Consider the following 55,624-nt stretch of genomic DNA (forward strand, 5'->3'; position numbering starts at 1 on the left):
CCACGCCTCTTGTTCAATTGTTTGGCCAGTGACAGATATTCTTCTTTTTGTTTGACCGATACCTCTTTTTGATGGTTTTTTTAATTTAATTCTATTACACCTCTTTTAACATAATGTCTCATAATGTACACATTTTCACTACACCCATTTTAAAAAAACGCCCTATAATACCTAATTACTGACCGGAGTGCCACATAACACAAAACGTCAAAAGATGATTTGTGTCTTCGACTACACATGCTATTGTTACACCGTCACTATATTGTTCGCCAACTTTCCTCATACACCATCATCCCACCCATTTCCAATATTCTCTGTTGTTCCCCTTTTGTCTATTGATTGTTAATTTACCGGCCACACTTTCAGGCCAGGAGAGACAAAAACTAATGGCACCCGGTCTTTTCGCGTGCTTTCGTAAACACTCTGCAACATCAGACATCAACAAAACAGAACAAACTTCGACAGAGGAGCTTACGGCGGAGGAGTTGAAGCGCGGGGGACCGGTGGTGGTGGAGTTATTCTCGTCGCAGGGATGCGCGACATCGCCTGAGGCGGAGCTTTTGTTTTCGAGATTAGGGAGGGGGGATTTTAATTTAGAGGTGCCGGTGGTGTTGTTGGCGTATCATGTGGATTATTGGGATTTTAATGGGTGGAAAGATTTGTTTGGGTCGAGCCAGTGGACGGTTAGGCAGAAGATGTATGTGGAGTCGTTGAATCTTGACACTATGTTTACGCCTCAGGTGGTGGTTCAGGGGAGATCGCATTGTATTGGAAATGATGAGGATGCGATGTTGGGTTGTATCGCTGGCGCACCTAGATACCCTCCGCCTGCGTTCCACGTGATTTTCTTAAACCCAAACTAGTTCTTAATTTCTGATTGGGTTAAATGAGATTTTAGTCATAGGTAATTTTTCCAGTTTACTCTAAAGGTTTGAAACGTTGTCATTTTAGTCCAAATAGTTCTAAGTGTTGCCATTTTAGTCCACTGGGTTAACTCCGTCCATTTTTAATGTTAGCTAGGAAAGGGTAATTTGATCATTTTATATGGTCGAATTGCCCTTCTAGAGTTCTAGTTAACAGAATTACATATAAAATGACCGAAATGCTCTTCTAGTTAACAAAATAAAGTGACGGAGTTAACCTAGTGGACTAAAATGACATCATTTAAAACTATTTGGACTAAAATGGCAATGTTTCAAACCTTTGGACTAAACTGGCAAAATGGCCCAAACAATAGGGACTAAAATGGCATTTAACTCTTTCTGATTTGAAATTTATTTGGAACTCTGTTTCTAGGTTTTTATTTTTTATACATCTATATCTAGGGTGGGGTTCTAGAGTGGACACTAGTGTATATGTGAACCGAGTGAACAAATCCCGACCATTGATTTACATCACTAAATCGTAAAATACATTAGTGTATTTTCATAGTTAAATCCTGGTCATTGTTTTACACTTATGTATTAATAATCAAGGGCTAGGAGTAGTTCACACAGTTCACTATGAAGGGGTTGTTCACAAATGAACCTAACCATCTATATCTATGCCAATGTTAATTATTAAATTGGTACTATACTCTTTTCCTTGGTATCGCTAAGTTACAAACCTTTCGTACTTAATTTCTAGATTCATCAGCACGGAGATCCTCATGTTATAAAACCAACTAACAAGCGTTATAATCTCACTTATCTATTGGTAGAATCTAGAGAAGGGGGTATAGGGACGAACCTTATGAGAGTTTGCTTCCCGCTGAGACCGTCGCTAGAAACCTTTTTTTGTGTACATTATATCCATGACTGGCCCATGGGTTGGGCAATGTGGGCGACTGGCTACGGCGCATTTATCCAAGTGGCCAAAAATTTTATAATTTGTTTTTTTTAGATTTTATTTATAGTTTTTTAACCAAAAACCTATAACTCAATGTAAAAACCCAATATGTTAGTAATTTTGATTTAGTTTAGGGCCAGTAAGCAAATCCATTTTCAATTAAAATCACCCATTAACCATTTGATTTAGTTTATGCCCATTTAACAATTAAGCCCAATTACCCAACTAATCCCAATATGAAACTTTAATATATTTTAAACCAATTAAAAATAGTTTAACCACATGGCCGATTTTTCTTATACAAGTTTATATTTTAGGAGCCAGTTGGACATGAGGCTTTAATTATATACAAACAATATAAAATGTAGCTAAGAGAATCAGAGAGCAATAAGCATAACAACAATACTAATAATGATAGTAACAAATTACATCTATCATCCAGTGATGAGAAAGCTACATGAAAATTAAGCAAAAAAAAAGTAACATTAACCTCTTTAAAAGTAGGGGAATTGGCCTGTAATAATCCCATCTTGACCTTATTGGCCATTAATAATCTCACCTCAGAATATTCCCCCCACCAGTCCCACCTTTCACCTATTTTTCCTACAATGGTCCCCCGTTAAAAAAACTTAACGGAGTTAAGCTGTTTTCCAAATTACAAACAGATTTTTTAGGGCTTTGGATCAGAACGATGATACGAGTCCATTGATGTAAAACTTACTTCGAAATGGTGCTCCAAGTGACTTGATTTTGGTTAATTGGAAATTTAAACACCCGAATTGAAGCGTTGTTTTCATCGTTTGGAGCACCGTTTCGAGGCAAGTTTTACATCAATGGACTCGTATCGTCGTTATAATCAAAAGCCCTAAAAATATGTTTGTAATTTGGAAAAAAGCTTAACTCCGTTAAGTTTTTTTAACGGGGGACCATTGTAGGAAAAATAGATGAAAGGTGGGACTGGTGGGGGGAATATTCTGAGGTGGGATTATTAATGGCCAATAAGGTCTAGGTGGAATTATTACAGGCCAATTTCCCTTAAAAGTATTATTTACTGCCTTAAAAAAAACTCTAATACACTTCTAATATTATATTAGGAATAGTTTAAGAACCAAATTTTTGATTTAGTGAACATGTAATGATCTGAAGTACAATAACTAATTTTGTTGCATTGATGCTTGCATATAGGCAACATTCCAGAGGCCTACACCAGAATCTTTGCAAGTCACTCTAAAAGGAACACTAAGGGCCAAACTTGACGACCAAGGAGCTGATGTCATGGTGGCACTATATGAGAGCGGGCTCGTAACCGACTGCAAGAATGGCGACAACAAAGGGCGAGTCATAGCCAACGATTTTGTGGTGAGAAAGCTTTCAAAGATCTGGTCCCTCAAGAACCACCCTCCTAAGAAGACATTAACCGGAACTATAGATTTTGGCTTATGGGACGGTTTCAACAGCGTGAAATGTGGGATCGTTGTGTTCGTGCAGCAACATGGTACACATCATATATTTGGTTCGCAGCGGATTCAACTACCTGTAGATCTTTAAGTCGAATTTTCCTTCACGAGTTAATTTGTTTGATTTGGTCATTGGTCACGCGTGTTTAAATGTTTACGAATTTTATTGTGTAGTAGATTTGGTAGACAAATACAATTTCTTAGAGTTTGAAATTTGATTTTTGATGATACGAATTGGGTTTGATTAGGGGTCGTCGCATACACCCGAATCCGGATTTCATAGTAGCAACAATTGGGCACCTATTTATAACACAATTGTTGTATTATAACATTGAACATAAGCAAAAATGGCTAAAAGGAAATGGATGGGTAAATATAGAGATTGTTGATCTTATTGATAAGGCCCCCAGCAACTCAAATAAGCTATAGTCCTCAATGGTTCTTTGACTTCTCTTGGTTTCTTTGTTTTCCTCGATGCTTCATGTGATGAGCCGAATGCAACCGCAACCTGGCACTGGTTTGCTTGAGACACCGATGGACCAACTACTTGCCAAATGGTGTGTGATTTGGGTCTAAACGCGTGATGTCTCAGTCCTATTACAACACCCATGGTTACAATAAAGCAAGCCTTGTTGACAAGCTTCATTTATGAGAAATTTTGAAACAATGAAGTGATGAAGATATATGATGCTTTTATCTTTGAAAGCTTTTTGTTATTGGTTTTGAAAGCTTGTAGGTTTATATAGATGTAGAAAAAGGTTGGAGGTTTAGCCCAAGGTGGTTCTTGAGATAACCGGTTTCCGAAACCGGCTAAGGTTTGTTGTCTCATTGGTGTGGTCCATGCTAGTATGTCATAATCGAATATTGTCTTATAAAACCTTGTTCATTGTATCCATACAACCATAATGCTTGTCCCATCTTTTCCCTTTTTTTTTTTTTTTGTTTTTTTCCGTATAATGGCTTGTTTCTAGCCGAGTTGGGCTACTTTTCTTTTATGCACAAGTGGGCTTTTGGACTTGGCTACTTGGGAATTGGGATATACACTTTTTTGAAAATTTCAAATACTCGAACACAACCTATAGTCCTATACGTTGTGGGGCAGATCTTGCCCGTTAAACGTGTCAGGGCCGAAAGACACGGGCACTAAAAAAAGTCCGGACAAGCCCGGGCCAAACATAGTATATATAAAAAATTTCGATCGAAATGCGGAAAATTAGCAATACGGCCGAAAAACTTGTCCGGGCCGTGACCCTGCCAGAGCTCTTCTAAGAGCCGCCCCTGCCTATACGAATCCGATTAATGATTTTCTGAAATAAAACATAGTTGTAATCGATAGAGAATAAAACTTATGTAGTGTTTGGTATGTAGAATGAGAGGCGGAATGTAATGAATCATTACGATGGAATGAAGAATAGGGTGTTTGGTCGGTCAATTAAATGAAATCACCCATTCAATAAGACATTTCATTCAGTGGCGAAGCTTGAGATTTCTGACGGAGGGTCGAAAACGTATATAACAAAAAATTTCTATACGAAAGCTACATACATAACACTAGCCAGTTCACTTCACACATCTTCGTTTTCTTAAATTTCCTAATTTTATTTTACTATTCAATGGAAAAATAACATGCAAAGAAAAGAAAGTAAAAGCGGTTTATTTATAAGCATAAATTTACATTATTATTACCGTTTAAAACTGAAAAATAATAATAACGTAGTAGTAATAATAATAATAAAAAAAATCCATCATGTAATCTTCACATCAAATCTACAGCCTCCACCTGTTGTCGAGCAAGGTATTTCTCCCTTCGTTCTTTCTGAAATAATGAGAAATTACTATTATTTTATTTAAGTTGATTAAAAAAACTCAAATATTTAGTAGAATAACCAATAACTAACTTAATTTAAGTTGATTAAAAAAATTCATATATTTAGTAGAAGAGTAAACTGTTAAAATTGTCTCTGAGGTTTGGTCACTTTTGCCACTTTAGTCCAAAACTCAAACTTTTGAATCTGGGTCCCTATGGTTTCAATTTTGTTGTCATTTTCATCCAAAAGCAAAATCTGTTCAGATTTTTCAGTTAACATCCAGTTTTTTTTTTGTCCTTTTCCTCCCTTTTAATGAAGGGCAAAATGATCAGATTTTTTTAATTTGATATAATAAAACGTTAAAGACCATTTTGCCCTTCATTAAAAGGGAGAAAAAAGACAGAAAAACTGGATGTTAACTGAAAAACCTGACCATATTTTGATTTTGAATGAAAATGACAATAAAATTGAAACCACGGGAACCAGATCCAAAAAGTTGAGTTTTAAACTAAAGTGACAAAAGTGACCAAAGATCATGAACCATTTTGGCAGTTTACTCTTATGAGAATAACCAATAACTTACCCACTCGTCAATAACAAGCCCTTGGCCCACAACTTTTGGACCAGTATCCACTTGAGGTTTTCTCCGTAACCGTAATTCTAATTCAGCTTCGGCTTCAGCCAGCTGATGTTTCAGTTTTTCCAATGCCTAAATGCATGAGTAAATTACATAAATTAACCTTTGGTTTACACATACTTATGAATATAGTATTAAAAATTTTAAAAATATGTACCTTATTTTGAAACTTGTAACTCTCGACTCTGTTAATTTTTTTTAACTAATTAATTTACTCAATTTTCAGCTTACACATTAATCCCCTTAAACCCTTTCTAATACACCTATGCATTGAAAATGGTTCTTCAATTAAGATATACTAAAATTATTAGATTTCTATTTGATCTCGATCATGTGTGTGTGTGTCCGATGACAAGTATGGAAGTTTGATTGGTAACAAGCATAGAAAGGATAATATTAGGGGTTTTTGTTTGGCAGCAAGTATATGTTAAATGGTCATTGAAAAGTACTGAAGCTTACTGGGGTAGGGCGATCCGCATTTATGAAAATAACACGCAAAATCCGCTCAACAACTACTTCATCCTTTTGTTCATCAAACTGTAAGAGCAAGAAGCAGGTGTTAAATAGCTGATCATACAGTTTTTTAAAGACTAGAAAGATGACGATAAAGTGAACAAAAAAGTTACCAATTCAGGCACAAAGTCTGTTCCTTCTTTCACCTTGAGGCTCATGATCTTGAACTTCACCTTGCTCCTTTGGTCCAATTGTTTTTCGTTCTTGTCCGGTTGCTCAACAAACTTAAAAACTGTCATCAATTTATGTCAACTAACCACACATACTATTATTTAAAATTGACATTTGGGTTAAGCTGTCTACATCGAGCCGGGGGTCTCACTGGAAGCAGCCACTTTATTCCTACGGGGTAGAGGTAAGGCTGTCTACATCTTACCCTCCTCAGACCCTACCTTTGCTTTGCTATTGGTGGGATTTACCAAGTACGATGATGATGATGATGATGATGATGATTTGGGTTAAGCCCATTAGCCTTTCTGGCTCTAATACCATACAAGGATTATATATTTCTTTGTCTCTCGATAAAAAAACAAATACGCGGCCATATATAAAGTAAACTCAACCCTATTACTAAACTCTAATGAACGAAAACCTAAAGTGCTTAACCCAAATCTACGACATTAAAAATCATTACCTGTAGCAATGAGGCTTTCCCCAGGAGCCAGAACGCCACCAGGAGGTCGCATATAACAGCTCTTAGGTGCGGTGGTTTGAAACTAGGGGATTTCAAGCAGAAAAAAAAAACAATTAGTTCATCAACAAATTAGTTCTTTCCTGATCAAATTTCATAAGTAACAACTCTAAATGTACATCCATGGATGCCAGTATGGCCCCATTGGCTTCCAAATTGAAGTCAAAGTTGTTTGAAAATCGAGATACCTTAAAAGCAACATGAGAACTGCTATGATTCTTGATCCGAACAGCGCTTCTCACCTGTTTACCAGGCTCATCTGCATCGCCAAAAACCATCATAAACAATATAAATCAATCAATCGTAACGATGTACATTTTTATATTCAGTTAAAGTTAGTTCACATTCAGTCATGTTATGTTATTCAACATAAATCAATCAATTGTAAAGATGTAAATTATTAGAGTTTATGTTCAGTTTGTTAATTCAGTTATATTTGTAAAGTTAGTTTACAATCAGTTACGTTCTGTTATTCACAGCATAAGACCATCGGGTGTGTGGGGGCTTGGGTTGGGGGCATTGCTCGACACGTGGCGATTGTGGGCTCTACCAGACCACCCCAAAAAAAGTGGGGTGTGGAAGCGGCGTGGCCAAGCGGCGTTGGGGTCCATGTTGTTTTTTTATATTTTTTATATAATTGAGATTTATAAAATAAAACACAAACTTATATTAATTTTAAAAAAAGTTACATAACATCCTAAAAATTTAAAAAAACTACTTGTTAAATCCTAAAAAATTTAAAAAAAAAATAGTTACTAATTCCTATAAAAAAATTACCGAGTTCGATAAATGTTAAAGTGGGGTTGGTTCGGTTGAAAAAGATTTGTTATTTGGTGTGGGATTGGTTGAAGAGGATTTGTAAATATCTGTGGAACAAATGAAGTTTGGGACGGGGTATTTATAGGTAAAAATTTGTACATTTTTTTAAAAATTTAATTTTTTACTTCAAAACCATCATCCCTACGGCTATGGCAAACGGCTACCCTAACGGTCATATGCCACCAGCCAATCCAAGCCAGCCACCTCAGACTGCCCCGCCTGCCCCCGCCCAACGCCGGGCTTCAAAGCCACGCTAGCGGGGCAACGCCGTGGCCAACGCTGGCACGGTGTGGGTTAGCCAGCGTTGCCTAGCATCCCCGCCTCAACCAACGCCCCACACCCGCTCGTCTAAAAATCAATAAATTATATACCCAAAATTATTCATTCATGTCAAAACTCTAATCACCACTATTATCATCACAAATCATCATCATTAAACAACAAGAATATATTATACGAACGAAATGCTCACACGGAAAGTAGAGATTGTTAGCCGGATCAAGCCGGAGCCGTCGCCTAGCTGGCAGAAGAGATTTCGCCACCGATGACAACTTATTTGAAGAACGGCCAGTCGATACGACACCGTTTCCGTTGCTATTGTTACTCTGAAATTGAAGATTATTTGTCGACGATTGCCAAAACGGAAATAACCGCCGTTGCTTTCCGTCGGAATTTGAACGATGGTGATTAGATACAGACATAGCTGATACGGTTAGTTTACACCATTCAATGACAAGGTGTGGTTTTTTTTTAAGAATGATGCCGGACGTGAAATGGATGATTTTGGAACGGAGTTAAATTTTGATTTGATGTCCGTGCTCGTATTGATCATGCAAATATCTGGAAGGAAGTAAGTTATGTCTCTAATGGCTGTTTGTTCATCTTGTACCTCTGTACTCAAAGAGTTAATTACTGTTTTCGTCCCTGTGTTTTTGTCAAAAATCACTATATCAGTCCATTAGTTTAAAAATTGCAATTTCAGTCCCTGTGATTTCACTTTCGTAACCATTTCAATCCATTTATTCTGTTAGTACAGGGACTGAAATGGTTACGAGGTGGACTGAAATGGTTACGGAAGTGAAACCACAAGGACTGAAATCGTAATTTTTAAACTAATGGACTGAAATAGTGATTTTTGACAAACCACAGGGACGAAAACAGTAATTAACTCGTACTCAAATGACCTTTCATGATAAATGACATTATGGGACCTCAGATAATGTGTCGTTTGCATATCTCACCTCTTAAGTTTCAAATGTTGCAATATATGCCCTGGGGTTTGCTCTTTCATAAACTTTACGCAATTTTACTTTTAGGTTAAAGTTATTCTACAAAGTCATTAAAAATAAAAAGTGTAGAAAGACACAATGGATTACTAAGGAGTATTATCTATCTCTGTTAATTCATAACATGTGAATGAATAGCGACTAATAGTGACTTTATCTTTTTCTTCATCTTATTTTTATTACTTATTCAAGTTTTAAATTTACTCTTTACACTCAACATAATGTATGTCGTCAACCAAATAGTTTTATTTCCGTATATAACTTTCATTCGTTAGTTTTTTTTTCTACAAAAACTAAATACGTGAGCTGGTCCCACCGAAAAACATCAGTACCAAATTGGTACTATTAGAAACGTTAATGGTATTCGATTACTATGGTTTTCATTCAATGGAAACCATCTGTTGACATCCTCATGGACTTAACACGACTTTTTTTTTTAAGTTTTCTATTCAGGTTGCTATATCGAGCGTCTGTACTATACATTGATAACGTAATGAACCAGACCAATATCGATTAGATTCCTGCCATTAACGTTATTCTTTCCACTGTGTCTACGATTCATGTAAAATTTATTAAAAATCAGGTCATCCTCGCCGTGAAGTGCGGGTGTAACCCGCTAGTTATTATTTATTTTGTTATAATAAAATATCCTCAACATTTGTATTATTAATATTTAGAAATATGATTTAGACACAAAGGTAAAAGTGGAGGGACATATGCATATTAATGAACAAAGGAGGGTGTAATTGTAAATATATTGAAAGTAATGTGTATGATGTGAAATTGAATGAACAAGTAGGTGTATCCTAGCTGTCTGAAGTGGAGACTCCATGATTGAACACAACTCCACCATAATAACCAATGGCGGTGCCTGTGAACGTGTGACCATAATGCAATAACCGCGTTCCATGTCACCAATTAAACTATGCAAACAACATGAACTATCTGACATGTGTAATCCTGATGTTTCATTGGATATCTATCTTTCTTAAACCATAGATACGATTCTCATTTCTTCAACTTCTTATGTTTTTTAAAAATTTTAGAAAAGAACAAACAAATAATGATATTTCTAAAATAATTTTACATAATTAAAGATCACTCGTTTTCAGTTTTCAGGGGCCGACCTATGTGTTTTTGTGGGTGGGCGGGTGGGCAGGCGCACCCATTGAATTTTTTTTTTTATGTATTTATAGGCAAAAAACTTGACTGCGCCCTTGAAAATATGGTTCAGCCCCTCCTCCATACCCCTAGCAAATAATCCTTGGTTCCGCCACTGGTCGTTTTATAAGAATGAGGAGATCTGGCAGATTTATATCTTTGCCAATTTGATAAACAGAAGCGGGGGTAGAACAGGTCAAAACTTTAAACACGTGTATGTTGGGCTACGATTGAAGTTACAGGGCTCACGAATAGGCGACGGAAGAAATCGATAATCCAGATTAATTTTCCTTTAAGAATATTATTCGTTCTTGTTTCATTTGCTTCCGCTGTGTATGTACCCGGAAAAATAAATACATGGCAAAAGTTATATATATGTTAGATTCACGTATTTAAAGATAGTTATGATGAAACGTTTCTTTATAAAATCGATTTGGGAGAAAATTTATCCAATATTGGAACTGACTTGAAAGTATTGTTGAAAAATAATTATTTTTAATGATGTTAATTATTGTATTGAAATTTTGACAAAAATTTTAAATTTATTAATTATACTTTTTTTTAAATGGCAAATTTTTTTTATTCCTGTCTTCCGTGAGACTTAAATCCAAGACCTCCCTCTCACAAAGTGTTTAAAAATTTTGCTTATGTTAACGGACCACCACCTATTAGTTAATTATACAATTTAATCTTGCTAAATGCAGGATTAATTTGTTTGGAAAGGTTCTAGCTTCGTCCCTTGTTAAAATTAATGTTAGATTCACATATTTCAACATAGTTATGGTGAAACCGATTTGGTCGCATATTTCAAGATAGTTACGGTAAACCTTGTAATTTATGAAGTCATGGTTTAATTTTATAAAAATAAAAAGTGGACTTTTTAAAACCATGAGAATGATGTTATGATTAATGGTTTGATTAGGGAGTGAGGGTGAATTGTAGGTATTATTCCCTCTGCCCCACGGTGGATTCCACATTAATGGCTAATAATGCAAGCAACAAAACTGGTTTTTAACAACAAGATTCGAGAATAGGTCGAAATATAAACACATTTCATCGCCAAAATGGTCTAATTTTGTAATTATGTAGTTGTTTGTAGCCGCTCGGTTTTCAGGTTGGTGTTTTTTAATGAAGTTCTCCTTTCAAAAAAAAAACCAAGAAGATTCGAGAATTTTTATGGAGTAAAAGATGTGCTGGGTTATACGTGCGTAAGCAACTAACATACAATCATCGATAATATGCACAAACTAAACGAACACGAGAACCCAGGGATTAACATGTTTCGGATTCGTTGTAAAACCTATACCTATGGGCTGCAACCGAAATCTTTATTACTTTCTGCCTTTCACCACTCGTGATGAATAATTACAAATACAAGACACCAATTTATACTCACAAATTCGGGTTACAATACTTGTTCTCAATGAAAACTAATAAATGACCTATAATTAAACGAAACAGGTCAGATCTTCAAATTAATTAGTCTGCTCCAAAAGTTGTCTTCTAAAATTGAATTAGGACCAACCCAAATCAAGCCTCCACGCATAACACAACAATCTCTCACTCAGAGGCTTGATAATCTTCAATCTGTCTTCCGTTGTGAACATTTGTATGTTTCGTAACTCCCTCATCCTATTTGGCTGCAGCGACCTTCTCATCAGTTAACATGAAGGCTCGTTTGTAACACCTTGCATTTTGGAAACTTTCCTTATTTAGAAAGTTTGTTTGTATTTCTATTTATGGAAACTTGTAATCTCTTTGTATTCGTCTTTCATTTCCAAGCATTGTAATCCAACACTTGAATCATAATAAAACTTGATCTTTGTATACATTGTGTTATACTTATTTCATATATACTTGTTATACATCTATTACAATACTCGTTATACGTGCAAGCTCGATACATACTCATACGCAAACTTATACTTGTTTTATATGCAAGAGGTGGGGGTCCACTCTTAGGGGTGTGTGTAATTGGTGGATAGAGTAAAAGGGTAGGTACCCTCACCGAGGTACACCGCTACCAATGTTTTTGTGGGTTTAGGATAGTTATGGGTAAAAATAATATGACAATGCAAGATTGGTGGATGTGAGGGTACGCGAGAGAGGCGTCCCCTCCACCCTTACATCCAATGAATAACATGAAAAACATATACTAGCACAATAACAAAATATACCCAATAGAGATTTCTTTTATAAAAAGTACGTAAGTAGATCCTCTAATTATATTCGGTGGAAACGAGAAATATATAATGCTCCAACCAAGAAAGTTCTAGTTCCATCGCTGAACAAAAAGAATTAGATGGGCTTGAAACTGAATCCATGTATTTTGTTATATAGACAACTAGGTTAAAACCCGTGTGGTACACGGGGTTGGGTAACATGAAAAACTGAAATAGAAAGTTATAAAAAATAAATACATATCGTAATTGCAAATTCTTTATTTATAATTACATATCATATTTACTATCACAACTAAGAAATCTATAGATACAAGTACAAATTACAAATCTCTAAAAACTTCTTTATATACAACATTTAGTGTCGTATTCGTAAAGTTACCATCTTTATCAACAATTACGAGTTTGAGTCCATCTCTGCTTTTAACTCTAGACAATACTGGAGACTGCGTCTCCGACGAACAGCTGTTAAGATCATCCGTTAACTGTTCAAAGAAAGCTGAAGTCTCCGAGACTCCGAGTTAGTTCTATAGTACGCAAATGAATTGTGAAAACCCGCAAATTCAGGACAACATCTTTACACGCTCTAATCTCGTACACATAATAGATTATAGACTTAGTTTTTCTTTATATATATTGGGTATTCATATACATAGAATCTCTATTCGTGTCACAGTTTGCATTTGGTAATTTTTAGAAATTACCGGGTCACACACGAGTTAGCCCGACACGCACGAACGTTGGTGATGCTTGTCCAAATACTTAGGAAATCACTCTATAGTATTATTATGTGTGTAATACTATAAATATACATATTTAGATATATATTTGTTATTATTTGAGGTTTTCGACGTGTGGTTGAGAAGTATATTTGCGTACACGGTTAGCACGACACGAATACAAACATATAAAATATTTTTATACACCCAACACATTCATATTCTTTTATGAGAACTCATTTCATTATTTTTCATAATTTTTATCAATCCATTTCAGTTTGGGGGTTTAATGATATTTGTCATAAAAAAAGGTTAGTAACTTCATCATTTTAATAACCAACAACAAGATCAAATCGAATAGTGAATCCAAACTTTTACAACCCATGCCTTCTATATTTTCTTTTTCTATCGATGGATCAAAAGAAAAGACAAGCTACTGAGATAATCAAATCATTTAACTCAATCTAACACTCAAGTTATATGTTTATATTTTTATAATATAAAAATCATATCTATCCTTAGCTATTCTACCCAAGGACAAACTTAATCATTTGACTCAACCTACCCTATGCTTTCAATCGGTTTTCCTCCACAAAAGTCATCACCTTTTTTTTGTCACCCCTTAGGGTGTAAGGGGTGCTCACCTAAGAGGTGAGTCCCCTCTCTTACGCCCAACCAATCCTCGTGTGCCACGTCAACTCCCCTCTTAAACTCCCCTAACACCCTAAATTGATGGCGGCACTCCACTCTTAGGTGAATTGGTTTTTTTTTTTAAAAAAAAAAAAAAAAAGAAGAAAAGCATTGATTGGTCAAGCTCTCCCTCTCTCCTCCCTCTCTCCTCCCCTCTCTTCGGCATCTCCCCACCGGTTTTCTCTCCTCTCTCTAACTCACCTCATTGTTGGCAATGCTCACCTAATAGGTGAATTGAGTCACCTAAGGGGTCACCGAAGGGTGCCCCGGACACCCTTATGCAATCTATAACCATGAGTTAATGTATGAAAATCTAAAATCCAATTGGCTCTAGATACTACACCATCTACCCACACACATTCCACTCCTCCATCACGACTCATCCTCTACCCCTCCTTTTTTTTGTTTATTTATGTTCATCAAACTACAAGTTTACAAGGATACAAGTGTAGTTTCAAGATTCAAGTTTTTAAGTTCAAAGTTCATATATCATACTCCTTCTCCTTGCTTGCTCATTGTAAGTAAATTTTATAAAAAAAATGTTTTTGTTTTCATCAGATTATGATGCTCAAGTTCACCCAAAGACTAGATGGTTCTCGTTAAAAAGATCAAATATTCATAAATTTCTTCTTAAAAGACTTATTTCATTTCTTTTTTTAAAGGAAATATATTTAATAAAATTATCAGTTAATCTTCATGTGTTTTAAAAATATCTAGAGTCATGTTCATAAGCTCACTAGATTCATGTGCATGTTACAAGTTGTTGTACGTATACCTATAACTAGTTCATATTGGATTATTTTTTTTAGTGTATAAATCTAAATATTTATTTGAGGGTAAAATATGTGATTTAAAACACCAAAATGTATATTGGGAAATATAGTCTTGGGAAATATAATTATTTGGATGATTATTTACAAAAATGGTGCTTTATAAACCCTCGGTGTTCAATATATGTGAATATATATATATATATATATATATATATATATATATATATATATATATATATATATATATATATAGGGGACTGCTAGAATGAGAACCACCCCGAGTTGTAAGAACCGCGAGAACTACACCCCACGGAGCGCCGTTCGCCATGATTTTTTTTTTACAAGTAGATGTGTGTATTATAAACACAGCCGTAAAAAATCATGGCGAACGGCGCTCCGTGGGGTGTAGTTTTTTACACCACAAGTTTGGTGTTTTTTAATTTTTTTTCTTTTTTCTTTTTTTTCACCAAACTTGTGGTGTAAAAAACTACACCCCACGGAGCGCCGTTCGCCATGATTTTTTACGGCTGTGTTTATAATATACACATCTACTTGTAAAAAAAAAAATCATGGCGAACGGCGCTCCGTGAGGTGTAGTTCTCGCGGTTCTTACAACTCGAGGTGGTTCTCATTCTAGCGGCTCCCTATATATATATATATAAGGAGAAGATCATGCGAGAACCACCTCTTATTGTGAGAACCGCGAGAACCAATGTAGACACACCAAAAATGCCTAAAAATAGCTAAAAATCACACAAAAAAATTTTTTTTGAATTTTTTAATATTTTTTTATAAAAAAAGTCGCTACTTTTCGAAGCCAAAAAAAAAATTTTTTTTTTGGCTTCTAAAAGTAGCGATTTTAACATGAAAAATATTAAAAAATTCAAAAATTTTTTTGATTTTTTTAGATTTTTTTTAGGTTTTTTGGGGTTTAGTTTTTAGCATTTTAGCATGGGGGCTGGGGGGGGGGGTTTAGGTTTTTTTTTTTTTTGGGGGGGGGGGTAGGTTTTTTTTTGGGGGGGGGGGGTTTAGGTTTTTTTTTTTGGGGGGTGGGGGTTAGGTTTTTTTAGATTTTTTTAGCTATTTTAGGTTGTGTTCACATTGGTTCTTAAGGTTCTCACAATAAGGGTGGTTCTCGCATGAGCCCCTCCCTCTATATATATATATATATATATATATATTGTATTCTTTTTAGGAATATGTATATATATTTAGTGAAAACTATGGATTTCAAATTTTAAGAGCCTATTTTGTAACTTAAACATATATTTAATATACATAGTGAAGTTACAAAGTCTAAAATTTTAGATAAATATAAGCATATAATTATAAGGAAAATTTGTGGATTTTGAAAGTGTGAACACTTATATACCTATTGTTACCAGGTATTAGTTGATAAAAATAACTCGTTAAACTTGAGGTTTCCATTTCAACTAAATTCATAAATATATGTATTTTTTCGGAAAATATATATGTTTATGTGTGTTTAACGATTTTCTATGGAGTTATACTTTCACTTAATCTGTGAAGTATTTTGGGGAAACGTATAGTGTAGTAATATCGATATATATAATTTTCATACCAATAAGACAAGTTTCGATAAGTATATTTACATATCCAAAAATAAATATACATATACTTGGTTGGTTATTCACAAAAAAAAAAAAAAAAAAAAAAAAAACGGAATAGATTATTTATATAAATGTTAATCACTAACGGGTCATTGAGTTAACAAATTTTCTAAGCGGAAAACCTTCCAAACGAGTCTTGTAAGTTGGGTGAACAACTTGCATGAGAGAACAACCTCGCTTAGATTTTGAGGTGTCCTTTATGTTTAGGGCACGAGTGGGTTGGCTTTCCATTATTTCGGGCTTTTATTTGCTAGCATTTGTACGGAAATTGAGGTGAGTTCATAACCCCCACTTTTTAGTGTTTTACATTTTTATAAATGTTTTCGGGGGTGGAAAGACATGCAAGTTTTGCAAAAATAAACATCTTTTCAATGAACGAAAACTCATATTTCTAAACCGTGTTGCGAATGAATTTCAAGGAACTTAAATGGTTTACGAATGATTTCGATCAAACATACCGGTTTTACAAAACGTGCGCATATTTACGAAACGTGCATGATTTTCTAATGGGTATGGGCGACACAGTCGAGGTGATTCGACACAGTCGAGGTGATTCGACACAGTCGAGGGGATTCGACACAGTCGAGGGGATTCGACACAGTCGAGGGGATTCGACACATTCGAGGGGATTCGACACAGTCGAGGTGCTTCGACACAGTCGAGGTGTTTTGACACAGTCGAGGTGATTCACACAGTTGAGGTGATTCGACACTAAAAAAAATCGTCTACACAGGTTGAGTACTTCCTATGTCGTCGCATACTTTAATGTCCTCGCGAAACATTAACGATCAACCTGTTCATAGACACTTTACATACCCATTTACAACACTAAAACTTTCATATATTCATAAGATTCATTTGATGGAAACTCACAAATACATGGATTTACAAACTTTGGTAATGTTTTTCAAATTATACCTAAGTAAGAGGACGCGCTGATCCTGCTTACAAAGGTTCGTTTGGGCTCGGCCCATTCTCTCTCGTGCAATGCACAAACACTCTCGTGGGCTAGACTCACAGTTCTCATATATCATGCCAAGAAAATGCTTTTACTATATTTTCTCAACAACTTTAAAACCGGTTATCAAAAAGATTTCTTTTGAATCTTTTCAATACAAACTATGAACTCGCTCAACTTTATGTTGACTTTTTCGCATGTTCTTTCTCAGGTTGCATTTTCAAAACTATGGAACGGTTGGAATAGGAGAACCCATGGGAATTCGAGTACTTAGCGGCGTTCATGTTCTTGAAGTCTTAGCTTATTTGCTTCCGCTGTGCAATGAAGGTACCAGTCCAGTCACGCCAGCTCTGATATTTCGGGGTGTGACAGATTGGTATCAGAGCTATAGGTTTCAGCGAATTAGGTTTCTGTAGAGACACCTAGGCTTTAACCTCACTATCCTCGGGGACTTAGATATTAAGACTTGAATTCATACAGAACGCCGAAGACTCGTATATGGGTTCCAACCGTTGCCAAGAACAATGAGTCAACTATTTTGATTTTAAACATGCACAAGAGTTGCGTTTGATACATGTTACACGAAAGAATTACACACAAAAATCAAAACTTTGAGAGTTTTGTATAACATGTATTTAGGACCTTCGGAAAACTTATGTCGAAACTCATTAAAGGTCCTCACTTGAAAACCGTGACTAACCACTCGGGCAAACACCATTATATATATTGTCTATGCTATTTTAATTACCCTAGCAGGTAATCTACGTGGAACGAAACGCTAGTACGCGAGTTTACATGAAACTTAAACTATACGTCAGCGGACATCGAAGTATATCACACACGACTTTCGAGACAAGGCCTTGGGAAAACATGACTGGGCACGACAACAACGATGCTAATCCTGTCTGTGGGAGAGCTACCAACCGAAATGCAGCACTTTGCAACGTGATCCTGCAAATGACACGAGTCACGCTGAGGTACGTTAAAACAGGATTTCACAACAGTCGGTACTTAGTCTGAAGAGACTCGCAATGGTTGGCGCTGCAAAAGAAGTCACACGTCTTCGTATCCCCCCTATTTCATTTACGACAATTACACAATGTTCGACATTCCATGGTAATGTCAACTAACCAACGTTATCACGTGGAATTCCAGGTAAAGTCCTCAAATTTATTTTGTTTTAATTCTGACTTTGCAGATAATGAGTAGATTTTCATATTTCTACTCCCCCTAATGGTCATTGCATCACGAAGATTTCTTCCATGGTAGCGAATACTCATTTGCTTATTTCTTGACAAACTCGTATGCTGCACATGCATTATTTGTTATGCATGTGGTTTCACTTTGAATGGTTGTTTTACCAACATTTCATATGTTATTTCGCCATACTCAAAATTTGCATTGTGATCTAGACGACCCGTTTTATTGCAAAGTGTTGACTCTTTGATATCGAGTCAACGAACTCATTGAAACTCATTACTCTTGAATTACCTTACATGGTTTGTTCATTGTAACCATGTCGAAATTCTTTTGTTAACACATGCATTCATTGTTGGAATGTGACTAAACCAAGTTCAATTGTTTGAACTTGCTCGTAATATATATTCGATTCAAGATTCCATATGATGGGATTGAGGCCATCATATTCGAAATAATCCCAACAAGCACTTCATTTGCTTTGAACCATAACATGCTTGTTTGGTCTTTGACTTCATTGAATCGTTTCTCTGATCACGATCACCTTGTGGTGGCGTTTTTCACAAGTTTGAAGCTTGCGCTAATCTCGTTGTTCACCTCATGTACGGATTTAATTATTTATTTGTTTATTGATATTAAATCCGCTTGTTAGATTGGTTGTATTAATTAGTCTTAATGCAATCATGTATTAAAATATTGGTACACAAGTTCGTGTTAAATATTCCAGTGTACCTCTTAACGGTTCTTTCACCATTGAGCGAACATTTTGTGATATTCATTGCTTTTCATCTTCGCTCGAAAACATTGTTTATTTGTTCCATTTTCGGTTGTAGATCCTATGAAAATTATTTGAAACAAATATTCAGATTTACTTCGTGAACCCCTCGCTTGATTTCAAAACACGGTGATACTCGTTTAATCACTGCTATTATTGAATTGTTTCAATCACTATGACACCTTGTGGTGTCGGTATAAACTTGTAGCTTTGGCTAATCATGATCGAGCATTTCATGCAAAACACAGGTGGTACTTGTTCGATCACCGCTATTATTGAATTGTTGCATTCACTACGACACCCTGTGGCGTCGGTCTAAACTTGTAGCTTGTGCTAATTACTATCAGTCGTTTCATGCGTAACTATTTATGCTTTTCGTTTGACACATTATTCAAATAGTCTTAATGCAATTATGTATTAAGACGATAATACACCATGTTCGGTTGTATTTTATTTCGGTGTATCCTTGCAATTCAACAATGTCAACACTTTGATGTTATCTTATTCATTTATTGGTTCGATAGTTGACAATCATTTTCACGTTTCTATATCATTTAAGATTGTTGATCTCTAAGTTCATTTTTATGACCAAAGCAAGTTTCGTTCAACAATGAATTCGATTGTCTCTAAAAGTTAATTGCAGATCATAAACATTTGTTTGGACATCTATTGGTCATAATCTCTTTTGTTTGACCCGTGTAAACTCAGTCACATTGGTGATAGTATCACAACATCTCGTTCACTTGACATCGATTTCTGGAGCAGACTCAGTTGAACTGTTGGGTTCTTATTGGTGCAAAATGTCCCTACATTCATGTAATCACAATAAGTCTCGATTCGATTACGCGGTCATTCACTTAGTATTATTCGGACTTACCTATGAACGACACAACTATGACGAGATAACATAGTCTAAATTTCGAGGATGAAATTTCTACAACATGGGGAGAATGTGACAACCCGCAAATTCAGGACAACATCTTTACACGCTCTAATCTCGTACACATCATGATCTTAGATTATAGACTTAGTTTTTCTTTATATATATTGGGTATTCATATACATAGAATCTCTATTCGTGTCACAGTTTGCATTTGGTAATTTTTAGAAATTACCGGGTCACACACGAGTTAGCCCGACACGCACGAACGTTGGTGATGCTTGTCCAAATACTTAGGAAATCACTCTATAGTATTATTATGTGTGTAATACTATAAATATACATATTTAGATATATATTTGTTATTATTTGAGGTTTTCGACGTGTGGTTGAGAAGTATATTTGCGTACGCGGTTAGCACGACACGAATACAAACATATAAAATATTTTTATACACCCAACACATTCATATTCTTTTATGAGAACTCATTTCATTATTTTTCATAATTTTTATCAATCCATTTCAGTTTGGGGGTTTAATGATATTTGTCATAAAAAAAAAAAAAGGTTAGTAACTTCATCATTTTAATAACCAACAACAAGATCAAATCGAATAGTCAATCCAAACTTTTACAACCCATGCCTTCTATATTTTCTTTTTCTATCGATGGATCAAAAGAAAAGACAAGCTACTGAGATAATCAAATCATTTAACTTAATCTAACACTCAAGTTATATGTTTATTAGCGGAAGGAATATTATTGACAGCCCCTTGATTTTAAATGAACTTTGCTCGTGGGCCAAGAGATCGAAGAACATTATTTCCCTCTTTAAGGTCGATTTTGAAAAGGCGTACGATTGCCTAAATTGGAAGTTTTTAGTTACAGTCCTTATGCACATGGGCTTTCCGGCCAAATGGAGGTGTTGGATAATGGGCATTCTCTATGCGGGTTCAGCGATGGTCTTAGTCAACGGTTCCCCTTCGTCTGGTTTTGCATTCGAAAGGGGTCTTAGACAAGGAGACCCGCTGTCTCCATTCCTTTTTATCTTGGCACTGGAATCTCTCAATTTAATTATGGAGCGTGCGACAGAGTCGGGGCTGTTTAGCGGCATTAAACTCCCGAATGGGGGACCCACGGTGTCCCACTTATTTTACGCGGATGATGTGGTGTTTGTGGGCAACGGTAACAGTGAACAAGCTAAGAACCTTGCAAGAATTTTGCGTTGTTTTTTTCTTGCTTCTGGTCTCAAAGTTAGCCAGTCTAAAAGTAAGGTATACGGTGTGGGGTTGGACGATTCTCAGATGTCGGTGGTGACCACGACCCTCGGGTGCAGCCATGGTGTTATACCTTTCAATTATCTAGGGATGGTTGTGGGAGGCAATATGAATAGGGTTGCTAGCTGGAAACCGGTGGTGGACCGGTTCAACGGGGTATTATCAAGATGGAAAGGCAGATTCATGTCCTTTGCGGGTCGGGTTATTCTAGCGAAAGCGGTACTTGGTAACCTGCCGACATACTATTTATCTCTCTACAAGGCTCCAATGAAAGTAGTAAATACTCTGGAAGGGATAAGACGCAAGTTCATATGGGGATGCGGGCAATCCAACGGCAAAATAAGATGGGTTGGCTGGGAGAGGTTGATTACGGCAAAAAAGAGGGGTGGGTTGGGGCTTGGAAGCATAAAAGAAGCAAACATGGCACTACTTCTCAAATGGTGGTGGAGGCTTAGGGACGATAACGAGCATCTGTGGGCCAAGGTCATTTTAGCGTTACATGGCAGGAACTGGAAAGAAGAGCTGATTCCAGTAAACAAAAACCAACCGGGAATATGGAAAAACATAGCAGCAATACATAAGGATTTTGAAAAGAAAGGCATCGACGTTTACAAAAAATTGGTGTGTAAGATGGGTGGTGGCGAAAAGGTTAGATTCTGGGAAGACGTTTGGTTTTCAAATTGCAGAATGAAGGATTCGTATCCTAGTCTATACAAGTTGGCTGAAAACAAAAGGGCGTTCGTTAAAGAAAATTATAAATCGACAACCGAAGGGGTGGAGTGGGATTGCAAGTGGATCGCTGTCCCGGAAAACGCACAGTGCCGGGCAGAATTTAATTCTATGATGGAGCGACTGGGGAGTTTCCATATAACAGGTGGTAAAGATGTTTGGGGCTGGATGACGAACTTAGTCGAAGCCTTCACAGTCAAAGCAGTTAAAGCCGATCTCAACGCGCTCGGTCCTCAAATCACCAATCTGGACGGAATTAAGTGGTGCAACTGGGCAATCCCAAAGGCCAACTTGTTGGCGTGGAGAAGTGTCCAAGGCAGGATCCCCACACGGGTCGAACTTAGCAAAAGAGGAGTGCAGGTGGGCAACGTACTCTGCCCAAATTGCGGTCAGATGGAGGAAACGGTGGACCACCTACTAGTATCCTGTGCTACAACGAGAGCTCTTTGGTGGTTGATTGGTACTTGGATGCGAATGGATGGATTGTGTTCGACTGGATCGGTAAGGGACTTATTACTTCTGATAGAAAACGCAGCACTAACAAAGAAAAGGAAAATGGCCGCAAAGTGTGTCGCGGTGGCTGCATTGTGGAAAATTTGGCTGTACAGAAACGAAAAAGTGTTTCGAGGTACCTTCTCAACAAACTGCAGAATTCTGGAGGATGTTATGGAAAGCACTTATTTATGGCTCAAGAACAGAGCAAAATTAGAATGTATTGGTTATGAGGAATGGTGTATTATGGGCCCAAATATGATTATGGGATAGATGATATAGGGTCTGTACGTTTTGTTTTGCTAGCTACTGGCTAGCTTTTTGGTTGAATGAAATTCCCCTTTCTGTTAAAAAAAAAAAAAAAAAAAAAAAATATGTTTATATTTTTATAATATAAAAACCATATCTATCCTTAGCTATTCTACCCAAGGACAAACTTAATCATTTGACTCAACCTACCCTATGCTTTCAATCGGTTTTCCTCCACAAAAGTCATCACCTTTTTTTTTGTCACCCCTTATGCAATCTATAACCATGAGTTAATGTATGAAAATTTAAAATCCAATTGGCTCTAGATACTACACCATCTACCCACACACATTCCACTCCTCCACGACTCATCCTCTACCCCTCCTTTTTTTTGTTTATTTATGTTCATCAAACTACAAGTTTACAAGGATACAAGTGTAGTTTCAAGATTCAAGTTTTTAAGTTCAAAGTTCATATATCATACTCCTTCTCCTTGCTTGCTCATTGTAAGTAAATTTTATAAAAAAAATGTTTTTGTTTTCATCAGATTATGATGCTCAAGTTCACCCAAAGACTAGATGGTTCTCGTTAAAAAGATCAAATATTCATAAATTTCTTCTTAAAAGACTTATTTCATTTCTTTTTTAAAGGAAATATATTTAATAAAACTATCAGTTAATCTTCATGTGTTTTAAAAATATCTAGAGTCATGTTCATAAGCTCACTAGATTCATGTGCATGTTACAAGTTGTTGTACGTATACCTATAACTAGTTCATATTGGATTATTTTTTTTAGTGTATAAATCTAAATATTTATTTGAGGGTAAAATATGTGATTTAAAACACCAAAATGTATATTGGGAAATATAGTCTTGGGAAATATAATTATTTGGATGATTATTTACAAAAATGGTGCTTTATAAACCCTATGTGTTCAATATATGTGAATATACATATATATATATATATATATTGTATTCTTTTTAGGAATATGTATATATATTTAGTGAAAACTATGGATTTCTAAGTTTAAGAGCCTATTTTGTAACTTAAACATATATTTAATATACTTAGAGAAGTTACAAAGTTTAAAATTTTAGATAAATATAAGCATATAATTATAAGGAAAATTGGTGGATTTTGAAAGTGTGAACACTTATATACCTATTGTTACCAGGTATTAGTTGATAAAAATAATTCGTTAAACTTGAGGTTTTCATTTCAACTAAATTCATAAATATATGTATTTTTTCAGAAAATATATATGTGTATGTGTGTTTAACGATTTTCTATGGAGTTATACTTTCACTTAATCTATGAAGTATTTTGGGGAAACGTATAGTGTAGTAATATCGATATATATAATTTTCATACCAATAAGACAAGTTTCGATAAGTATATTTACATATCCAAAAATAAATATACATATACTTGGTTGGTTATTCACAAAAAAAAAAAAAAAAAAAAAAAAAAAAAAACGGAATAGAGTATTTCAATAAATGTTAATCACTAACGGGTCATTGAGTTAACAAATTTTCTAAGCGGAAAACCTTCCAAACGAGTCTAGTAAGTTGGGTGAACAACTTGCATGAGAGAACAACCTCGCTTAGATTTTGAGGTGTCCTTTATGTTTAGGGCACGAGTGGGTCGGCTTTCCATTATTTCGGGCTTTTATTTGCTAGCATTTGTACGGAAATTGAGGTGAGTTCATAACCCCCACTTTTTACTGTTTTACATTTTTATAAATGTTTTCGGGGGTGGAAAGACATGCAAGTTTTGCAAAAATAAACAATTTTTCAATGAACGAAAACTCATATTTCTAAACCGTGTTGCGAATGAATTTCAAGGAACTTAAATGGTTTACGAATGATTTCGATCAAACATACCGATTTTACAAAACGTGCGCATATTTACGAAACGTGCATGATTTTCTAATGGGTACGGGCGACATAGTCGAGGTGATTCGACACAGTCGAGGGGATTCGACACAGTCGAGGGGATTCGACACAGTCGAGGTGCTTCGACACAGTCGAGGTGATTTGACACAGTCGAGGTGATTCACACAGTTGAGGTGATTCGACACTAAAAAAAATCGTCTACACAGGTTGAGTACTTCCTATGTCGTCGCATACTTTAATGTCCTCGCGAAACATTAACGATCAACATGTTCATAGACACTTTACATACCCATTTACAACACTAAAACTTTCATATATTCATAAGATTCATTTGATGGAAACTCACAAATACATGGATTTACAAACTTTGGTAATGTTTTTCAAATTATACCTAAGTAAGAGGACGCGCTGATCCTGCTTACAAAGGTTCGTTTGGGCTCGGCCCATTCTCTCTCGTGCAATGCACAAACACTCTCGTGGGCTAGACTCAAATTTCTCATATATAATGCCAAGAAAATGCTTTTACTATATTTTCTCAACAACTTTAAAACCGGTTATCAAAAAGATTTCTTTTGAATCTTTTCAAAACAAACTATGAACTCGCTCAACTTTATGTTGACTTTTTCGCATGTTCTTTCTTAGGTTGCATTTTCAGAACTATGGAACGGTTGGAATAGGAGAACCCATGTGTTGGTGCAGTCATCTGTCGACTACGTCTAATGTCGAGTCCGGGTTGCGATGCGGATCTGGTCAAGCATGATGTCATCATGTTTAATGATGACATCATGTGACATCATCATAATATGGACATCTTCAAAGCAACAACAAACGACAAAACATATTGGTTTTGAAAGTGTTATAAAGATCTTGTGTTATGATAGGACCAATTGAAGGTCCAATGGGAAGGCTACAATTGATGGTCCAATAGAAAGTTGTTCTTGAAGGCTCAATTATAAAGTTCATTTAAAGACTTAGTCAACACATGGAGGATCGCTTATAAGGAAACATGATGAATCGCTTATACGGCATTTTAGGTGAATCGCTTTTATGGTCAAAGTGGGATCGCTTATATGAACGGTCATTGGAGCGTCCCTAGTTTAGTATAAATAGGCTACTTTGTTATTTCATTTGTAACAGTTCAGAATTTGGTACCGAGGTATTGCCGGTTTTCCTTGTAAGCATAAACAGTGTTAAATCAATATACAAGAGGTTTAGAGTGTGAATCAAGCTGTGTACGCATCCGTTTCTTTGTTTCCGCCTCTGAAACGGAGTTGAGCTCTTCCGAACGACTCGTTTAGGTCGAAATCCGATCCTACACCATGGGAATTCGAGTACTTAGCAGCGTTCATGTTCTAGAAGTCTTAGCTTATTTGCTTCCGCTGTGCAATGAAGGTACCAGTCCAGTCACGCCAGCTCTGATATTTCGGGGTGTGACACGAATGACCACTGAATGTCGAATTTATCGTGGGTGATTGATCATGTTCATAATCATTTCTCGTCTTTTCTCTGAGGCTGAGGAATTTTTCGAAATGACCCCGATCTTGAATTTACCGACATGCTTCCTTGCTCCACATACCAAAATTCTTCTCTTTGAAGCTATCCAATATTTCCTGTAATAAACAAAAAAAAACGCAATTTTGTTAACAATCACAAATTTAAAAAGAATCATATCTTGCTGAGAGGAAAAGGGTGTTAAGATCATCCGTTAACTGCTCAAAGAAAGCTGAAGTCTCCGAGTTAGTTCTATAGTACGCAAACGAACGACCACTGAGTGTCGAATTTATCGTGGGTGATTGATCATGTTCATAATCATCATCAACTGCTCCTTGATCCAATGAAGAAACTGTAGAAGACTCAAACCCTTCTTCAAAATCCTTCGGGGCTCACGCAAGGAATGGGCAACCACCATTTCTTGTCTTTTCTCAAAGGCTGAGGAATTTTTCGAAATGACCCCAATCTTGAATTTCTTGACATGCTTCATTGCTCCACATACCAAAATTCTTCTCTTTGAAGCTATCCAATATTTCATGTAATAAACAAAAAAAACGCAATTTTGTTAACAATCACAAATTTAAAAAGAATCATATCTTAATGAGAGGAAAAGGGTGTTTTGGTCTTACCAACAGGAGCGCGTCGAGCTTCTTTAAGGCTGGAAGGTTGATATAAATATCCGACCTTGGTCGGCTAGACATCACCTCCATGGCTTTTCCATTCTGTAAACTATGTGACATTGGGATAAATTCTACGATGAATCACAAACCGAGAGTAAGCAGTTAATCTCCCGTTTCCACATCATCTTCTTCTCGAGATGCAACGGCTCTAACTTTTGATGTTGGCCAAACATAGAAGCTACAAAGATCGAAAACAAAAAAAAAACTTATAAACACATGAATACGTTATAGCGCGTCGCAGTGTACAAATCATTAACACACCAGATAGAAAATGTGTACCGTAAAAATTTGTGATGGCATTAGAAACAGTAACCGCAGTAGAAACTCCTTTGCCGCTGCCAGACATGTCTTCTCCCAATAAAAGTTTTGCGAATCTTTCTTTCATCATTTCGAGCTCTGTTTCAAAAATATATCAAGAACAAAACCTTAAAAAATGGATTTTGTTCTCATTTCAAGGGGTTTTTGAATGTATGTTTGAGTTTTATTATAGTGATTTAAAGTTGCTATAGAAAGTAAACTAATAATTACATTAAATTTCGCAACATATAACGCCAAGTGAATTGAAAAGAAACTAATTTTGAAATTCAAGCAAAATTCATATCATCTGAAAAGTCAAAGCATTTATTTCCTGTCAATGGGTCATAACTCATAACTAACATGATTTTGTGATGATTATGTAATGATTTTGTAACCAACAACTACAGGTAAACTAATTCTAATGCAATAAAAACTCACCCAAATCCATAGGTTCATGACTCTCAAGCTTATCTTCTTCGGTTTCAAACATGTGAGTCGGTTTCTTTAATTCAAATCTTGACAGGGCGGGCCGGTAAGGGGATCTCCCGGCAGCCGGCCAGCATACCGGAGACTGCGTCTCCGACGAACAGCTGTTAAGATCATCTGTTAACTGCTCAGAGAAAGCTAGGTTAGAGCAACATGTACTACACGGGTTGAAGATTATAAAATGTATAGTACATAATCCTATAAATAATTTTTATAAATGATATACAATATTAAATTAAACTACAATGATAATTCAAAAAAACCTATAAACAATTCATGATGATGAGAAAATGAAACTACGATTATAAATCTAACTGGTTGGTTAAACACATATGCAGTGGCGAAGCTTGAGATTTCCGACCGGGGGGTCGAAAACGTATATACCTAATAAAATTATAAAACCGGGGGGTCGAAAACGTATATACCTAAAAAAATTTATACGAAAACTACATGAGCGAAAAGTTCGCGGGGTTATACCCCCCCCCCTACAAAGTTGCGCCCTGCCCATATGACACATACGTTCAGTCTTACGTAACTGAAGATTTTCCGTTAAAAAATGTAACTGCAGATTTAATGATGTATGTCATTCAGACTCACACTACACATATTGAAGTTCTGTTCAAAATTAGATCAGCCATTAAGTACAAATGAATGTTAATAACATTTTGCTCGTCCACATTTCACTAATGTAATCATGAAAAAATAATCCAAATGATAGCATACACATGCTTTAGATGACACATAGACAAAACGACATTAATTTTAATATAAAAAGGCAATTCAAAGTTCATATTATCTGCTAGTTTTTGCTAAAAAAAAACAACAATATCCTAATAGCATATACATATACTAATAAATGTCTTTTGTGAGATTAACATTTCAAACAAACCTTAAATTCAATTCAGAGTACAATCTTTTGGCTCGTATAAGCAATCTAAGAGATCACAACTTAGCGTGAGTGATTTTATATGTGTCCTTAAGCCTATTGGATATCAAATGAGCCCCATGATCATGGTTCAAGTTCATACTGAGAATAATTTCGGCTCTAGGCTCCAGGCACAAAATAAAAATTATACATCATGATAATTTACTAACTTCTAAAAGTTGAGATAAATCAATCCTCCTAGAGCCATAAGATCCTTTTGGCTGGCAAACTATAACAAACATATGATCAAATAATAAGCATTTCCTTTGTTTTGCACAAAACTTGATATCTACAAAATGTAGATAAAAAACACATAACAAAGAGTGACCACTTGCAAATTACAAAATAATTTGCATCAAAGAATTGGATGACTTGCCTGCTAGCTAACCGTGTGTAATACCCGTTACACGTATAACACATAACATAAAAAAATCAAAGTACACAAACCAAAGTAATTGGGCATGAGCTTTTATTCAACTAGAGCAATTTAAGCCAACATTAGATATATGGGTCAAAGTGCCCCCCCCCCCCCCCCATCGCTTACTCCCAAATTCATTTAATCACATAACAAATAAATGGATATACATTAGATATCTCAATTTAAACCCTAATTTTCCAAAAACTAAAATGTAACCCCTAATTCTCCAAAAACTAAAATGTAATCCCTCATGTAACCAACCGATCTGACCTAAAAAACCTAAATCTCAAATCATTGAGAATCCAAACAAAGCTCAGGAAACAAAGTTTGATATATCAAGATCAAAACTTAAAATAAAACCAATAAACCATATCTTTCGGATGTCCCCAACATCCAACTGCGCCTCTGACGAACAGTTCAATTGCTATTAAACAATACAAATCTTCAATCACTTAGAACAGTTTTCGGGTTTTATCGAACTTAGAATCAAAACCCGACTTAGGATATTTAAGATTGAATCAAATAGAAGAGATGTATTTACGGTTTGAAGATAATCAGGGAGAAGAAATGGGTAAGTTCAGTAAAGGTGGGATTTGCGTAAAAGTTAACACGTTTGTTTTCAAAAACCAAACCTCTGATTAATAAACAAATTTTAGGTTTCAAAAGAGTGTATCATTTGTTTACGATATTTAATCTCTGTTTCGCCAAATTACATCTACTTGAAAAAGAGATGCATACATTACATCTACTTGAAAAAGAGATGCATAATTACATCGAGAATCAGCTTCCACATCAACAACTAAACAACAAAGCGTAATATAAAGCTCAATAACATGCAAGAGTAATCAATAAGTTATAGAGATCGGCCTTTAGGTGAAAGGCCGCTATAGCCTTTGTCTGAGGTTTCTTCTTCAACTATTACAGAGACTGGCCTTTAGATGAAATGCCGCTGTAATCTTTGCCCGCGGTTTCGTCAACAACTTTTTACAGAGATCGGCCATTAGATCAGACGCCTCTATAACTTGTATTCGCGGCTTCGTTTCCAGGTTTAAAACTTGATGTTATTCATCTTTGGTACATCCAGCATCCTCATCTTCCCAAGGCTGCTGTAAATCCATTGAATTACTATAAATATGATGTAAACTGAACCAATAAAATGATGAAAATTCATTGAATTACTGTAAATATGAACGAATAGAAAAATTTAATGTTTTGATTTTTTTTTTACCTTTGAGTTTGTGTCCACTTTGACATCTGTCATTCTTCGTGTCTTGCTAGTCGTAGATTAGGTTGTAACTCAAGCCTTTGCGTTGCTGTAGATTAGGTTGTAACTCAAGCCTTTGCGTTGCTGCAGAGGGCTTTGGCTCTATGCTCCTCCCTCTGTTTTATTTCTGCGCTTATTGACGCGTTTTGGGCCCCTTTTTGTTAAACGACTGTTAACGTCATCTAATTGTGCACGGATAAGAGCAGATGTTAGTGCGAACAATTCATAATAAGAACTTTAAGAGTTCTTTTATTTCATACTTGGGCTCTACTGGCCTTTCTTACAAAGCATATTGCTAATGACAATATGGAAACGAAGTACTTTTTCAGGACATCTGCATTAAAGCTGTTTTTCAGTGGTTCTCCTTTTACAGTCATGAGATTTCTTCCAGCTGAACGCCTAAAAATTATACAATAACAATGCTAGTATTGCAATTACTATTTAAATAACTTAATCAAACGGTTCTTGCTTTTATCATGCCTCTTAGTAGAAAACTTTAAGAAACCAGACGGTTTAGTTGGATTAATAACAAAAAAATTCAAACGGGTAGAGTGACTTAATAGTACAAACCAAGATTTAAAAAATTCAAACAGGTCGAGTAAATTAAAAGTATAGCAACCTCTACTTCGGCAGTAATATTTCGAATAATGCAATCATAGAAGGAAAGTAGATAATGTGAGTCAGTGTGCACGGTTCGGTTTTCGGTTTTAACAACATTTCGGTTTTTGGAACAAAATTACGTAAGATTCAAATTCTCACACCACCTTTGGATCATCCAATATTCTAATTCACATTTTACAAAATCTATATCTAAACCTAGCTTTAGATCATCCAATATTCTATACCACCGGTTTAGGCTTTGTAATTCGCAAAAGACATTATTCTACAATAATCATTTTTATCATAAAGTTGTTTGAAGAAGCATGAATATAAACTATATCACCGCTGGAGACACAACCGACCACTAATACCAAAATAAACGAAAGTAAACTACCCACGACTTAAATAGTGAAAACTGACTTCATTACCACAACGAGTCACAACGGGCTGAACCAAATCACAGCTGGAGAATGCGGGTCGTCGCGGCAGCTGGGTTAACCGCGGCTGAAGAATCCTCTATTTTTTAGGCGTTCAGCTTAAGAATCCTCTATTTTTTCCTTCTATTTTTTCGTTCTGCCTTTAGTCTAATTCTGAATCTGACAATTCCTTTGTAGAATCCTCTCTTTTGACTTGTTCTTCTTCAACCATTATGACAAACCTAAAATGTTGGGAGGAGATCAATGTCATCCAGATGAAAAATTAGAAGAAAATATTATAAGATAAAGGTAGAACCGTAGAAATTGTGGACTTATTAAGTGTCGATTTTTAATGTTGTGAGTTGTAACTAATATTCATCTGATTCTTATATGACTACCATAAAAAAAAGAATGAGATTACTAAATTAGTAGCACCATATATGAAAACAGTCTCATCATACTTTGCCCTAGCTCTAGCAACGAAATCCATAATCTATGACTGGCTTAAAAACCGTGAGACGCTCCAAGGCGTTCAGGTCCCAAAAAGCCAAGGTGTGTGGTGTGCGCATCAGGTACAGTCGTACACCAGGTAGAGATGTTCACGGTTCGGTTTAAAACCATGAAACCGCCCAAATCGGTCATCGGTTTGGCTTCTTGGTCAGTTTTTTCTTTTCATTTTTGGTCAATTGGTTCCAAAAACTTCAAACTGTAATGAACAGTTTGGTTTGCGGTTTATATCAAAAGTAGGTCGTATAAAAACGGACCAGACCGTATGATTAGGCAATGTTATAAAAATCAGGTATATTTTGTGTAGTGTTTTAATCCACTTGAAAGCCTCAACAAAGTCAATGGGTGTTTTTAATCCATGGAATTAGCAAATGAGCCTGCAAATACATTTCCTTACTCCTTAAGTTATTTTGTACCATATTGAAGTAGCAAGAGCCAAGAGGTCTACTGTATTATGAAATACTCTTCCCACAGTTTCAATTCCGCTTGTGCATAGAGCTCAGATACATATATCCAGCTTGTGCCCTAGATTTAAAGTAAATATGAAATTAAACTTCAAATTATCAGAAGTAATCTTAAGAAAATATAAGTAAATTCACTGATTTGAAACTCATGTTAACATAGTGAGTTACCCAGCATTCCTAATTTTGAGAAATAAACAGTTTGAGCTGGAACCGGAAATAGAGCTGCTCAATTCAGCTACGTCCTTATCCAATCTAACTCCAAAACTCAACAATCAATCAGACAAACAATACCAATACTCATGAATTTCTCTTTGTATAACCTTCAAGATAAGCAATCCGCAAGCATAGTCAATAAACCAAGTCTTCATGTTTGACTTTAAAGGTCAAACAGAGTAATTATCACCTTCAAATTTGACATAAATTTCTTACTCTTTTCTAATGATTTTGACGACGGTTTAGAGTTTTAGACAAATACTACCACGTGAAGTGAATGTTGGTTTGTGTTTGCTACGAGGCCATCACAAATATAGATATGAATGGAAACAGTTTTGACCTAAAAATTCAAAGTTCGTTGCGTACCTTGTTTCTCACTCATCCAAGATCTTAACACTGCTAATTCAAACTGTGTTTAAATAAAAAAACACAATTCTGAAAGCAAATAATCCAGAAGCAAGAAAGTGGTGAGAAAGTAACATTATAATCATTTAAAACTGAATAAACGTTTCAGTAAAAGGTAAGAAATGCTCAAGAAGATCACGTCTGCAACGACGTGGAATTGTTCAAGTTCTAATGGATTCACTAAGTTAATTCTTGATATAACAGCTAAATGACTTAAATAAACTGTTTTTATCACAAAAAAAATCATTAAGAAACACCAACGATATAAGCATTCCATGAATCTTGCTGTTGAAAACTCGTAACTTCTTCGTATTTAATATCTTTACCATCACCAAATCCTTGAATGCTTTTGATATTCTCACTGCCAGGCATCTGACGGATCCAGAAATGAACAGACCGAAATCTGTTGGTGTATACGTCTGTCGACTTCGTCTTGTATCGAGTCTTGTATGTTTGTAGTTAGATCAGGGCACGTATTTTGAGGAAACTGTCAAATTTAGGATATAGAGTAATTTCGCACGAAATTACCAACAGGTAATTCCCTACGAAATTAGCAGGTGATTTCGTATGAAATGCTAATTTCGTGTGAAGCTAAGTTCGTTTGTACCAATTCGTGCGAAATTAGCTTGGCTATAAATAGGTGCTAGGTAATTTCGTTTGAGTCATTCGTGTATGTGTGATTCTGGAGCCGAAGTGCTGCCGAAGTGTCGTTTCGCTGTAAAACTTTATCAAATCAATCAGAATGACATTTAAAGTGAATATCTAGCTGAATCCAACTCAATATGTCTGTTTCCGCCTTTCATATTGAGTAGAACGCCTCTGAACGACTCGTTTCGGTCGGTAAAACGATCCTACAAGTGGTATCAGAGCTCAGGAGGAGGAGTTCTAGCAAATTCAGCTTGATTTTATCATATTTTCTAACTTCTACACCTTCTTTTCTAAGTTGAACAAGATTTAACGGTTGAAATGGTTTGAATTTCACACATTATATGCGAAATTGTGTTTTAACAAAGCCTTGAGAAAATCGGACCTAAAATCGAGCTATAACCTGATCAATTTGACAAAAGTTTGACCGAAATGATGACATCAGCATAATTTCGCATGAAATAGCCCTCTTGATTTCGCACGAAATTACATTGTGTGGTTAATTTCGCTTGAAATTGTTGCTAATTTCGCACGAAATTAAATTTCGTTTGAAGTATTTCACGCGAAATTACAATTTCGTTCCAAGAGGTTAATTTCGTTTGAAATTGTGTCTAATTTCGCACGAAATTATATTCCATTCGGTGATTTCGCGCGAAATTATAACTTCGTTTGAAATTCTGATTTCGTTTGTATTGGAATTCCGTTTGAATTGTCTGAAAGGCGTAATTTCGTTTGAAAGTGTCTGTTATTGAAAATCGTTACCGAATCATGGAAGAGGTATTCTATAATGGATTCACTGTAGAAGAATAATTCAATGATTATTGCATATATATATATAGGGAAAACTGAAGAAAAAGATGTTAACAAAAGGACCGTTAGAACTTAGAAGATGGATACCTAAAATTGGCGCTTCAATTTCTCACATCTCCATTTGCGACGCCGACACCTAAACCTAGCATCCATGATTGTTTCCATTGCTAGTCGCTTCAGCCTTCACGCTGATTGTTTCCTTTGCCGAATGCCGATTAGTTGCCCTAGATATCTGACATCAGTTCTGTCATTCCCCATAATCACGCATTCAGTCATTCACGCTTTGTTTCCTTCTATCCTTCAACCGTCCCATTTATTAGCGGCCCAGTGAATGTTTTAAGCCCACTCTTGTTTATTGTTTATAAGTGTAAGCCCAAAATGCAACATATAGGCTATATAAAAAAATTTTATTGCTGGAGGCCCTATAAAATATGTGGCCTAAAGCCCTAGCTTGAGTTAGCTGGCCCATGGGCCGGCCCTGGTTTAAGCTCATAATCTTCATCAGCTGCTTGTGCTTTAACAACCCATTTGTGCTGAAACAGTAAAAGATACAAAATTTAAGATATAAACAGATATGGGTTATGAGAAAAAATGATTGTTGACGTACAGTTGACTGGAACTAAAGTGGTTTCCGTGTTCATATCCAACATTCGTTTCAACAGCCATGATAATTAGGCACAGTTTCCTGGACAAAGATCTCAGCCGCACACAAACATGTACCAGCTTACAATATTATTTTGACTAAAATTTGCTTAAAAAACAGAACGACATGGTACTTGAACTGAATTAAACTACTGAATCATACATTCACAACCTAATTCCTACATCATCTAAGTAATCTCACAACCGCGAAACTGACTTGAATTACATACTGTACTGTAACAACTGCCACTAAAATCAATAATTAGGACAATAATTAGTCAATAAGAAAACCCTAATTGAGACACCCAAGTAATTCTGCACTAGCTCTAAAATTTCCAGAACAATCAGAATCAGGATCAGGGCCCCTAAAACTCGAGGGGGGCAAACCCTAGTTGATAATTATCTAAAATAAAACGATGGAAACTTCTGATTGGCCAAATGTACTGATTCATGCAAGCTACTCCCGTGCATGGCAAGTCTAGGACCTATAGGTATCCCTTACGAACCGTAAGGGATCACGCTTACGGTCCGTAAGCAAGGCCAAATTTTGGCTATAAATAGCCGACCTTGGGACTTGAACAGGGGACTTGGAACGACGTAAATAACTGCTGTGTACGTCGAGATATCACTGTTATATCACAATAAACACACACACGATCACGAGGTGCTGCCGCAATCAGGGTAATAACTCGATCTCTATTACGATTCAACGTCCGATTGATTATAACTATCCAACGATTGTCCGAGTGCTGCTCAAATTGAGCTTGTACTTTGTTATTCATTGTGATTTCGACTTGAATGTTTGAGTGCTGTTCGAATTCGGACTATGCTCTGTCATTCGTTGTGAATCCATTGAATTGTTAAGTATCGCACTTGATAATAGTTGTGAGGGTTTAATCTCGTGAATTGACGTAACTGCTGAATTAGTTACTAATCCCGTTTGTGTGTGCATTGTTATTTAAATTAGGTTAGAAGGCTAATCTGTAAAGCTTATACTCTGCTCGTAAATCTGCAATGTGAGTCATTCCTCTTTTATAAACTCTTTTCTCACAGTTTGTGAGTCAACTGTTTTACAAAACTCCAAGTTATTTTTAAAGTTATAGTTACAGTGATTAAATCTATGTAATCACCAAGTTACAGCCGGTATGTGGGGTTTTGTATACATTACTTATTTCCCGTCACACTTGGACAAACGGGTGGCCAAGGGGTGATCTGACCACAGTCACAGACACCATTGGACAAATGGGCTAGCCAATGGATGGTCGAGTGACAAATACTGTGGGTAGTTGGTTTGATATCAGAAACATTGTAATTCTCCTTAATACTGTAGATTATAACAAATGTGTCGTTTTCAGTAAACTGAATGATTCACTCAGTATTTCCCCGCTGACAAAACCTTTTTCAAACATGTTTCAGGTGATATGGTATGAGCAAAGAAAAGTGTCGTGGAGCACTCCCAGCTTAGAAAAGTGGCTCAATGTAAATAAATAAATGAACATGTTTTGAAAATAAAGATTTCCCTAAGAAATCACATTATTGTAAATTTCGGGAATTTATCCCTAAATTATGAACGGGCAGTTTGAATTATTGAAAGATCCTGTTTTAAAAAGACTTCCGCTGTCGCCTAAATTAAATACCACGGGATTCCTGTCCCGCGGCTCCTGAAACGGGTCAAACCGGGTCGGGGGCCGTGACAGGAAAAGGTGGTATCAGAGCCACTGTTTTAAGCTTACTGATTAAGCTCATTGTTCTAATTAATTTAAGTTATTGAAAATTTTATTTGTCATTCTGTGAATATATGCTTATTAACTGATTAATTGTTAAAATTACAGTATGGGTAAACAAAAGATTTCTGCTATCTACCGCAAATTAGATAGTACACCTAAAGAACAGGGAACCTCTTCCTCCAAATCTCCCACCAATTTAGAAGAGGGAATCTTTGTCCGTAAGGCAAATTATGAAAACCCACTTACACCGGAGAAAAGGAATTCAATCCTTAAGAAAAGGTCAAGAGAAAAAGAAACCCCGAACCAAGAGAGTGAGGTTTAACCCAGAAATTCAGGAAATTAATAATAATCCACCAGGGGAAAATAACTTAGATGAAAAATGGGCAAATCTGTATATGCTCGCTACCGTAGCAGAAAATGCAAATCTTTAAGCTTTAAACCTAGAAATATTTACTTCCTAGTAAATAAATAAATAGATCTGAGTGTGTTCTGTTTGCTGTTATGTTGTACAAATTGGTATGCAATAAAAATGTTTATTTGTTAAGCTTTGTTCCAAAGTTTTAACTTAGCATTTTGTGCATTTTTGCATATATGCCGTACAGCATGAATGAGATGTCGGAAGCATTTCAAAACCTCAACCTCTATCCTGTGCCAATTGAAGTCTCCCACAACTTCACTGGTTACATTGCTGACATAGAGGAACCGCTAGAATTCCAAGCTCCACCGCTGGAAAAAGCAAAACCTAAAAAGAAGAGAAGATATGTAGGGTGGCGAAAAGTGCGCAGAAGGAAACCTAGGAGAATCCCTAAAATAGAAAATCCTGTGAGTGTGAGCAAGGGAAAAGAAATAGAAACCGGAGAAAGTTCCAAGCCAGCAGAAATAGGGATAGACCTAAAGCAAAAGGGAATAGAGATCGGAGAAAGCTCTAAACAGTCTGAGGAAATCACATTCCAGGACGAAATAGACCGCCTACTGGCTAATTGTGATGTTTTAGAGCCTATCAACGATAATCTTTTCTCTTATCCTGCTACAGCCCAATTCCCAATAAACCTAGGACCAGCTATTCCAGACCCACTAGTTCACACCCGACCATTAGGCCAAATGGAGGAATGGTGGACCAATGACTGGCAATTCCAAAATATGGTTAATAGTCCCTATAGTTTTCTCCCACAGTTTGATCCAGAACCTGTCCCTAATCCGCCAATGAGCTATGAAAATTTAGCTGAACTACGTCAGTTTGGTGAAGAACTGATAGGCACCGGGAATAGGATCCGGGAAATGGGGGAGCAAATCTCTTGGAAGTACGACGAGAGGGAGCGCCGTTACTGAAACTGCCAGTGAACCAAAAGATAGGAGGGGTTTGGAGAAGTTGGTTTGTAAAATAGTAAAACTGATTCTGTAAAATGGGCAATAAAACACTGTAAGATAAAAGTGTGTATTGAAGCAGGTATAATATATAAAACAAAATAGAAGTCGAGGCATCGACAATTTTGACTATGCTTGCATGTTATACTGATCTATGTGTTTATCTATGTGTTTATCTGTGATTTTGGTATTAATAATTAGACACTAATAATTTCTATTAATACTAATTAGCAGATAATAGTGAACCAGTTAATGAAGTAAATCAGTCTGAGCAAAATCAGGAAGATCAATATATAACTAGACAAGATATTGAGCACTTTATTGCTCAAGGGATAGCCAATGCTATTCCAGAAATCGTGGCTGCTGTTCAGAAACCTGCTGAACCACAATTAATTCCTAGTAAACGTATTCCGGAAGATAACGGTAGTAACAGCATAAACGGAGGCGGCAATCATAACAATCATGATCCGCAACAGGCCCCACTCCCTAAGAGAATGAAAGCTGCAACGCCTGGTTGCACTTACAAAGAATTTCTTGCCTGTAAACCCGCAGAATTTGCAGGTAATGAAGGGGCAACTGCAACACTGCGTTGGTTAGAGAAAACCGAGGCAGTAATTGCAATAAGTAAATGTGCTGAAGAAGATCAAGTGATGTATGCATCAAACTTGTTCAAAGAAGGGGCGTTAGAATGGCGGAACACGGTGCTACAAGCAAAAGGAAGAAGGGTGGCCTATGCGATGAATCGGGAAGAATTTAAGAGTCTTGTAGAAAGAAAATTCTGTCCCGAATACGAGAAGGAACAAATGGCAAACAAGTTCCTGAGTCATCGTATGATAGGTGTAGACTGTCGAGGATATACTTCGACATTCTTCGAATATGCGAGAGTGGTGCCTTCCCTGGCTTCGCCAGAACCGGTACTTATTTCCCGTTATATTTGGGGATTAATTGGAGAAATCCGTAACATCGTTAAAGCTGCGAGACCACGCACGATTGACGATGCTGTGGAATTAGCTAATACCTTAACCGATGAACTAGTCCGCACCAGAGAAGAAGATCGCAAGAAGGAATTGGCTCAGAAGATTACCCAAGGATTCCGCGTGGGTAATAATAGCAATAAGTTCAAAAAGAGGGGAACAGGACAATCCTCATGACCTCCTTTCTGCCGAAATTGCAAAAAGAAACACTATGGACAGTGTAATATATTTTGCAACTTCTGCAAGGCGAAAGGACATCGGGAAGAAGACTGCAGAAGGAAAACAAAAGTTTGTTATAACTGCAGAGAAACAGGACATTTCCAGTCTGAATGCCCTAAGTTAGCTAAACCAGCAAACAGTAGAGCTAAAACGACTGAAGGAACTACTAAGAAAAATGCACGAGCATTCCAGCTGACCACTCAAGAAGCCGAACTCATTCCAGACGTGATAGCGGGTACGTTCTTAGTGCATAACGTCTATGCAAAAGTATTATTTGATTCTGGTGCAAACCAAAGTTTCATTAATACTGCATTTTGCCAAGCTCTTAACTTACCTCTAACTATCTTTAGGCAGATCTTTACTGTTGAAACGGCAGATGGAAATTCTGTCAACATAGATAAGGTTTTGCAAGAAGTAAAAATAGAATTGTTAGGTCATAAGTTTTCTGCAAACCTATTACCTATGAATTTAGCCGGATTCGATGTAGTATTAGGAATGGATTGGTTAATAGCCAACCATGCTCGAATTCTGTGTGATAAGAATTCCGTAGAAATCCGTACTCCCACAGGAGAAGTAATTCTAATTTCAGGAGATAGACCTCGGAAGCCACTGAAATTCATTTCAGTAATGAAAGTAGCTAGTTATTCAAGGAAACAAGAAATGGTGTATATGATTTCTGTAATCATTAATACTAAAAGTAAAGAACTCCAGGACATCCCTATAGTTTCAGAATACCCAGATGTTTTTCCAGAAGAATTACCTGGGTTACCACCTGATAGAGAAGTAGAGTTTAGAATTCATTTAATTCCAGGTACTATACCAATAGCTAAGACACCTTATCGATTAGCACCTACTGAAATGCTAGAATTGAAAAAGCAATTAGATGAATTACTAAGCAAAGGATTCATACAACCTAGTTCATCCCCTTGGGGTGCACCAGTGTTGTTTGTGAAAAAGAAAGATGGATCAATGAGAATGTGTATCGATTATAGGGAATTGAATAAAGTTACAATTAAGAACCGATACCCATTACCTAGGATTGATGATCTTTTTGATCAATTGCAAGGAGCTAAGTATTTCTCTAAGATAGACTTAAGATCAGGATATCACCAGTTGAAAGTACAAGAGGAGGACATACCTAAAACTGCTTTCAGAACTAGGTATGGTCATTATGAGTTTACAGTCATGCCCTTTGGATTAACAAATGCTCCAGCTGCATTTATGGACATGATGAATAGGATCTGTAAACCATACTTGGATAAATTTGTAATCGTGTTCATTGACGATATACTCATTTATTCCAAAAGTCAGGAGGAACATTGTGAGCACTTGCATGCACTCTTAACTTTGTTAAGAAAAGAAAAGCTTTATGCCAAATTCTCAAAGTGTGAATTCTGGCTACAAGAAGTGCAATTTCTAGGTCATATGGTGAATCACGAAGGAATTCACGTAGATCCTGCTAAAATAGAAGCAATCACGAATTGGAAAGCTCCACGAACGGTTATGGAAGTTAGAAGTTTTCTAGGATTAGCTGGATATTATAGACGATTTATTAAAGATTTCTCTAGGATAGCTGTACCTTTAACTAAGCTAACCTGTAAAGCCGTTAAGTTTGAATGGGGATCTAGACAAGAGGAAGCTTTTAGGATTCTAAAGCACAAATTGACAAATGCTCCAATTTTAGCTTTACCCGAAGGAACCGAAGATTTTGAAGTATACTGTGATGCTTCAAAATTAGGATATGGATGTGTGCTGATGCAACGCAAAAAGGTAATTGCGTATGCCTCTAGGCAATTGAAAAAGCACGAAGAAAATTATACGACTCATGACCTAGAACTAGGAACTATAATTTTCGCCCTTAAGATTTGGAGACAATATCTGTATGGAAGTAAATTTACTATCTATACGGACCATAAGAGTTTAAGGTATATATTTGGGCAAAAAGATTTAAATATGAGGCAAAGAGGGTGGATGGAAATCCTAAGTGATTACGACTGTGATATTCAGTATCACGAAGGAAAGGCAAACGTAGTCGCAGACGCCTTAAGTCGTAAATATCATGAAAAGCAAAAGCGAGTCCGTGCTCTTAGGTTAAATCTACAATTAGATTTAATGGAACAAATAAAGGAAGTTCAGGGAACGGCAATCAAGGACGATGCCGAAGGAATGAAAGGATACCTAAAGGAATTAGAACAAGGAAAAGATGGAATTTGGAGATTCCACAAGAAACGAATTTGGGTACCTAAGCAAGGAAAATTAAGAAATAAGATTTTAGAAGAATCTCATAAATCTAGGTATACTGTACATCTAGGAAATAATAAGATGTACCAGGATTTAAGAAATAATTTCTGGTGGATAAGAATGAAAAAGGATATAGCCGAATTGTTAGTGCACCTACGTCTGCTGACTACGTCTTTCATCGAGTCTTGAAGCTGAACAGATCAGAAATGGCACGGAATCCTAGATATAGTGATTTGTATAGGATTGTTTATGTTTACATGATCTAGGACCGCTTTTGTGTCATATCTAGTCTAGGACCGCTTTTATGTACACTTCTAGGACCACTCTTATGTCATGATCATGGACCCCTTTTACGGCAAGTTGGTGAACCACTCATACGGACATGCCGTATAAGTGGTTCCAGAACTATATAAATAGGTCACAAGAGTGGTTCCAGAAATAGAGTTAGAAACACATAGTTAAAGGTGAAATTGTTCCGGTACTCTACCGAAGTGTTGTCTGATCGTGTAAACTTGCAAGAAATCAATACAACAGCAATATTAAAGTGAATTCAGCGTGTATAGCACCGAATTGTTAGTTTCCGCCTCTCAATTCGGATACGAACTTCTCTGAACGACTCGTGAGGTCAGCAAACGATCCTGCAAGTGGTATCAGAGCTTCAGGAGGAGGAGTTCTAGTGAAATTTGCTGAATTTCGTCACGTTTTCTTTTTCTACACCTTCTTTCTCACGTCAGACTAAGATTTCACGGTCCGTTTTGGCTGATTTTTGAGTATGTTGTGCGAAATGTGTTGATTAAAAACCCTACCGAGTTTCAGCTCGAAATTCCAAGCCGTTTGGGAGATATCTAGATTTTTCTGTTCGAAATCGCGAAGGAATCTGGGCTGGTTCGCTTATTTGGACCGCTCTTGTGAACAATTATAGTCGGATCGCTCATTTGACACTTCTGGACCGCTCTTGTGAACAATTATAGTCGGATCGCTCATTTGACACTTCTGGACCGCTCGATCGGACGTTATCGGATCGCTTATCCGGACAAAAGTTGGATCGCTTATTTGGTTCACTCGATCGGATCGCTTATCCGGACGATTATTGAATCGCTTATCTGGACTTTATTGAATCGCTTATTTGGACTTGCTCGAAAGCCGGATCGCTTATCCGGACACAAGTTGGACCGCTTATCTGACTGGATCGCTCGAACCCAAATTGGATCGTTCATTCGAACACTTGTGAATCGCTCAAAAGGATTGTGTATTGGACCGCTGATTTGGATATTGTCTGAACCGCTTATTAAGACAGTTCGCTCATTTGAACAGTTTGACAAGTTTTTGACAATTTTGAACGATGGATTCTGAATTTTATAACGCTTTTGCTACCCCGGCCTCGATTACCCAAAGTGCTTTGATAGAAAATGAAACTGGAACGTCTCAGAAACCACCAAAACTCATGGATATTGATGATTATAATGTGTGGTCAGAACGTTTCGCGAATTGGGTTGAAGCTTATCATCTTGATGCATGGGAACACACTGAAGTACAATATAAAAAACCCACAAAAGATGACATTGTGAATGGCATTCCGCTAACACTTAGGGAAATGAGTACTGCGGATAAAAAGAAATATCGTGATGAGAAATTAATGATCAGTCTGCTTCAGCAAGCAATAAAGGAAGATATCTTAATTTTGCTTCAACATGACGGAACTGCATTCTCAATGTGGACTGAGTTAGAAGCAAAGTTTACCGGAAGTGATGAAATGTTGAAAAACAAAATGTCTCTCATGAAAAAAGAGTTTGATTTGTTTAGAGGATTGAAAAATGAAAATACCAAGCAAATTATTGACAGATATTGTAACTTAGTGCGAAATATGATAAAACTTGGTGTTAAGAAAACTACTGATGAATTAATTGAAAAACTTGCAGATGCTCTTCCATACGAGACATGGGGAACCTATCTGATGATGCTGAAGTCAAACAAAGCAGAATACAATAAGATGAAACTCGGAGACTTCATAAAGCATCTGGAAGCTCAGGAGATGGAGCAGAGGAAGATTGCTCGGATGAAGAATTATGACGGTGAACAGGATATCAGTTTGTACTACAAGCATGGTACTACTGATTCTACAAAGTTTTCTCCTAAGATCGAAACTGCATACAATGTCAAAGATTCTCCTGAGAAGCAGGCATCTCAAGGATCAAATAGCAATACCAGATTTTCATCTTTCGATCCCAATATATCTGTAACAAAGAACGGTAGAAAACTTCAGTGTAACATTGTGTTAAGTCTTGAAAATGATCAAGATTACACTGAAGATATTGCAAAAAATCAAATGTCTTTGTTAGGGATGATATTAGAATCTTATAGTTGTTTTGTTGCAGGTAAGATCGGCAATCCTATGCTTACAAAGGAGGATTACGATCAAATCGATGCTGAAGAAATGGAACTAATGGACATCAAATGGTGTATGGCGAGTGTGATGAGGCGTGCAGAAAAGTTTAAACAAATTACAGGCCGTGATGATTTTCGTGATGCTAATGTTTCTGCTTTAGGTTTCGATAAATCGAAAGTCACATGTTTCCGTTGCAGGGAGAAGGGACACTTCAAAAGAGAATGCAAAAACCGTGAAGCTACCGGTGCCCAGAATCCTTTCGGAAACAATGACTATCACAAGAAGGCCATTTATCATCAAATCACTCAGCCAGCACAGCAGCATGCACAAACAGCTCATGGGAGAGACGTGGTTGATAAAAGGGCTTGTGTTGTTAGTAAGGGAAAATATGATGATTTTACATGGGAAAAATATCTTCCGAAAGAAAGTAAAGTTTGTATAGCTGAACAAAATGATGAGAAAATGGCTGAAGGATTTATGTGGGATGATTTTTGTAAAGATCAAGATTTTATGGCCAAAAATACTTATCATGCTTTCTTTGGTAATGCTTATGATCTAAAATGTGCAGAAAGATGCAGAAAAGTCATGGAAGCTGCTGAAGAAAGACGAAGACAGATCAGAGAGGAGGCTGAAGAGGAAGAGAAATTGAAGGAAGAAGCAAAAGCTGAAGAATTGAGAAGAGTTCACTTTTTGAATTCAGGCAGGACTGTGAAAGAGGTTCCTGAGTTCGAGATTAAAGCAGATGCTGAGCCAGTTGTGGTTCCAGAAAAATGCGTGAATTGTGATTCGCTGATTAAGCAGAACAATGAGCTGTTGCATAATATTCATAAGATGAAAGAATCGTATGATACTATGAACAGAGAAATCAACAAATATACTGATTCTGATGGTGAACAAGCTGAAGCTATGAATACTTTGAAGATAGCTTATCTGAGACAGCTTGATACAGCGAATTACAATATAAAGAAATGTGCAGATCTCGAGTTGGAATTGGCAACACAAAAGATAGAAACTGAGAAAATCAAGAAATTATTAGATAGTTACTCATGTTCTACTTTTGTGGTTGACAGGATTTACCCGGTGATGAAAGATTTGAAGACTTTCAAGGAAGTGCAGATATCGGAAGAAGTAAAAAGTGTGACAGATGTTGTAGAAGAATTGAAAGCTTCTGGTAAGAAACCGAGTTACAATAGATGTCCGCCCCCAGTCGAAAATGGTTATTCTCCTCGAAAACCAAATTCAGAAAGAGTCGATAAAGCAATCAATTTGAAATGGGAGTCTGGATCATCAGATAACTTACCGGAAAACATTGATGTCACATACACATCATCAGACACTGATCATGAGTCGAAGTTGATAAAAAGTGTGGTCGATCAGGTGTTAGACAAAGATGATGTTGATGAACCAAATTCAGAGTCAAAACCCGAGTCAAAGTCTGGGTCCAGTGCATCAAAGCAAACAGTCAAAAAGGACAAACGGATTTATGACAAAGAGTTTTTGCTTTCGAAATCTAATTTGAATGATGAATCAGTCAAAATAGCATATACTTTGAAGGGTTCTGACAAATTATATTCAGATGAAAGTTTTCCAATAAGAAGTGTCAGAATTGAAATGATTCAAAAGGTTTTCAAAATCACAGAAATTAATATTTCTGAAATAAAAGATTTTAATCTTAACGGAAAACCTAAACAGTACACTTCAAGAGATCAACAAAGAATTAACAAGAAAATGGGTTACAATTGTGGTTATAGTTTTCAACAGAAATCAAACCATAATCGTAATTTCAAAAAGAAAGGTCTCGGTTTTATTCCACCGAAAAACTATAAAAATGAAAAATTTTATAAACAAAAAAATGTGTTTGTTTCAGGGAAAACTTCGGAAGCTGAAAAAGAAAAATTATTCAGAAATCAGACAAATCAGGAATTCCTTGCCAAGAAGCAAGAAGAACCAAAGAAGACCGAAATTCTGAAGAAGGTTGAAAAGAGATCCTGTTTTCAGTGTAAAGCTGTTGGTCATCTTGCGAAAGATTGTCCAAAGACATTCAGACCAAAACAGGAAATCTCAAGAAAAATGAAAGAAAAAGTTGTTGAAACGACTGAACTATCAACCCGGAAGTTTACAGGATTTGAGAATTCAACTTATGAAAAAGGAGAATCTTCAAAGAGTGCTTCCAAACGCATAGCCAAAGAATCAAATCAGAAATGGGTTGTGAAAGGTTCAGGTAACAGTTCTGGTGATGAATCTGATTCCATAAAATCAGAGGAGCCATGTGTTGAAGGAAAGGTTGTAAAGAAAACTCCGAAAGTGGACGATAAGAATTTTCCGCCACTACATGCTAAAAATTACAAATCTAAAATCGGAAAAGTTGATGTTCCAAATCAATTTTATTCAGACAAAAAGAAAATTGATGTTGGAAAGACTTTCAACGGCAATGTGAAACACATCTTTGGAAAAATGGTCAGTGGTAAGGCCCAAAGCATTCAGGAGTTTTATGCTTCCAAAGGATGGGTTTACAGGTCGGTTGAAAAGAGGGTTGAAAATGATGAGGTTACACCCAAGGACGGTCAGGCTTGGGTGGATATATTTTTCCAAGAATAAAATCCTGACTTGCCGGAGATCCCAAGATGGTATTGCGGATCATGAATCGGCATCTTTCTAAATCTGTTTATGTAGTTGCAGGACTTGCCGGAACTCCCAGGTTTGTAAGCGAGGAGTAGGAATCGGCATCTTGAGAATTCAACCTAAAGATGGTAATTGGTTGAAAAACAGGTTTGAAGAGCTTGAATTGCTAAACTTACAAGTGGTTGTATGGTAGTGATTGGTATAGATATTACAAGTGGTTAAATCAAGGTCATTGAATTGGACTTGATTTAATTATCATTCAAGAATTTGGTAAACAAAGTGATGATTTGAACCCCATTTTACAAAAGATAAAACCAACTAAACTTATTTTCCGGAAAAACCATTCTGATTAAAACAAACTTAAGTGTTTTGAAATCATTATGGGAAAATAGTTTGTTGTGAGGGGGAGTTCTGATTGTTTAAGCCAAACGGATGGAGAATTGAAGTGTTTTGATATCAGTTGTCATATTCTGTACAGTTTGTTTTCAATTTTCTTTAGATGTATTTGAATTTTAGGGGGAGTAAGAATTTTTAGAAAATCCAAAAACATCAGAAAATTTGAAAAAGCCAAAAACATGATAAAATCAAAAATGAGTTTTGTTGCATAAAAGAGGAAATGATAGTGCATCAGTGGACTATCACAACACGCTAAAGAATTGGAAAGTCAAAATGTGATAAACGATTTTACTGCGGATGTGTCAGTAGATTTTCGCACATTTAGTAGATTGAAACGAGATATAAATCTAAATCAAACTTGCTTAATTCGTGGGTAACTATTCTTGGATATATGGGTAACCCCCGAAATCTTGTTTGAAAGGTCCCGTATTCTGAGATACTAGGTCTTTATACTCAGTGATATCTGGGGTATTATCCCGGGACTTCTGCTGTATGGAAGTACTGACCTAGTCCCCGGATAATACTTTCTGCAAATGCTTGAAAAAGCGCCGCCCTCAGCATGCTGATGAAACAATAAAATTGATAGTCGCTGCTGTTGAAATGCAAAAAGATCCTCTAAAGGGGACCCACCAAAAGTCGAGCCGTCATCTCTCTGCTGAACGGAAGTTCTGACCTGAGCTCTCACGGTTTCGCATTTAACCCCTTTACAGATATCATCTGTGGTATACTCACCTGTAAGACTGAATATTTGGGATCTGGATACGGGAGTATATTCAAGTGGAGTGATACACAGTTAAGTTTTAGTTTCTAAAACATTAATACCGTATCTCGAATCGATTGAAATTTGTGTGAAAATTTAAGTGGACAAACATACTGACAATCTAGGTAAATTGTTTAGAACTGAGAATGTTTAAAGCTTAACGGTGTTGGTGATTTGTTTCAGAACTGATATGATCCTCTTGCACAAACTCACAAAAATATTGTTTGGAAATAGTTTACTTTCTGCATTTATGTTCTTTTAGAAAATCCAAAAAGAGTTTTGGTGTGTTTTAGCATAAATTTTGAAAATTCAAAAAGATTTTCGACAACTGGTGTTGATATGCTAATTTTCGAAATTCAAAGTGCTAAACTTGACGAACTGGTTTGGGGAGTGTTTGAGAGTGAAATGATAAAATTGTTTTTGATGAAATCCAATAATATTCTTGAATGCAAAATCATTATCATTGTGTATTGGTTCAACATAGTTTCTAAGCTGTTGAAAAGTTTAATCTTTGTAGAAACTTATGGTTGGGTAGAGATTGTGCAGGTGATAAAATGCCAGGTTACGATCTAGAATCTGATGAGAATCTGTTTACAGTCTGAAGAACCAGTGAAAGAGTTTATTCCAGACTACGATCCCAGCTGTGTGAGAGGGGGAGTCTGAAGATATTGAGTAAACATTTAAGAGAGTAGAGTCTGTTGGTGATGGAGATAGAGAACCAGGATTCTTGGAACGATAAATATTTCAGAAGCAGATTGTCGACTGATGAAGATTGTAGATTGCAGACTGATTGAAGGCATTGATGAAGACTCCGTCAACATCCGAGGGGGAGTTTGTTAGTGCACCTACGTCTGCTGACTACGTCTTTCATCGAGTCTTGAAGCTGAACAGATCAGAAATGGCACGGAATCCTAGATATAGTGATTTGTATAGGATTGTTTATGTTTACATGATCTAGGACCGCTTTTGTGTCATATCTAGTCTAGGACCGCTTTTATGTACACTTCTAGGACCACTCTTATGTCATGATCATGGACCCCTTTTACGGCAAGTTGGTGAACCACTCATACGGACATGCCGTATAAGTGGTTCCAGAACTATATAAATAGGTCATAAGAGTGGTTCCAGAAATAGAGTTAGAAACACATAGTTAAAGGTGAAATTGTTCCGGTACTCTACCGAAGTGCTGTCTGATCGTGTAAACTTGCAAGAAATCAATACAACAGCAATATTAAAGTGAATTCAGCGTGTATAGCACCGAATTGTTAGTTTCCGCCTCTCAATTCGGATACGAACTTCTCTGAACGACTCGTGAGGTCAGCAAACGATCCTACACGAATACGTATCTAAGTGTCTAACCTGTTCACAAGTTAAAGCCGAACATCAGAAACCTACAGGACTACTACAACAGTTAAAAATGCATGTATGGAAATGGGAACTCATAACAATGGATTTTGTTGCTAAGTTACCCAAAACCAGAAAAGGTAATGATGCTATTTGGGTAATTGTGGATCGATTAACCAAATCAGCTCATTTTCTACCAATGAAGGAAACCTTTAGCATGTAAAGGTTAGCCAAGTTGTATGTAGATGAAGTAGGATCCTTACATGGAGTCCCGCTCTCCATTGTATCGGATAGAGATAGTCGTTTCATTTCCCGTTTCTGGACAAGTTTCCAAGAAGCAATGGGAACCCGACTTAATTTAAGTACTGCATATCATCCTCAAACGGACGGACAAAGTGAAAGGACGATACAAACTCTGGAAGACATGCTCCGAGCATGTGTAATTGACTTTGGTGGTAATTGGGATTGCCATTTACCATTAATTGAATTCTCCTATAACAATAGTTATCATTCGAGCATCGAAGCTGCTCCATTCGAAGCACTGTATGGACACAAGTGCAGAACTCCCGTTTGTTGGGCAGAGATAGGAGAAAGTCAGTTATCAGGTCCAGAGATTGTGCAAGAAACTACTGACAAAATATCGCAAATCAAGGAAAGACTGAAGACTGCTAGAGATCGTCAGAAAAGCTATGCAGACAATCGCCGCAAGCCATTAGAATTTCAAGTCGGAGACAAAGTACTTTTGAAAGTATCTCCTTGGAAAGGAGTAGTACGATTCGGTAAGAAAGGAAAACTGAGTCCCAGATATGTTGGACCATTCCCAGTGATCCAACGAATAGGACCAGTAGCTTATCGTTTACAACTACCAGAAGAATTAGCTGGAGTACATGATGTATTTCATGTATCCAATCTCAAGAAATGTTTATCAGACGAATCCCTGGTAGTACCTCTTCAAGATATAGAGGTAAATGAAAAGCTGAAATTCGTAGAGAAACCTTTACAAATAGAAGACCGGAAAATCAAGTTTCTCAAACACAAACGACTTGTGCTAGTGAAAGTCAAATGGAATCCAAGAGAGGACCAGAATATACTTGGGAACTGGAATCAGAAATGAAGCGAAAGTATCCTCATCTATTTCAGTAAATCTCGAGGACGAGATTTTTCTTAAGGTGGGGAGGATGTAACAACTGCCACTAAAATCAATAATTAGGACAATAATTAGTCAATAAGAAAACCCTAATTGAGACACCCAAGTAATTCTGCACTAGCTCTAAAATTTCCAGAACAATCAGAATCAGGATCAGGGCCCCTAAAACTCGAGGGGGGCAAACCCTAGTTGATAATTATCTAAAATAAAACGATGGAAACTTCTGATTGGCCAAATGTACTGATTCATGCAAGCTACTCCCGTGCATGGCAAGTCTAGGACCTATAGGTATCCCTTACGAACCGTAAGGGATCACGCTTACGGTCCGTAAGCAAGGCCAAATTTTGGCTATAAATAGCCGACCTTGGGACTTGAACAGGGGACTTAGAACGACGTAAATAGCTGCTGTGTACGTCGAGATATCACTGTTATATCACAATAACACACACACGATCACGAGGTGCTGCCGCAATCAGGGTAATAACTCGATCGCTATTACGATTCAACGTCCGATCGATTATAACTATCCAACGATTGTCCGAGTGCTGCTCAAATTGAGCTTGTACTTTGTTATTCATTGTGATTTCGACTTGAATGTTTGAGTGCTGTTCGAATTCGGACTATGCTCTGTCATTCGTTGTGAATCCATTGAATTGTTAAGTATCGCACTTGATAATAGTTGTGAGGGTTTAATCTCGTGAATTGACGTAACTGCTGAATTAGTTACTAATCCCGTTTGTGTGTGCATTGTTATTTAAATTAGGTTAGAAGGCTAATCAGTAAAGCTTATACTATGCTCGTAAATCTGCAATGTGAGTCATTCCTCTTTTATAAACTCTTTTCTCACAGTTTGTGAGTCAACTGTTTTACAAACTCCAAGTTATTTTTAAAGTTATAGTTACAGTGATTAAGTCTATGTAATCACCAAGTTACAGCCGGTATGTGGGGTTTTGTATACATTACTTATTTCCCGTCACACTTGGACAAACGGGTGGCCAAGGGGTGATCTGACCACAGTCACAGACACCATTGGACAAATGGGCTAGCCAATGGATGGTCGAGTGACAAATACTGTGGGTAGTTGGTTTGATATCAGAAACATTGTAATTCCCCTTAATACTGTAGATTATAACAAATGTGTCGTTTTCAGTAAACTGAATGATTCACTCAGTATTTCCCCGCTGACAAAACCTTTTTCAAACATGTTTCAGGTGATATGGTATGAGCAAAGAAAAGTGCCGTGGAGCACTCCCAGCTTAGAAAAGTGGCTCAATGTAAATAAATAAATGAACATGTTTTGAAAATAAAGATTTCCCTGAGAAATCACATTATTGTAAATTTCGGGAATTTATCCCTAAATTATGAACGAGCAGTTTGAATTATTGAAAGATCCTGTTTTAAAAAGACTTCCGCTGTCGCCTAAATTAAATACCACGGGATTCCTGTCCCGCGGCTCCTGAAACGGGTCTAACCGGGTCGGGGGCCATGACATGTACAGATCGAAATCAACAAATGAATATGATAACATCTGTAGAGAAAGAGAGAGAGAGAGAGAGTAAAGGGAGAATGAACAAACCTCGGCCGCAGAGATTCTACGATGGAACTTTTTTGGCGATTTGTTGTTCCAGATTTGTTGTCCGGGCGATTGAAGCCTAGGGTTTCAGATTTGTTGTGAAGATTAGGGTTTCAGATGTATACATTGGGTCTTGGTTGCCGGTCGAATCCTCCAAAGTAACAAATTCAAAGTTCAGATTTAGGCTTTATGTAATAAGTTAAACAATAATCCGAGTGAAACGTACCGATTGAATTCTCCAAAGTACAAAAAACCTCAAGAGATTGGAATGGGTTTTTGAAATTATGATCGGGTTTGGATTTGAGTTTGAAGTGATATTTGAGAGAGAGAAGAATTGAAGCTCTGATGACATTAAATGCAAATTAAATATCCCTATAAGTTTTAAATTTCAAATTACCCTCCCATTTTAATGAAACATCAGTTGTTTGAATTTTGAATGAACATCAGTGGTTTCATAATTGAATGTGGGTCAGACCTTTAAAATTTGAAAGTGGGGCAGTGGTTTGATGGCAGATCTTTGAATTATGATGTCATTATGCTCCCTCTATGGATGCCACCTCATCATTGATGACATAAGAAAAACATTGTTGGACAGCTTCTCTGGCTGACTGATGTGCGTTAGGTGTAATATAATTTAGGTATATTTTTTTAGCCCTTTTTACACTTTTTTAGCCAAGTTTTAAATTTATAAAACACGATATTTACTAACACTAAACACACATACGGGCAAGTGCACCCATCGTGGACGTAGTATAGTGTTGGTAAGATACCGAGGTCGTCCAAGGACACAAGAGCTTTTAGTACCAGTTTATCCTCAACGTCTAATCAAATCAAAATGTTAGAAAAAGGTTTTAAACTAAGAAAATAAAACTAACTAAAATGCTGAAAAATAAAATAAAAGTAAAAACAGATAGACAAGATGAATCACTTGGATCCGACTCGTGTGTAGTGTAACTTTTGATTATTTTCGCATTTTTTCACTTGTTTAAGAGATTATCTTAGTTATTGTAGTAGGCCCCTCTTTTGAAGGCGACGTTACCCTCAACCCAGTAGTTTGAGTCAGCAAGGATACAATCCTAAAGGGTCGGATTATTGAAAGATAATTAATTAAGTTATTAATGCATAATGTGGTAGGCCCCTCTTTTGAAGGCGACGTTACCCTCAGCTAAGTAGTCTGAGTCAGCAGGGATACAGTCCTAAGTAGCTGGGTTAAATTTTTAATAGTAGTTTAACTTATGAGGGGATCAAAGAGTTTAGACCCCCGCCATCCAATACCTTTTGGGCATTGAAGGAGATCCTACTAAATTTGACCCAGGTCCATTGTAGGATCTATACACTGAACAATGGCAAGACTCTTACCAAACCGTTCCCTTAACCCCCGACCAGGTAGCCAACATACCTCCATATAGACCGTGGAGATATGAATGGTGAAAATCTTTTATTTTATATTGATAGTAAAATAATGCCAAGACACCACGGACAAACGATAACGAAGAAGCACCTTCAACATAAGAAACTAGTAATTAAAGTCATTAATACAAAACCAATTAAAAAGTGCAAAAGATTAAAAATAAAAAGTATTACACTAAACACTTGTCTTCACCAAGTGATGTAAGAGACTTAGGCAAACATGGCCTTTGATTGTCAAGAACTCTTACGATCAATCTTGGATCCCGAGACGACTCACACACTCTATGATGGAAAATGGATGATGGTGGTGGATGATGGTGTTATGATGGTGGTGGGTGGTGGGTGAAGTGTGAGAGAGGTGGTGTGCCAAGGGATGAGTTGCAAGATCTCCAAACACTCCTATTTATAGGCTGAACAGAAGCTCAGGCACGGCCCCGTGTCCGCTGGGCACGGCCCCGTGTCCATCTGACTCTCTCTCTTCATTAATTGTAATTCACAATTACAATAAATGCGCCTGCAGGAAGTTGACCACGCCCCGTATCCGCTGGGCACGACCCCGTGGTGGGCAACAGAAGCTTCTATGAGTTTGAATTTTCTGCTGGCACTTGGGCATGGCCCCGTGCTCACTAAGCACGGGGCGTGTTCAGTCTTCTGTCTTCTTTGTTTTGCTTGGGAAGATGCTGTCGGGGGGTCGGGCATATCACTTTTGTTCCTTTTCTTGTATTTATGTTAGATTTTGCTGTCTTTTTGCTTCTTTTGTTATTTTGAGCTCATTTAATCCTGAAAATACAAAAGGAAGACAAAAGCACACTTTTTCCAACATTAGTACTAAAAAAGGGTTAGTTTTAAGCCACAATTGATGTAATTTATATGTTGCATTTTGTGCACATCAAATACCCCCATACTTGAATCTTTGCTTGTCCTCAAGCAAAACTCTTTATAATATGGCTTTATTCACTCCCAAATAGAATGGGTAGAAGAGAAGGTTTTTGGGCTTGACATAGAGTGTCGGGATTTTTCAAGATCAATTAGTTTTTATTTTTATTTATTTACAATCCTATTCGTCATGATTTATTAAAAACATTTCATAAGATAAATTGTTTATTAGGGCATAACATACCTTTTTAAAATTCCATTTATATACAAGTTCACATACCTCACGGGGAATTACTCAACACTCAGCCGAATGTGTATTTTTAGTGAATCACTCGAGAGCGGCATGGAACTTACTTCTACCATAAGCTTGCCAAGCAATCAATCCTCCTCCTTTTTAACTATATACCTTTGTAAATATCAAGAAGACTTTTTGGGTGAAGGGTTAGGCTTGGCTAAAGGTGGGTGGTTAGGTTAGTGGTTAGTAAAAGGGCGAAAAGCGTAACAAACGTCGGTTTTTGAAAGACTTTTCATTTTTCACATTTTTATTTTATTTTGATGAACCAATTGTTTCAAACAAAGTTATTTTTGATGAACTTGTTTGTTTGTTTGGTTTCATCAATATATATATATATATATATATATATATATATATTAGGAAGATTCATTAGAAAACCGAACATTGTTACTAAAAGAAAGGTTTAAAAATAAAAAGGTTTAGGTGGGTAAAAAGAGTGATTGTTTTGGGTTAAGAAATGAAAAGGTTTAGGCTCAAAGGGGTTAAATAGGGGGATTTTGGGTAGGTGGTAAAAAAATGAAAAATAATGGTGTAGAAAGAAAAAGAGTTAGTCCTAATGCATTCATCATTTACTTACTCGGGTTTAAGTTGGTAAGGATCGGGAATGTATTGTTGTGGCAAGTTCTAGAGTCGTACGAACCAAGCGGCTATTCACACAAGAAACGAAAAATGAGCATTTAGTGTAAAGATATGTATTTGTATGCTCGATAAAGGCTCAAAACTCACTTTTGTAGGAAAGGGTTTTTTATGTGATCAAGTATATATAATCAATTTTTAACTAAGTTTGTCATGCCTTTTCATAATTTTCTTATGTTGGTTCTTTTTATCACGACGCTAACGGTTGTAAATTTAAAAATATAACCTTGTTAGAACTTGAATTTCCAACTTAAACTTAGACAAGTAAAAAAATGAAGCGGTTCTAATAGAGTTTTGTGTAAGGCTTGTTATTAGGACTTGCAAGATTCAAGGTTTTAGCATCCCCCCCCCCACACTTAAATTACACATTGTCCTCAATGTGTCCCAAAAATAAGTTTTTTGGTTGATTAAATGTGTAAAATGGTGTTTAAAAGCAAAATTTTTGGTTACTGGCATTCTGGTCACGGCCCCGTGTCGGTTGGACACGACCCCGTGTTCAACTGCCAGTAACGAAAACTTACAGAAGATGGACACGTGGGCGTGTTGGCTGGACACGACCCCGTGTCTGGCAAAAAATTAGTAGAAATTAAACAAACAGCAGGTCTGGGAGGTGGGCACGGGGGCGTGTCGGCCGGACACGACCCCGTGTGGACAGTCTGCAAGGCTGAAAAACAAGTTTCTTTCTCCGGTTTTCCTGTCCTGGCTTTAGTAGTACTAATGTTTAGCACTCTAAGCCTCGTTTG

The 55,624-nt window shown here is 36.6% G+C and overlaps 2 protein-coding genes and 1 long non-coding RNA gene across 4 annotated transcripts; 1 reads left to right on the plus strand and 2 right to left on the minus strand.

Annotated features, from left to right (window-relative positions):
- Positions 1–248: 248 nt before the first annotated feature.
- Positions 249–3,514, plus strand: LOC110908567. The gene is made up of 2 exons (XM_022153513.2): positions 249–839; positions 3,013–3,514. The coding sequence occupies exons 1-2, from the start codon at positions 387–389 to the stop codon at positions 3,373–3,375; spliced, it is 816 nt and encodes a 271-aa protein (XP_022009205.1). The 5' UTR covers positions 249–386; the 3' UTR covers positions 3,376–3,514.
- A 1,392-nt stretch (positions 3,515–4,906) lies between these two features.
- Positions 4,907–8,675, minus strand: LOC110908555 (vesicle-associated protein 4-1). The gene is made up of 7 exons (XM_022153506.2): positions 8,225–8,675; positions 7,122–7,192; positions 6,877–6,958; positions 6,356–6,474; positions 6,189–6,266; positions 5,676–5,801; positions 4,907–5,100 (listed from the first exon to the last, which is right to left on the minus strand). The coding sequence occupies exons 1-7, from the start codon at positions 8,451–8,453 to the stop codon at positions 5,041–5,043; spliced, it is 765 nt and encodes a 254-aa protein (XP_022009198.1). The 5' UTR covers positions 8,454–8,675; the 3' UTR covers positions 4,907–5,040.
- Positions 8,676–26,088: 17,413 nt separating this feature from the next.
- On the minus strand, positions 26,089–27,725 carry LOC118483914. Of its 2 annotated transcripts, XR_004872281.1 has the most exons (5): positions 27,554–27,725; positions 27,098–27,214; positions 26,768–26,996; positions 26,358–26,660; positions 26,089–26,257 (listed from the first exon to the last, which is right to left on the minus strand). It is a non-coding gene; the product is annotated as an uncharacterized LOC118483914 (long non-coding RNA). The 2 variants fall into 2 exon arrangements; XR_004872280.1 differs by having other exon boundaries at positions 26,089–26,660.
- Between the last annotated feature and the right edge of the window lie 27,899 nt (positions 27,726–55,624).

The sequence above is a fragment of the Helianthus annuus genome, chromosome 11 (genome assembly GCF_002127325.2).
Source record: "Helianthus annuus cultivar XRQ/B chromosome 11, HanXRQr2.0-SUNRISE, whole genome shotgun sequence".
NCBI classification, from domain to species: domain Eukaryota; kingdom Viridiplantae; phylum Streptophyta; class Magnoliopsida; order Asterales; family Asteraceae; genus Helianthus; species Helianthus annuus.

Coding starts and splice junctions, on each gene's coding strand:
- LOC110908567 (XM_022153513.2), top strand. CDS start 387: ATGGCACCCGGTCTTTTCGCGTGCTTTCGTAAACACTCTGCAACATCA. Junction 840..3,012: donor ACCCTCCGCCTGCGTTCCAC/GTGATTTTCTTA, acceptor GCTTGCATATAG/GCAACATTCCAGAGGCCTAC.
- LOC110908555 (XM_022153506.2), bottom strand. CDS start 8,453: ATGTCTGTATCTAATCACCATCGTTCAAATTCCGACGGAAAGCAACGG. Junction 6,959..7,121: donor GTTCTCATGTTGCTTTTAAG/GTATCTCGATTT, acceptor GAAATCCCCTAG/TTTCAAACCACCGCACCTAA. Junction 5,802..6,188: donor ATGCGGATCGCCCTACCCCA/GTAAGCTTCAGT, acceptor TCATGCATTTAG/GCATTGGAAAAACTGAAACA.